The sequence below is a fragment of the Filicampus tigris genome, chromosome 4 (assembly GCF_054856515.1).
Source record: "Filicampus tigris isolate MCC_2025a chromosome 4, RoL_Ftig_1.0, whole genome shotgun sequence".
Taxonomy (NCBI): Eukaryota; Metazoa; Chordata; class Actinopteri; order Syngnathiformes; family Syngnathidae; genus Filicampus; species Filicampus tigris.
In genome coordinates this window covers 512,245-565,000 of record NC_141220.1, presented here as the reverse complement: position 1 = coordinate 565,000, position 52,756 = coordinate 512,245, and the positions used below count along the sequence as shown (strand labels likewise).

At 46.9% G+C, this 52,756-nt stretch overlaps 1 protein-coding gene and 1 long non-coding RNA gene across 3 annotated transcripts; one reads left to right on the top strand and one right to left on the bottom strand.

Annotated features, from left to right (window-relative positions):
* Nucleotides 1-25,309: 25,309 nt before the first annotated feature.
* On the bottom strand, nt 25,310-33,404 carry spata2l (spermatogenesis associated 2-like). 2 transcript variants are annotated; one of them, XM_086029223.1, is made up of 5 exons: nt 33,223-33,402; nt 31,400-31,778; nt 30,990-31,280; nt 26,283-26,378; nt 25,310-26,130 (listed from the first exon to the last, which is right to left on the bottom strand). In XM_086029223.1, exons 2-5 carry the CDS (start codon nt 31,763-31,765, stop codon nt 26,113-26,115), a joined length of 771 nt encoding a protein of 256 aa, XP_085885349.1. In that variant the 5' UTR covers nt 31,766-31,778; nt 33,223-33,402; the 3' UTR covers nt 25,310-26,112. The 2 variants fall into 2 exon arrangements, with proteins under 2 accessions (XP_085885349.1, XP_085885348.1); XM_086029222.1 differs by having other exon boundaries at nt 25,310-26,378; nt 33,223-33,404.
* On the top strand, nt 26,742-30,159 carry LOC147148048 (uncharacterized). The gene is made up of 3 exons (XR_015086620.1): nt 26,742-26,859; nt 26,977-27,039; nt 29,648-30,159. It is a non-coding gene; the product is annotated as an uncharacterized LOC147148048 (long non-coding RNA).
* Nucleotides 33,405-52,756: the final 19,352 nt, after the last annotated feature.

Genomic DNA, 52,756 nt, shown 5'->3' with positions numbered 1-52,756 from the left:
CTCGCCCGAATCTCCCCGAGGTCTCCCAAGTGCAGCGGCAATCTTGGACTGGGACATTAGAAAGACTGGGGTTCACTCAACCCGGGGTTTCCCCAGCCCGGCGGCTATCTTGGACAGGGACATTAGCTAGACTGGGGAAACTCACCCCGAGGTCTCCATAATTCAGCGGCCATCTTGGGCAGGGACATTAGCTAGCCTGGGGATACTTACCTCGTGGTCGCCACAGTGCGGTGGCCATCCATGACAGGGACATTAGACAGTCCGGGGATACTCACCGTGAGGTCTCCCCAATGCGGTGGCCATCTTGGACATGCGACCATCTTGGGCAGGGACATCAGCTAGACTGGGGATATTAACCCCATGGTCTTCCCAGTGTGGCAACCGTCTTGGACAGGGACATTAGATAGCCTGCGGATACTCACCCCGAGATCTCCTGAGCGCGGCGGCCTTCTTGGACAGGCACATTAGCTAGAATGGGGATATTCACCCCGAGGTCTTCCCAGTGCGGCGGCCATCTTGGGCTGGGACATGAGCTAGACTGGAGATACACACCCAGTGGTCCCTACAGTACGGCGGCCATCTTGGAGATGCGACAATCTTGGACAGGGAAATCAGCTAGAATGGGGATATTCACCCCGAGGTCTTCCCAGTGCGGCGGCCATCTTGGGCTGGGACATAAGCTAGACTGGGAAAACTCAACCCGAGGTGTCCCCAGTGCGGCAGCCATCTTGGACATAGGACCATCTTGGGCAGGGACATGAGCTAGACTGGGGATACTCACCCCGAGGTCCCCCCAGCACGGCGGCCATCTTGGACGGGGACATTGACTAGACTGGGGTTATTCACCCCGAGGTCTCCCCAGTGCGGGGGCCATCGTGGGCAGGGACATTAGCTAGACTGGAGATACTCACCCCGTGGTCACCACAGTGCGGCGGCCATCTTGGAGATGCGACAATCTTGGACAGGGACATCAGCTAGACTGGTGAAACTCACCCCGAGGTCTCCATAATTCAGCGGCCATCTTGGGCAGGGACATTAGCTAGCCTGGGGATACTTACCTCGTGGTCGCCACAGTGCGGTGGCCATCCATGACAGGGACATTAGACAGTCCGGGGATACTCACCGTGAGGTCTCCCCAATGCGGTGGCCATCTTGGACATGCGACCATCTTGGGCAGGGACATCAGCTAGACTGGGGATATTAACCCCATGGTCTTCCCAGTGTGGCAACCGTCTTGGACAGGGACATTAGATAGCCTGCGGATACTCACCCCGAGATCTCCTGAGCGCGGCGGCCTTCTTGGACAGGCACATTAGCTAGAATGGGGATATTCACCCCGAGGTCTTCCCAGTGCGGCGGCCATCTTGGGCTGGGACATGAGCTAGACTGGAGATACACACCCAGTGGTCCCTACAGTACGGCGGCCATCTTGGAGATGCGACAATCTTGGACAGGGAAATCAGCTAGAATGGGGATATTCACCCCGAGGTCTTCCCAGTGCGGCGGCCATCTTGGGCTGGGACATAAGCTAGACTGGGAAAACTCAACCCGAGGTGTCCCCAGTGCGGCAGCCATCTTGGACATAGGACCATCTTGGGCAGGGACATGAGCTAGACTGGGGATACTCACCCCGAGGTCCCCCCAGCACGGCGGCCATCTTGGACGGGGACATTGACTAGACTGGGGTTATTCACCCCGAGGTCTCCCCAGTGCGGGGGCCATCGTGGGCAGGGACATTAGCTAGACTGGAGATACTCACCCCGTGGTCACCACAGTGCGGCGGCCATCTTGGAGATGCGACAATCTTGGACAGGGAAATTAGCTAGACTGGGGATACTTGCCCCGAGGTCTCCCCAGTGCGACGGCCATCTTGGTCAGGGAAATTAGCTCGATTGGCGATACTCGCCCCAAGGTCTCTACAGTGCGGCGGCCATCTTGGTCAGGGACATTAACTCGACCGGGGATACTCACCCCGAGGTTTTCACAGTGCAGAAGCCATCTTGGTCAGGGACATTAACTCGACTGAGGATACTGATCCCCGAGGTCTCCCCAGAGCGGCGTCCATCTTGGACAGGGACATTAGATAGACTCGGGAAGCTCAACATGAGGTCTCCCCAGTGCCGCAGCCATCTTGGACAGGGACATTAGCTTGACTGGGGAAACTCACCCCGAGGTCTTCCAAGTGCAGTGGCAATCTTGGACAGGCGGCCATCTTGGGCAGGGACATTAGCTAGACTGGGGATACTCAACCCGTGATCGCCACAGTGTGGCGAGCATCTTGGACAGGGACATTAGCTAGACTGGGGATACTCTCCCCGAGGTCTCCCAAGTGCAGCGGCAATCTTGGACAGGGACATTAGATAGACTCGGAAAACTCAACATGAGGTCTCCCCAGTGTGGTGGCCATCTTGGACAGGGACATTAGCTAGACTGGGGATACTCACCCCGTGATCGCCACAGTGTGGCGAGCATCTTGGACAGGGATATTAGCTAGACTGGGGATACTCTCCCCGAGGTCTCCCAAGTGCAGCGGCAATCTTGGACTGGGACATTAGAAAGACTGGGGTCTTTCAACCCGGGGTTTCCCCAGCGCGGCGGCTATCTTGGACAGGGACATTAGTTAGACTGGGGTTACTCACCCCGTGGTCGCCACAGTGCGGTAGCCATCTTGAACAGGGACATTAGCTTGACTGGGGAAAATCACCCCGAGGTCTCCACAGTGCGGCGGCCATCTTGGACAGGGACATTAGATAGACTCGGGAAACTCAACATGAGGTCTCCCCAGTGCGGCAGCCATCTTGGACAGGGACATTAGCTTGACTGGGGAAACTCACCCCGAGGTCTCCACAGTGCGGCGGCCATCTTGGACAGGGACATTAGCTAGACAGGGAAAACTCACCCCGAGGTCTCCAAAATTCGGCGGCCATCTTGGACAGGGACATTAGATAGACTGGGGATATTGAGCGTGAGGTCTCCCCAGTGCGGCGGCCATCTTGGACATGCGATCATCTTGGGCAGGGACATCAGCTAGACTGGAGATATTAACCCCATGGTCTTCCCAGTGCGACGGCCATCTCGGACAGGGACATTAGATAGACTGCGGATACTCACCTCGAGATCTCCCGAGCGCGGCGGCCATCTTGGACAGGGACATTAGCTAGACTGGGCATATTTACCCCGAGGTCTTCCCAGTGCGGCGGCCATCTTGGGCAGGGACATGATCTAGACTGGAGATACACACCCCGTGGTCACCACAATGCGGCAGCCATCTTGTAGAGGGACATTAGCTAGACTGGGGATATTCACCCCGAGGTTTCCCCAGCGCGGTGGCCATCTTTGAGAGGGACATTTACTAGACTGGGGATATTCACCCAGAGGTCTCCCCAGTGCGGCGGCCATCTCGGGCAGGGACATTAGCTCAACTCGGGATACTCACCCCGTGGTCGCCGCAGTTCGGCGGCCATCTTGGACAGGGACATTAGATAGACTGGGGATACTCACCGTGAGGTCTCTACGGTGTGGCGGCCATCTTGGACAGGGTTATTAGCTAGACTGGGGAAACTCACCCCGAGGTCTCCCCAGTGCGGCGGCCATCTTGGACATGCGACCATCTTGGGCAGGGACATTAGCTAGCCTGGGGATATTCACCTAGAGATCTCCCCAGTGCGGCGGCCATCTCGGGCAGGGACATTAGCTCAACTCGGGATACTCACCCCGTGGTCGCCGCAGTTCGGCGGCCAACTTGGACAGGGACATTAGATAGACTAGGGATACTCACCGTGAGGTCTCTACGGTGTGGCGGCAATCTTGGACATGGTCATTAGATAGACTGGGGATACTCACCCCGAGATCTCCCCGGTGCGGCGGCCATCTTCGACAGGGACATTAGCTTGACTGGGGATACTCAACCCGAGGTTTCCCCGGTGCGGTGGCCTTCTTGGTCACGGACATTAGCTAGACTGGGGATACTCACCCAGATGTCTCCCAGGTGCGGCGGCCATCTTGGACAGGGATATTAGCTTGACTTGTGATGCTCACCCCGACGTCTCCACAGTGTTGGGGCCATCTTGGGCAGAGACATTATCTTGACTGGTGATACTCACCCCGAGGTCTTCCAATTGCGGCAGCCATCTTGGACAGGGACGTTAGATAGACTGGGGAAACTCACCCCGAGGTCTCCACATTTTGGCAGCCATCTTGGGCAGGGAAATTAGCTAGACTGAGGATACTCACCCCGGGGTCTCCCCGGTGCGGCGGCTATCTTGGACAGGGACATTAGCTAGACTGGGGATATTCACCCCGAGGTCTCCCCAGTGTGGCGGCCATCTTGGGCAGGGACATTAGCTAGACTGGGGATACTCACCCCGTGGTCGCCACAGTGCGGCGGTCATCTTGGATAGGGACATTAAATAGACTGGGGATACTCACCATGAGGTCTCTCCAGTGCGGCGGCCATCTTGGACAGGGACATTAGCTAGACTGGGGAAACTCACCCCGAGGTCTCCCCAGTGCGGCGGCCATCTTGGACTTACGTGCATCTTGGTTAACACATTAGCTCGACTGGGGATACTCACCCCGAGGTCTCCCCAGCGCGGCGGCCATCTTGGTCAGAGACATTAGCTAGACTGAGGATACTCACCCCGAGGTCTCCCCGGTGCGGCGGCTATCTTGGACAGGGACATTAGCGAGACTGGGAATATTCACCCCCAAGTCTCCCCAGTGCGGCGGTTATCTTGGGCACGGACTTTAGCTAGACTGGGGATGCTCACCCTGTGGTCGCCACTGTTAGACGGCCAACTTGGACATGGATTTAGGTGGACTGGGGATTCCCACCGTGAGGTCTCCCCAGTACGGCGGCCATCTTGGACAGGGACATTAGCTATCCGGTGAGACTCACCCCGAGGTCTCAACAGTTCGGCGGCCATCTTGGGCAGGGACATTAGCGAGACTGGGGGTACTCACCCCAAGGTCTCCCCAGTGCGGCGGCCATCTTGGACAGGGACATAAGCTAGACTGGGGATACTCACCCCGTGGTCGCCACAGTGCGAAGGCCATCTTGGACAGGGACATTAGATTGACTGGGGATACTCACCATGAGGTTCCTTCAGTGTGGCGGCCATCTTGGACATGCGAGCATCTTGGGCAGGGATATTAGCAAGACTGGGGATATTCACCCTGTGGTTTTCCCAGTGCGGCGGCCATCTTGGGCAGGGACTTTAGCTAGACTGGGGATACACACCCCGAGGTCTCCCCAGTGCAACGGATATCTTGGACAGCGACATTAGCTAGACTGGGGATACTCACACCGAGGTCTCCCCTTTGTGGCGGCCATCTTGGGCAGGGGCATTTGCTAGACTGGGGATATTCACCCCGAAGTCTCCCCAGTGCGGCGGCCATCTTGAGCAGAGACATTAGCTATACTGGGGATACTCACCCCGTGGTGGCCACAGTGCGGTGGCCATCTTGGACAGGGACATTAGCTAGATTGGTGAAACTCACCCCGTGGTGTTCCCAGTGCGGCCGTCATCTTGGACAGGGACATTAGATAGACTGGGGATACTCACCCCGAGGTCTCCCCAGCGCGGTGGCCATCTTCGACAGGGACATTAGCTAGACTGGGGATATTCACCCCGAGGTCTCCTCAGTGCGGCGGCCATCTGGTCAGGGACATAAGCTAGACTGGGGATACTCACCCCTTGGTTGCCCCAGTGCGGCGGCCATCTTGGACAGAGACATTAGCTAGACTGGGGAAACTCACCCCGAGGTCTCCACAGTTAAGCGGCCATCTTGGGCAGGGACATTAGCTAGATTGGGGATACTCACCCTAAGGTCTCCCTGGTGCGGCGGCCATCTCGGACAGGGACATTAGCTAGACTGGGTATGTTCACCCCGAAGTTTTCCCGATGCGGCGGCCATCTTGGACAGGGACATTAGGTAGACTGGGGATACTCACCCCGAGGTCTCCCCGGTGCGTCGGCCATCTTGGACAGGGACATTAGCTTGACTGCGGATACTCACCCCGAGGTCTCTCCGGTGCGGTGGCCATGTTGGACAGGGACATTAGCTAGCCGGGATACTCACCTTGACGTCTCCCCAATGTCGCGGCCATCTTGGGGGAGGACCCAAAATCAACAGGAAATGACCCGGAAATGTACTGGAAGTGAACCAAATGACCCGGAAATGAACCGGAAGATAAGATAAGATAAGATAAGAATGCCTTTATTGATCCCACAGTGGGGAAATTTTCATTGTTACAGTAGCAAAGATATAGGTCACACAGGGGCGGCGGCATAATGTGGCCATTAATGTATAACATTGACGGCAAACATTTAGAATCAAACCTATGTAGATATACGCAGTAACGTGTGTATATACACATGTGTATACACACCAACCTACATCTACATAAAAAATATGAGGAACACTCATTTCGGCCTGTACATAGTACAGAGGAAAAAATACTCTAAGTGACAGTGCTGCAGTGCTGTAGTGAAATGTAAGGAACAGCATTGGATAAATATAAAACTAGACTAACAGTAGTGGGGAATGTTGAGTATTGCACGGTATTACAGTAGTGGGGAATATTGGGTATTGCACGATACGAGCTCAGGTGCAGGACTGCACAATTGCACTAATGACCGCCAGTTTGTAGAGACTACACAATGTTCTTGTTAAAGAGTCTGACAGCAGCAGGCAAGAAGGAACGGCGGAATCTCTCCTTTGCACAGCGAGGGTGTAACAGTCTGTCACTGAAGGTGCTGTGGAGTGCTGTTAGGGTGCCCTGGAGGGGGTGGTCCGGGTTGCCCAGCATTGATGACAGCTTGGCCAACATCCTCCTGTCCCCCACCGAGTCCACAGAGTCCAGGGAGCAGCCCAGGACAGAGCCGGCCCTCTTGACCAGTTTGTCCAGCCGCTTCTTGTCCCGGGCCGAGACGCCGCCTGCCCAGGTGACCACTCCCTGGAAGATGACCGATGCAACCACCGAGTCATAAAAGTTCCTGAGGAGTGTCCCGTGAACCCCAAAAGACCTCAGTCTCCTGAGTAGGAAGAGTCTGCTCTGACTCTTCCTATAGAGGGCGTCTGTGTTGTCGCACCAGTCCAGTTTATTGTTCAGATGAACACCCAGGTACTTGTAAGTTGAGACTCTCTCAACATCTGTTCCCCGGATGTTCACTGGTGCAGGTGAAGAGTGCTGGCGCCTACCGAAATCCACCACCATTTCTTTGGATTTCCCCGCATTGATCAGGAGGCGGTTCTGCTGGCACCAGTCCACAAAACCCTGAGTAAGTTCTCTGTACTCCCGATCATCTCCGCCTGTGATGAGGCCGACAATCGCAGAGTCGTCAGAGAACTTCTGCAGGTGACAGGTAGGGGTGTTGTAGTTGAAGTCCGAGGTGTAGAGGGTGAACAGGAAGGGAGCCAAGACAGTTCCCTGTGGGGCCCCCGTGCTGCAGAGGAGCACGTCAGACACACAGTCCTGTGTCCTCACATACTGTGGCCGGTTTGTGAGGTAGTCCTGGATCCATGTGGTGAGGTGGTGCGCCACCCCCGCCCGCTCCAGCTTGTCTCCCAGTAGGGTGGGCTGGATGGTGTTGAAAGCACTGGAGAAATCAAAGAACATGATCCTCACAGTGCTCCCCGCCTTCTCCAGGTGGGAGAGTGAAGTGTGGAGGAGGTAGATGATGGCATCATCCACACTGATGCCAGGCTGGTATGCGAACTGGAGTGGGTCCATTGAGGAGCTCACCAGGGGGCGCAGGTGGACAAGGACCAGTCTCTCCAGGGTCTTCATCAGGTGAGACGTCAGCGCCACCGGTCTGAAGCTGTTGAGCTCCTTCGGGTGGGGGGTCTTTGGCACCGGGACCAGGCAGGATGTTTTCCATAGCTGGGGGACCCTGCCCAGCTTCAGGCTCAGGTTGAACATGTGCTGGACAATTCCACACAGCTGGTCTGCGCAGGATTTGAGGAGCTGGGGGCTGATGCCATCTGGACCCGCTGCCTTCCTCGCCTTCATCTTCTTCAGCTGGTTCCTCACCTGAGATGTTGTGAAGGCCAAGGCTGGACAGGAAGGAGTGGTGGCTATCTGGTGTAGCTGGGAGCTGGAGACTGTGGAGAAAAGAGGGGAGGGGGTGACACGCCCAGCAGGAGGAGTAGGTGGAGACTGCAGCAGGAGAGACGGAGTGGAGGCAGGCATCTGATCGAACCTATTGAAAAAGAGATTTAGCTCATTTGCCCACTGCAGGTCCCCCCCAGTCCGGGTCTTGGGTTGTCCGTGGCCTGAGATGGTCTTCAGGCCCCTCCAGACTCCCCTGGTGTTATTCTGCAGCAGCTGCTCCTCCATCCTCTTCCTGTAGGACCTTTTCCCCTCTCTGATCCTCCTCCTCAGCTGGCGCTGCACAGTCCTCCGCTCCTCTATGTTGCCTGACGCAAAAGCCCTCCTCTTCTCCTTCAGGAGAGCTTTTATGTCTGGTGTGATCCAGGGTTTGTTGTTGGAGAAACACCTTACTGTCCTGGTGGGTATGGTGTTCTCCATGCAGAAATTTATATAGTCTGTAACAGTGTCCGTTAGACTACTAATGTCTTCCCCGTGAGCATCGCTGAATACTTCCCACACAGTTGTGCTGAAGCAGTCCTTTAAGGCCTCCTCGGCCTCTCCAGACCATCTCTGAACCGTGCGGGTCACAGCTGGCTGCCTGCGGACCAGAGGTTTGTACACAGACTGGAGAGCCACCAGGTTGTGATCAGCTTTGCCCAGCGGGGGGAGGGGCAGTGATGTGTATGCCTCCTTGGTGTTGGCATAGAAAAGGTCCAGTGTTTTATTGTCTCTGGTGTGGCAGGTGACATACTGTGTGAATGAAGGCAGAGAGGAGGAAGGGGAGGCATGATTGAAGTCACCAGAGATGAGTACCAGGGCATTTGGGTGCTGTGTTTGTAGCCTGCTCACTGCTGCAGTCAAGACATCACAGGCTGTGTCGCTGCTGGCAGCTGGTGGGACGTAGACGGTCACCGCGATCACGTGACTAAACTCTCGCGGGATGTAGAATGGCCTCATGCCAACAGCTAGCAGCTCAATATCCCTGCTGCAAAGCTGCTCCTTAATCGTGATGTGCCCAGGATTACACCATCTATCGTTCACAAACACAGCCAGCCCTCCTCCTTTCCTCTTTCCACTCTCCAGCGTCCTGTCCGCGCGTATGATTTGGAAGCCGTCCAATTCTACGACCGCGTTCGGTGTTAGCGTTGTTAGCCACGACTCCGTGAATAGCATCAGGCTAGCCTCCCGGAAGTCCCTCTCGTGCCGGGTAAGCGCCGCTAGCTCGTCCATCTTGTTGGGGAGCGATCTAACATTCCCCATGATAACAGACGGGAGGACGGGATGGTATCGTCTCCTCCTTTCCCTGCGTTTAACCCCCGCACGAGATCCCCGTCTCTTCCTCCTCAGCTCACGGGGGATATCGGGTCTCGCCCCGGGAGCCGGCGCATGGTTAGCACGGAGTGCTAACAGCTGATTCCGGCTGTAAACAATGGGGGCTCGGCTCCGAGCCAAGTCGCCGGACACGATCGCGCAAAAAATAGCCATCAGCAGCAGCAAGAATACCGCAGTTTGGGTGTCCATTGCTACGCAAGTTACGACTATCAATTATACGAAAAAGGTATGAGGTAGAGTAATATTAAAGAACAAAACACACGAAAAGGCTCACCGATGAGCCGGAGCTACTGTAGCGGGCTGCCACTCGCGCGGCGCCGGAAGTCGAAGTTTCCCAAATGACCCAAATGACCCGGAAATGGACTGGAAGTGACCCAAATTACCCGGAAATGAACCGGAAGTGACCTAAATGAGCCGGAAATTGTCAGGAAGTGACCCAAATGAGCCGGAAATTGACCGTAAGTGACCCAAATGAGCTGTAAATGAACTGAAAGTGACCCAAATGACCCGGAAGTCTTTTCTTCTCTTCTGATTTTTTATGTCCTCCTCATTCCAGGTTATTCTCTATAATTCGAGGTCATTCAACTTCATTCAACTTCATTCAGTATCATTTCAATGCATTCCACAGTTTTTCATAGAGGTCATTCAACTTCATTCAGTATTATTCAACTTCATTCCACTTTATTAAACTTCATTTAGTATCATTCAACTTTATTCAGTATCATTTGACTCTTTTCCACTTAATTCAACTTTATTCAACTTCATTCCACTTTATTCAACTTCATTCAGTGTCATTCAACTTTATTACACTTTATTCAACTCAATTCAACTTCATTCCAAGGGATTCAGCAGTTTCTTTTCAGCTTCCTTTGCCTTCACACGCAACTTCTCCAGAAATTGCATTCTCTAGTATAACTATGATATTGCTCCTTTTTTGCCACCCGAAACTTTGGCATGCCGCTGCTTCCACATACTTCATCATTCACCCCATTCAAGCTTTAAACTATTCCAAAAATTCATGCCATGGCTGCTCCTTTTTGTTTTTACCCCTAACATTTATGGTTCCCCCAAAATTCAACCTTTTCACCCCCCAAAAAAAACATTCATTTCCAACGACACATTCAAACTTTAACTACTTCCACATACTTCATCCGATTCACCCCCTTCAAATGTCAAATTATTCCAAAAATTCATGTCATCAAAACTTGTATTTTTTTAGCCCTTAATATTTACGGTTCCCCCCAAATTCAACTTTTTTCACACCAAAAAACCCCATTCATTTCCAATGGCACATTCAACACTTCCCAATTTGCTGCGTCGGTTAAATTCCTGCTCAGTCCACAATATTTCATAGAGGTCATTCAACTTCATTCTACTTCATTCAACTTCATTCAGCTCATTCAACTCACATTTCACATCACCCACAATTCCTATTTCCCAAAAATTCAAATGATTCAACCTTAATAAAACTATTCAAAAATTCACCATTCATTCCCAATGGCACATTCAACACTTCACATTTAAACTATTCAGCTTTCAAATTGACAAGATTTTGCTCATTCAAATCACACTGGTTAACACACCTGCATTTCATACTTCCCAATAATTCATATTTCTCAACCTTAAAACACATTTTGCAGTCCAAGTCAACCAGAAAATTGTTTCCAGTTTAGCAGGAGAAACGCAAACGGAAGTGACGTACGTCACCGCTGGTTCTATTCCTGCTCATTCCAATATTTTTCATGGAGTTCATTCAACTCCATTCCTCTTTATTCAACTTTATTCCACTTTATTCAACTTCATTCAGTATCATTCACCTTTATTCAACTTCATTCCAATACATTCCTCAGTTTCTTTTCAGCTTCGTTAGCCTTCACACGCAATTTCTCCAGAAATTGCATTCTCTAGTTTAATAATAATTTACAAAAAATTTAAAAGTATATATTTTTTCATGAATCCCACTGGGTGGGTAGTCTGTCAATCTGGGTGGGCCTGGGTGAGCACATGGCTGCGCCCCTGGTGTAACGGTTCACAAAAGTCACTGTTCGGTACGTACCTCGTGGTTCGGTACGGGTTCGGTACATTAATAAGTCTCAAATGCATAAGACTAGTTTTTTTTTTAATTTAGTTTTAACAGAGAGCAAGCTACAATTCAATTTGCTATAAAGCAAAAAACATTCCGTGTTACACGAGCACAAAATAGACTAAAAACTTGTGCATTAGCGTTGTTCATAAATAATAATGATAAAAAACATTACACACAGGAAAACACCCTTTCTTGTATGGATAGAATGAGGTTGCAGATAAAATCAAGTCGCACTTGCCAACTAGTAACTAAAACTTCATTATAAGAGCAGAAGAGGACATGCTCATGCTCCACCTCACCTCTTAATGATGCGATTGTAAATGTCAGGGACCACGGTCTTGCTAATATACGCCTAGGATGGAACATTGTAACGGGGCTCCAGCATCTCTAATAAACGCTTGAAGCCCCGCTCCTAGACTACAGCATATGGGCGCATAGATGTTGCTATGTATCAAGGGCAGAGCCAGAACGTAGCTAATGGGTGGGCCTGGAAAAATCAGGGTGGGCCTGAATATTTCTCTGACTGAGCACAATCCTCCTGTCACGACATATATCGCATATTCAAATAAAACGACAAACTGATATGAGTTCGGATATTCCTTGGACAACCACAATTATGCCATTTTTAATATTCAATAGAATAAAAAAAACGATGAAATATTAATTAAAAAATAATTCATTAATAATTTACATGCTCCATCCCTGCTATGTAAATGCCGATTGCTTCAGTAATTACTAATATCTATGGCTCTGTTTGCTTTCACTTCTCCACGCTGCTTAAAAGTAGTGGGGATAAGTTGTTGGTGTTGATCGTGTTCTTTTTTCTACCCCCGGTAACTGTATTGGTGTGATGCCGTCTTAATGTGTTAGCATTGTAGGGTCTTCCAAGAACACACCGTCAGACGTAGTTAATTAACGCATTTTATTAGTCCAACTGGCTACTGTGGTCCGCAGCCGACGCCAATACAGTGCAACAACCGTTAAGTTCACAAAGTGTCACGGCTCCCTCTCCTTCGTCCTCCGCTCCTCCTCTCTCCTCCTCCCCCATCCCATCAAGCGAGCCACGCGATGCATTCATTAGCCTCGGAAACAACACAACTTGGCAAAACACAAATTCGACCACAACACAGATAACCCAATTCGTTACAGCATGTTTGAAGTCTTTCCTGCAACAAACGGAGGTCGAACAATGCCGACACACAGTTGAACAACAAATGTGGCGATCGCTTGGTCTCAGGTGTTGACTTTTTTTTTTCCCCCATCAGACGTTTTCGTCGTATGACTGCGTTCACCGAACCGTGACGCCCGTACCGAGACGGTACATGACAAATACAAAAACCGTTACACCCCTAAAGAATACCTATAGTTGTTGACATTTTTCTTTTTACATTTTCTATGTGTGATTTCCAACATAATTTTTCGTGTATAATAACTCCAAGAAATGTAGTTCCATATACACTTTCTATTTCAATAAAATTGACAATAATTTTGACTTGTTGTTTGTCTGGGACTAAATATGATATACTTTGTTTTGTTTAAATTCAAAGATAAATTATTAGTGTCTAACCAGTTTTTTAGTACATTTAATTCTTTTCCCACAGTTTTCAGAAGCCGCTCAAGGTTTTCTCCGGAGCAGTATAAAGTTGTATCACAGGGGTGTCAAACTCATTTTTGTCGCAGGCCACATCATAGTTCTGATTTCACTCGGAGGGCTGTTACGACTGTGAACCCATGTAAATATATGATCGCCTTAAACATAACAAATTGATGGATAATTAGTTTTGAAATCAGAAGCCAGTTAATCATACCTGTCAACTTGTACGTTTTCCCCATATTTTATACGTTTTTTGATCATTTCAAATTGTGTACGCCATATAATAATTTTTGTACGGGAAATTAAAAATGAAAAACTCGTTTTTTGTTAGACCGATCTCGTCTTGCCCATTTTGTCTCTAATCCAGAGCATCCGTTAGCGATTCCGACTGCAAACCTCGGCCGACTTTCATGAGCAATGACCCCCACCCCCCATACCCGACCCCGTTGAGCGATAAACACTGTGTAAGATTATATATAGATACTGTGTAAGATTAAATCCATCTTTTGTAAGATTCAGCACAGGCCGGGGTTGACAGGTATGAGTTGATGGTTTGTTCAACTATGTTTCTATGTATTTAAAAGGAAGGATTGGTAACAAATGCTTGAAATATTTGTTAACATACATTTGTTAACAGTGAAGTGAAACGTCAAGTGAACACACATGATTTGCCTTCGCGAGCCACATATAATGATGTTGCGGGCCGGATCTGGCCCCCAGGAATTAACCTGATTAAATATATTGTGATCTATAGTCTCAAAATCTCTTTTAGGTCTATGAAAACACCAACAACTTTTTTTATCTATACTGGTTGCAATTTCTTCCACAAGTTCCATTACTGCCATAGTTGTGGTCTTTTTTTTCCCTGAAACCGTACAGATTTTTCAAAAGATCGTGTTTTGTAATAAAATTGTCAAGTCTATGTGCAAATAGTTTTTCTAGAATTTTTGAAAATGGTGGAAGTAACAATATAGGTCTGTAGTTTGAAAATAAGTGTTTGTCTCCACTCTTCGGAATAACTTTTGCTATTTTCATTTTTGATGGAAGACACCAGTTTTAAAGGACAGGTTACAAATATATGTCAGAGGTTGCACAACATGTTTTTTAATAATTTTTATTAATGTCATATTAATATTAAAACAGTGAGTGGACTTTTTATATTTTAGTGTTTTAACAATATTTAATATTTCTATATCATTTTTAGCATTAAGAGACATAGTGGAAGAATTATTCTTAATATATTCATCTATTTCATATTTACTTTTTGGCTCTGGAATTTCTTTTGCTAGTTCACTACAAATATGAATAAAAGATCCATACAGTATATTTGTTACTTTAACAATATTGTTATCCTCTATAAAATATTCTGAACGGTCAGACAAGAGGTTCCCCGGCGGAACCAGTCCGGTGGGCATCCAGAAGGCCAGACGAGAGGGTCTTGGCACAAGCAGTCCGGTGGGCAACCTGGAGGCCAGACAAGAGGGTCGTGGCGGGGACAATCTAGTGGTCCTCCCGAAGGCCAGACACAAGGTTTTTGGCGGGGCCAGTCTGGTGGGCGTCCAGGAGGCCAGACGAGAGGGTCTTGGCAGGAACAATCTGGTGGGCGACCCGGAGGCCAGACGAGAGGGTCATGGCAGGGACAATCTAGTGGCCCTCCTGAAGGCCAGACAAGAGGTTCTTGGTGGGGCCAGTCCGGTGGGCATCCAGGAGGCCAGACGAGAAGGTCTTGGCTGGACAAGTCTAGTGGGTGACCCGTAGGCCAGACAAGAGGGTCTTGGCGGGGCCAGTCCTGTGGGCGTCCAGGAGGCCACACCGGGGACGAAGGCAGCCCCAGGCCTTGCGCCGCTGTAGCAGAATCCAAAAGCAGCCGCAGAGGTTGCGCCACCAGAGCCGAGTCAGAGGGCAGCGGAAGGTCTTGTGCCGTCGTAGCAGAATCCAAGGGCAGCCGCAGAGGTTGCACTGCCGGAGCGGTCGTAGCAGAATCCAAGGGCAGCCGCAGAGGTTGCGCTGCCGGAGCGGTCGTAGCAGAATCCAAGGGCAGCCGCAGAAGTTGCGCCGCTGTGACAGCGTCAGAGTCTGGTGGTGCTGAGGAACTAGGATAGGGGCCTGCATTTGCTGAAGTGCCGGGAAGAGGGCTTGGCACTGCAGAGGAACTGGCATGGGAGCCTGTAGATACCGAGGTGCCGGGAAGAGGGCTTGGCACTGCAGAGGACCCGGCATGAGAGCCTGTAGTTGCCGAGGTGCCAGGAAGAGGGCTTGGCACTGCTGAGGCACCGGGTGCAGAGGAGCTGGCATGGGAGCCTGTAGTTGCCGAGGTGCCGGGAAGAGGGCCTGGCACTGCAGAGGAACCGGCATGGGAGCCTGTAGTTACCGAGGTGCCGGGAAGAGGGGTTGGCACTGCAGAGGAGCCGGCATGAGAGCCTGTAGTTGCCTTGGTGCCGGGAAGAGGGCCTGGCAGAGCAGAGGAACCGGCATGGGAGCCTGTAGTTACCGAGGTGCCGGGAAGAGGGCTTGGCACTGCAGAGGAGCCGGAATGAGAGCCTGTAGTTGCCTTGGTGCCGGGAAGAGGGCCTGGCAGAGCAGAGGAACCGGCATGGGAGCCTGTAGTTGCCGAGGTGCCGGGAAGAGGGCATGGCACTGCTGAGGCACCTTGTGCAGAGGAGCTGGCATGGGAGCCTGTAGTTGCCGAGGTGCCGGGAAGAGGGCGTGGCACTGCAGAGGAGCCGGGTGCAGAGGAGCTGGCATGGGAGCCTGTAGTTGCCAGGGTGCCGGGAAGGGGGCCTGGCACTGCAGAGGAAGCCTGTAGTTACCGAGGTGCTAGGAAGAGGGCTTGGCACTGCAGAGGAACCGGGATGAGAGCCTGTAGTTTTTGAGGTGCCGGAAAGAGGGCCTGGCACTGCAGAGGAACCGGCATGGGAGCCTGTAGTTGCCGAGGTGCCGGGAAGAGGGCCTGGCACTGCAGAGGCATCGGGACGGGGGCCCGCCAACCGGGCACCCAAAGTAGGGTCTGAAGGGAAGGGTTCAGTGGTGGACACTAGGGCTAAAGGTTCTGAATGACGCGACGTGGAAAAAGCGGACTTACGGGAGGAACCAGAACCTCTACTTGGGCGTCTACGTTGGCCACCCCGTGGGGGTGCCGTGTAAATGGCCAACCGGGAGCACAAGCTAGGGTCTGATGAAAAGTGTTCTGGAGTGGACACTAAGGAATCATCATCAGAAAAACGTGACAAAAATTGACAACGGCTTGTATAGTGACTTGGGAAGGGACCCAGAAAACAAAAATCAGTGTCAAAATCTGAATCGAAAACTGAGGGATCATCATCGTGCAAAAACTGAGGAGGGCTTGAAAAAGCAGGAAGCCCAAAATCAATGTCAGAATCAGAATCAGAAAGGAGATTACCCAAATCATGGCCATCTTCACAGTCAGAAAAATCAGAGTCTAAAAACAAAACATCGGCTGTTAAACTAGAAGGGGACTGTACAAAATTAGGACAAGTAGGTGGCAAAGATGAGAGAGACATGGAAGAAAAGACAGAGCTTACACAAAGGGTTTGGGGGTGGTCAGCATGCTGCGGGCGGTTTGAGGCAGACCGTGACTTGCGACGGCTTGAGCGACCCATCGTGAAGGAGCAACACGAGAGGTTCCCAGTGAAAAGGCAAAGCAGCACCCGGTGAGACAATCACTACCTGATTGGAGGTGGAGGGATGTTTAGGAGCAGGTGGTGATGTCTTTGGCTTGAGGGCTTGTGTCTGAGTCTGCTGGGTCCATGACGGGTCAGTACATTCTGTCATGTGTGGATCGGGATTTGGACCCATTCGCAGATATGACACGGAAGTTCAAGAGTAAAAAGTGTTTATCAAGAAAAATACAAAGTAACAACAAAGATCAGGACGGGAAGAGAGTGCATCCTCACTCCAAGAAGGTTTGACGCAAAGTTTGATGCTCATCCCCTGTCACACAGTGTTTCGAAAACAAAGATTTTCCCCAATAGTTGTCCAACATGATGAGATGGTACAACCCAAAGTTGAAGTCAATCGGGTGAACCATCTGGGACTAGGTGACAAATGTGTGACCCCTGTAAATGTGCACAAATGGACCGAAGTTGCACATTCAAATACTCAGTACTCACTTCCTGGACGAAATGAAAATATTTCATTACATTTTAATCTCAAACATCTTTAGATTAAGCATGCAAAGTTTGAAGACGATCGGATAAATGCTCTAGGAGGAGTTCGTTAAAATATGACCACTATGAAAGTCACAAAAAGATGCGACAATTCAAAAGTAAATTCAAAATGGTTGACTTCCTGTAAGGTTTACTACATGGCTATAAAATAATTTTTTTGTAGGTCTTAAGCTGTTACATATACCACCACATTTTCATAGATGTTTGTGAAAAGTACAGCCAAGAATCCTTCATTAAAAAGGACTTATAAAACGCAAAGTTTGATGCTCAGCCCGTCATATAGTGTTTCGAAAACGTAAAAGATTTTCCCCTATTGTTGTCCAACGTGATGAGATGGTAGAACCCAAATTTTGCGACAAAAACAAAAAGTTGCGACAATTCCAGAGAAAATTCAAAATGGTTGACTTCCTGTAAGGTTTAGCACATGGCTATAAAATACATTTTTGTAGGTCTTAGGCTGTTACATATACCAGCAAATTTTCATAGACGTAGGTAAAACGTACAACCTAGATTCCATCGTTAAGCAGGAATTACGAAACACAAAGTTTGATGCTCAGCCCCCGTCATATAGTGTTTCGAAAACGTAAAAAAAATTTCCCTATTGTTGTCCCACGTGATGAGATGGTACAACTCAAATTTGAAGTCAATCGGGTGAATTATCTCGGACTTGGGGTCAAATGTATGACCCCTGTAAATGTTCACAAATGGGCTAACGTTCTACTTGAGAATCCTCATAACTAACTACTTGTACATGTTCGGGCTTGGGTCTCAAAGACTTTTTGTACATCTGGGGATGGTATACATGCCTCCCAGTTTTCATAGCCGTAGGTGAAACTTAGCAGGATTTTCTTTTTATGAAAAAAATCGAGGGGTTCTTGGGGTCCCTGCAGACCCCTGTACATGTTCGGGCATGGGGACCAAAGAATTTTTGTAGGTCTGAGGGTGCTACACCTGCCTCCCAGGTTTCGTAGCCGTAGGTCAAACTTACCAGGACTTTCCTTTGATGAAAATATCGCACATGACTATAAAATACATTTTTGTAGGTCTTAGGCTGTTACATATACCAGGACATGTTCCTAGATGTAGGTGAAATGTACAACCCAAAATCCTTCGTTAAGCAGGAATTATGAAATGAAAAGTTTGCTGTTCAGCCCCCATCATATAGTGTTTCGAAAACGTAAACTATTTTTCTCTATTGTTGTCCCACGTGTTGAGATGGTACAACCCAAATGGGAAGTCAATCGGGTGAACCATCCCGGACTTGGGGGCAAATGTATGACCTCTGTAAATGTGCACAAAAGGTACAAAGTTGTACTTTCAAATACTCATTACTAGCTTCCTGGACAACAAAATAAAAAGATTTCAATAATTTTTCATCTTAAATATCTTTAGATGAAGCATACAAAGTTTGAAGACGATCGGATAAATGCACTAGGAGGAGTTCGTTAAAATATGACCACTTAAAAGTCATAAAAAGTTGCAACAATTAGAAGATAAGATAAGATAAGAATGCCTTTATTGATCCCACAGTGGGGAAATTTTCAGTGTTACAGCAACAAAGGTATAGGTCACACAGGGACGGCAGCATAATGTAGCTATTAATGTATAACATTAACGGCAAACATTCAGGATCAAACCTATGTAAATATACGCAGTAACATGTGTATATAAACATGTATATACACACCAACATACATCTACATAAAAAGTATGAGGAACACTCATTTTGGCCTGCACATAGTACAGAGGAAAAATACTCTAAGTAAGTGACAGTGCTGCAGTGCTGTAGTGAAATGTAAGGAACAGCATTGGATAAATATAAAATTAGACTAACAGTAGTGGGGAATGTTGAGTATTGCACGGTATTACAGTAGTGGGGAATATTGGGTATTGCACGATATGAGCTCAGGTGCAGGACTGCACAATTGCACTAATGTCCGCCAGTTTGTAGAGACGTCCGCCAGTTTGTAGAGAATTCCAGAGGAAATTCAAAATGGTTGACTTCCTGTAAGGTTTAGCACATGGCTATAAATACATTTTTGTAGGTCTTAGACTGTTACATATCCCACCAAATTTTCATGGATGTAGGTGAAATGTACAACCCAGAATCCTTCGTTAAGCAGTAATTATGAAATGCAAAGTTTGATATTCAGCCCCCGTCATATAGTGTTTTGAAAATGTAAGATATTTTCCCCCTATTGTTGTCCCACATGTTAAGATTCTACAACCCAAATTTGAAGTCAATCGGGTGAACAATTTCGGACTTGGGGGCAAATGCATTACCCCTGTAAATGTGCAGAATGGTCCAAAGTTGTACTTTCAAATACTCATTACTCACTTCCTGGACAGCGAAATAAAAAGATTTAAATAACTTTTCATCTTAACCATCTTTAGATGAAGCATGCAAAGTTTGAAAACGATCGGATAAATGCTCTAGGAGGAGTTCGTTCAAATATGACCACAGTGAAAGTCACAAAAGGTTGCGACAATTCCAAAGGAAATTCGAAATGGTTGACTTCCTGTAAGGTTTAGCACATGACTGTAAAATACATTTTTGTAGGTCTTAGGCTGTTACATATACCATCAAATTTTCATAGATGTAGGTAAAACGTACAACTTAGAATCCTTCATTAAGCAGAAATTATGAAACGCAAAGTTTGATGCTCAGCCCCCGTCATATAGTGTTTCAAAAACGTAAAATATTTTTCCCTATTGTTGTCCTACGTGATGAGATGGTACTACTCAAATTTGAAGTCATTCGGGTGAACCATCTCGGACTTGGGGGCAAATGTATGACCCCTGTACATGTTCACAAACGGGCTAATGGTCTACTTAAGAATCCTCATCACTCACTTCCTGTACATGTTCGGGCAAGGGTCTCAAAGACTTTTTGTACGTCTGGGGGTGCTACACATGCCTCCCAGTTTTCATAGCCGTAGGTCAAACTTACCAGGACTTTCCTTTGATAACAAATTCGAGGGGATCTTGGGGTCCCTGCAGAACCCTGTACATGTTCGGGCATGGGGACCAAAGAATTTTTGTAGGCCTGAGGGTGCTACACGTGCCTCCCAGGTTTCGTAGCCGTAGGTCAAACTTACCGGGACTTTCCTTTGATGAAAATATCGAGGAGTTCTTGGGGTTCCTGCAGACCCCGTTTTTGAGTATTAAAGTATTGCGACTTCAAAATATCAAATTTTTCGCCAGGACCAATGTGTGTGCAAAGTTCGGTGAGTTTTCGTTCACGTTTAGTGCCTCAAAAATTTGAGTATTTTACACATTCCGTTTCCGGCGCCGCGCGAGTGGCAGCCCGCTACAGTAGCTCCGGCTCATCGGTGAGCCTTTTTGTGTGTTTTTGTTCTTAATATTACTCTACCTCATACTTTTTTCATATAGTTGATAGTCGTAACTTGCGTAGCAATGGACACCCAAACTGCGGTATTCTTGCTGCTGCTGATGGCTATTTTTTGCGCGATCGTGTCCGGCGACTTGGCTCGGAGCCGAGCCCCCATTGTTTACAACCGGAATCAGCTGCTAGCAGTCCGTGCTAACCCTGCGCCGGCTCCCGGGGCGAGACCCGATATCCCCCGTGAGCTGAGGAGGAAGAGACGGGGATCTCGTGCGGGGGTTAAACGCCGGGAAAGGAGGAGACGATACCATCCCGTCCTCCCGTCTGTTATCATGGGGAATGTTAGATCGCTCCCCAACAAGATGGACGAGCTAGCGGCGCTTACCCGGCATGAGAGGGACTTCCGGGACGCTAGCCTGATGCTATTCACGGAGTTGTGGCTAACAGCGCTAACGCCGAACGCGGTCGTAGAATTGGACGGCTTCCAAATCATACGCGCGGACAGGACGCTGGAGAGTGGAAAGAGGAAAGGAGGAGGGCTGGCTGTGTTTGTGAACGATAGATGGTGTAATCCTGGGCACATCACGATTAAGGAGCAGCTTCGCAGCAGGGATATTGAGCTGCTAGCTGTTGGCATGAGGCCATTCTACATCCCGCGAGAGTTTAGTCATGTGATCGTGGTGACCGTCTACGTCCCACCAGCTGCCAGCAGCGACACAGCCTGTGATGTCTTGACTGCAGCAGTGAGCAGGCTACAAACACAGCACCCAAATGCCCTGATACTCATCTCTGGTGACTTCAATCATGCCTCCCCTTCCTCCTCTCTGCCTTCATTCACACAGTATGTCACCTGCCACACCAGAGACAATAAAACACTGGACCTTTTCTATGCCAACACCAAGGAGGCATACACATCACTGCCCCTCCCCCCGCTGGGCAAAGCTGATCACAACCTGGTGGCTCTCCAGTCTGTGTACAAACCTCTGGTCCGCAGGCAGCCAGCTGTAACCCGCACGGTTCAGAGATGGTCTGGAGAGGCCGAGGAGGCCTTAAAGGACTGCTTCAGCACAACTGTGTGGGAAGTATTCAGCGATGCTCACGGGGAAGACATTAGTAGTCTAACGGACACTGTTACCGACTATATACATTTCTGCATGGAGAACACCATACCCACCAGGACAGTAAGGTGTTTCTCCAACAACAAACCCTGGATCATACCAGACATAAAAGCTCTCCTGAAGGAGAAGAGGAGGGTTTTTGCGTCAGGCAACATAGAGGAGCGGAAGACTGTGCAGCGCCAGCTGAGGAGGAGGATCAGAGAGGGGAAAAGGTCCTACAGGAAGAGGATGGAGGAGCAGCTGCTGCAGAATAGCGCCAGGGGAGTCTGGAGGTGCCTGAAGACCATCTCAGGCCACGGACAACCCAAGACCCGGACTGGGGGGGACCTGCAGTGGGCAAATGAGCTGACCCTCTTTTTCAATAGGTTCGATCAGATGCCTGCCTCCACTCAGTCTCTCCTGCTGCAGCCTCCACCTACTCCTCCTGCTGGGCGTGTCACCCCCTCCCCCCTTTTCTCCACAGTCTCCAGCTCTCAGCTACACCAGATAGCCACCACTCCCTCCTGCCCAGCCTTGGCCTTCACAACATCTCAGGTGAGGAACCAGCTAAAGAAGATGAAGGCGAGGAAGGCAGCGGGTCCAGATGGCATCAGCCCCCCGCTCCTCAAATCCTGCGCAGACCAGCTGTGTGGAATTGTCCAGCACATGTTCAACCTGAGCCTGAAGCTGGGCAGGGTCCCCCAGCTATGGAAAACATCCTGCCTGGTCCCGGTGCCAAAGACCCCCCACCCGAAGGAGCTCAACAGCTTCAGACCAGTGGCGCTGACGTCTCACCTGATGAAGACCCTGGAGAGACTGGTCCTTGTCCACCTGCGCCCCCTGGTGAGCTCCTCAATGGACCCACTCCAGTTCGCATATCAGCCTGGCATCAGTGTGGATGATGCCATCATCTGCTTCCTCCACACTTCACTCTCCCACCTGGAGAAGGCGGGGAGCACTGTGAGGATCATGTTCTTTGATTTCTCCAGTGCTTTCAACACCATCCAGCCCATCCTACTGGGAGACAAGCTGGAGCGGGCGGGGGTGGCGCACCACCTCACCACATGGATCCAGGACTACCTCACAAACTGGCCACAGAATGTGAGGACACAGGACTGTGTGTCTGACGTGCTCCTCTGTAGCACGGGGGCCCCACAGGGAACTGTCTTGGCTCCCTTCCTGTTCACCCTCTACACCTCGGACTTCAACAACAACACCCCTACCTGTCACCTGCAGAAGTTCTCTGACGACTCTGCGATTGTCGGCCTCATCGCAGGCGGAGGTGACCGGGAGTACAGAGAACTTACTCAGGGTTTTGTGGACTGGTGCCAGTAGAACCGCCTCCTGATCAATGCGGGGAAATCCAAAGAAATGGTGGCTGATTTCGGTAGGCGCCAGCACTCTTCACCTGCACCAGTGAATATCCGGGGAACAGATGTTGAGAGAGTCTCAACTTACAAGTACCTGGGTGTTCATCTGAACAATAAACTGGACTGGTGCGACAACACAGACTCTATAGGAAGAGTCAGAGCAGACTCTTCCTACTCAGGAGACTGAGGTCTTTTGGGGTTCAGGGGACACTCCTCAGGAACTTTTATGACTCGGTGGTTGCATCAGTTATCTTCCAGGGAGTGGTCACCTGGGCAGGCGGCGTCTCGGCCCGGGACAAGAAGCGGCTGGACAAACTGGTCAGGAGGGCCGGTTCTGTCCTGGGCTGCTCCCTGGACTGTGTGGACTCGGTGGGGGGCAGGAGGATGTTAGCCAAGCTGTCATCAATGCTGGGCAACCCGGACCACCCCCTCCAGGGCACCCTAACAGCACTCCACAGCACCTTCACTGACAGACTGTTACACCCTCGCTGTGCAAAGGAGAGATTCCGCTGTTTCTTCTTGCCTGCTGCTGTCAGACTCTTTAACAAGAACATTGTGTAGTCTCTTCAAACTGGCGGACATTAGTGCAATTGTGCAGTCCTGCACCTGAGCTCATATCGTGCAATACCCAATATTCCCCACTACTGTAATACCGTGCAATACTCAACATTCCCCACTACTGTTAGTCTAGTTTTATTTTTATCCAATGCTGTTCCTTACATTTCACTACAGCACTGCAGCACTGTCACTTACTTAGAGTATTTTTCCTCTGTACTATGTACAGGCCAAAATGAGTGTTCCTCATACTTTTTATGTAGATGTATGTTGGTGTGTATATACACGTTACTGCGTATATTTACATAGGTTTGATCCCGAATGTTTGCCAATGTTATACATTAATGGCTACATTATGCCGCCGTCCCTGTGTGACCTATATCTTTGCTGCTGTAACAATGAAAATTTCCCCACTGTGGGATCAATAAAGGCATTCTTATCTTATACCCTGAAGTGGGTTACATGTTTCATGTGTAATTTCTTATTGGAACTCTTTTGTTTGTGATATCGACTGGAAAAATGTATGGACAATGCTGAACAAATTTTTTTGAACAAATAAGGTGAAACAGGTGTCATATAAAATTATTCACAAATGTTATGCTGTAAATCATTAGTTGACAAAGTTTAAAAGGGACATCAATGTGAATTGTTGTTTCTTTGGAAACCACGCTGAGACTGTTCAGCACCTCTTCTGGATCTGTTCACACGCCACAACTTTTTGGAAGGACTTCAGTAGATTTATTATTGGACAACTCTACACAGACTTTACTTTGAAATGGGAAGATGTTTTGGTTTTTTTAGGAGTCAAAAGAAAAAATATGTATTCTTTATTAAATTTGTTACTCATCCTTGCTAAATTCTATATTCACAAATGCAAACATAATGACCAGAAACCACGTTTTAAACACTTTTATGATGACACTCAGTCTTATACAAACTTGATCAGTAGCTCACTGAACAAAAAGGCATTAAAAACAATTACTGTTTCACTAACTATTAAGTTTTTGATTGTATGTAACTTGATTATACCCCCTGGAATGCATTGTTTAATGTGTACTTATTGTATACAAGTTTTCTGTATACCGGTATTTGTTCTTCGAATTTAATTTTTAAAAAAAATCTCCTTTGAACTGACTTTATTTAACACAAAACAAGACAGCGCTCTTCTCTACTCATCCTGAGTCGCTGAGGCAAACCAATTTATTCACATTTCTGAGATTTAAAGCTGCCCTCTCTCAAAATGCTTTATACTCCGGCGGGCGACACGCATCCGCTCTGCTGCTCACTGTGCACTTCTGAGTGGGATTATGACGCGGCAGCCATTCTGCGCATGCGTTAAATGAGTCAAACATTTTGACAAGATCAATTACAAAATTTACCGGCCGATAACGCGGTACATTTGACAGCACTAATTATAAATATAAATAGAGAAATTCCCTCACTCAGAAAAAAAACGTATGCACTAAATTTTCTACTACTATATTACATTAACGATCGATTCCTTACCACAGAGGTCCCGGTATTGTATCCGGAAGCCATGGCGAAGCCCGCAGTAGTGCAAACTCAAGCAGTTCCTGCTCGATACTACGGAAAAACGGAAAAAAGGTTGGACACAAGCGCTAAATAATAACAATGTTTCACACAAACTGTGTTTTTCATTTAAATGTTTTTATTAAATCAAGGCAACATTTGAGCATCATGTTCATTGTGCTTTTTTTCCAACTCTGCACGTTTAAGGCACTGAAATGAGAATAACCTTGGCCTTATCGATACTGACAAATTACAGTGAAGATGCCTGGTTAAGTGTTGGGCCACAGATACACAAGAGAAGATTTCTATACCAACAAGCAATACTCATTTCCACAATATCTGCACAGAACCAAGGGCTTTCTGGAACAAGCACTCCCTCAAGAGCACTTTCCCAGTGTTTTGAGTGCGTTTTGGCTTTCGCAAAAGTATAGGCCTTTGCAGGTAGCAAAGGAGTCAAGGTGGTTTGCAGCAGTCATGATAACTTATTGAATGATAAATGGGGAATCAATGATTTAGGGTTATCACATAAAGCTAGAGAGGACATTGCCACAGCGCTGCTGCTGAGGGTTGGTGACACATTCAAAGTTTGTGGCCTGACGTTTCGACTGGGAGGTGACACCGCTGCTGATTCTTTCATCTCATCAGCCAACAGCACTTTGTGCCCTCCCTGGGAGCAATGCTTAAGCACAGCACAGGAGTTGTCATGGATGGTGTTGCATTCAATACACTGGTTCAAGTAAAGGTGAGGAGATTGGAGGCAGCTGCAAAGGTGGCTGCTTTCATCATCATTCTTTCCCATCCCTACCGCACCCTCCTGTCGACCATAAGGTTGTAGATCCAAATCAGCAGTTGTCTCCCCAACAGCGCTGCTGGGTGGGCTCACTCTGGCTGTGGAGCCTCTGAATGGTTCAGATTCTGACCTACTGGTAACCTGGCAGCTAAGTGTCGAAACACAAACACATTCTTTCATGGCTTGGGAGCATGAGGACAGTTCTCCATTGTGCTGCATTTTAACAGGCAGTTTGCACCACTCTAATGAGCGGGAACTGTCATCAATAGGGACAAGCATCACTCGCTGTCCTCCATTAACCTGCTTGTCTGTATACAGATCCACATCTGATTCTTCATCAGACTCCATCAATGGCTGCTTGAATCCCATTGCCCTCTTAGTGTTCTCCAGCGCAACCTAGAGAGAGACAAAAATTAAGCAGCTTTTGAAATGACTCAGATTTCATATCGTCGCTGTCCTGTGGAAAAAAACGTATGTCCATTTTTGTCGTTTTTAAAATATTCACGTATATGGGATATCTGCATTCAACTTCAACGATGTAAAGGTAAAGTTTGTCAATACACTAACTGTTTGTAAAGTGTCATATATATAATTTGTTCCTGTCCACCTCTAGTAACGTTCCATTTGTGTCAAACAACATGACATGTCCGCAATGTAAACACAGCAGGCATTTACCGCGCAGGTCAGACATTAGTGCGGTCAATACCCACGACTGTGGTGTTTACGTGTTCATTCGATTTCAAAATAAGATAAAACTTAATTCATTCACGTCGCTTGTCCGATACAAGCCTCTCTCATCGTTTTCAGGATAGACATGTCTCTCTCCCTTTCACGGTTGAGGCAGAGAAGAAAGAAAGTGGCAATACAAGTGACAAAGGTTTGTTGAGGAGCTACAGGAATATGGTTCTCAGACACTGCAGAGGATACAACGTTTTTGCAACAATTTTATGTCAATATTGCATAAAGTGCAGTAAAAAGGTTCTCTTTACTTTAGAATCGATCAATACCGACAAAGATGACTCTCCTGACTATGTACCTACGGAATCGGAAAATGAAGGTATGTTTTATGCAGAAATTTGCTCGGATAAAATGTATTTTGTAGGAGTTTACAAATCTAGATGAAGTATTTGTGAAAGGGATTTTTACACACTTACGCTATGCTATGCAAGACATTTTAAAAATAACTAGTAGTTTCATTGCATTATGAACATTTTTAAATCAGTACCCTAACTATAGTCCTCTTAATATTTTCAAGATTCACTTGGAAGTCAAGATGGTGGCACACACCACTCTGAAAGTGATGGTTGATAGTATAATTATAATTAACTTAATTTTTGTTATACAAAATCACAATCCAATAGGACTTCTCAACATGAATTTGGCAAATAGGAGCAGAAGAGTCCTAGATGTTAATTAGCTTTTTTTGTGTGTGGGGTGGGGAGGTATTCACATATAATTTGTTTAATGTACTTAACATGTTGTGCTCATGTCAAGGATGAGAGGAAGGGAGGTGGGAAGGAAAGAAGAAAATGGTAGAACAGTGAGGCAAAGGGAAAGTACAGTACAAGTGAAAGAGGGAGGAAGGAACCCCTTCAGCTTATATGTAGAATAAGCAGAGCTGGGCACGTGACCATTTTTTGCCCGTCCGGCCGCGACCCTCCACCCTTGACCTGGGTACCCTTCCGGCGGCGACCCCCCGGCCATATTCATAAACATTGTCGGCCCCTGTCCCGTTCTGACCCCTGACCCCCCCAAAAAATAGAAATAAAAATAAATAAATAAATAAAAATTTTTAAAAAGCATCCGTGATTGACGTCGCTGCGGGAAGGACGCTAACGTCAGAGGCTTTTTAAGGATCATTAGCTGGCTAATTTACTATTCAAACCCGCTGTGGAAACACTTCAAACACGCTTCAAAAAGCACCACACAGTACTGTAGTGTCTCCCAATGATACGCAGAATCAGTCGTAGTTCAATGAACGCGTTTTTATTAATTCAACCGGCTACTGTGGCTCGTAGCGGACGCCAACACAAGTACAACAACCATTCAATCCACCCAGTCACACTCCCTCTCCTTCGTCCTCCGCTCCTCCTCTCTCGCCCGCGCCCCCTCCCATCCAGCGAGCCGCGCAACGCATTCAACAGGCTAGGAAACAACATAACTCTGCAAAACACAATTTCAACCACAACAAAGATAACTCAGTTCGTTACAGTACTTTATTACTTACCAAACTGCACGTGCTTACTTCCATTGCGAGCCCCGGGGTTGTTTTTTTCCGTATTTTATAATTATTTGGGTTCAACAGACCGCCAGAAATGGCAGTCAACAAGGTATTTATTTTCCACTTCCTCTCCTTCCCAGCCTTCAAAATAAAAGCATACCAGCAAACCCCTATACACAGCAAGTTTGCTATGTCGTATTTCCGGAAGTAGTGAACGCCAGAAGAAGTGCATGAACTCCACCTTGATGTGCCAACGTCAGTTGAGTTGAGTTAAAACAAGTTGTTTTGCATTTAATTTTATTGCAAAAAAGATCTGGAAGGTGGCGGGTAAGGGGGAACGTGGGTGAGTAGCTTGCTTATGCTTACTTTGCAGCAACAAGCTGCGTGGTGCATCCGTCCGTGTGGGAAACTGTCATCGCAACATGTGAGACAGCAACGTGCGCTCAAGCGTGTTTGTATTTCCTCATTGTCATGTCACGTAACCCGCGCTGGGAGGTGACACCGGGGCCGCTTATCATATCATAGCCAGTACAGCTCAGATTAAAAAAACAGGTCAGCTGTGATTGGTCGTTGTGAGCAGCTGTGATGTCATTTTCAGTCGACAGAAAACAAAATGGCCGCCCCCAAGATGGCTAAAAACGAGTGCATTTTGCTGCTTAACATATTCCACAAACGCAAAATTAATCAACTAGTGAACCTGCTGGGAACATATTCTTGAAAAAAATATGTTTGGGTTGACTTCCGCTTATATGGTTGGTAGGCATATTAATATAGTAACCTGGAATATCAACGGCTGTAGTACTTAATTTAAGCGAAAAAAGATACTGATGTATCTCAAGTCTAAAAAGGCAGACATTCATGAGACACTTTAGGGATGAGGAGTAGCCTTAAAAATGAAACGTGTTTGAGTTGGTCAAGTATTTCATAATTCTGTGTTGAGTAAGAGTTGTGAGGTTGTCATCCTTATCAAGAAAGTTTAATGTTGTTGTTTTGGATCAATCTACAGACTCTTATGAACGAACTCTGATAGTAGAAGCGCTAATGAATGGGGTTAAAGTAGTTCTTTGTAATATATATGCGCCAAACAAAGAATATATGTCCTTTTTTTCAGGGGCTTAGTAAAAGATTAGCATGTACAGAGGGTAATATAATTTTGGGAGGAGATTATAATCGAACTTCAGATGATCATATTGACTGGACTAAGATAAGGCTAGGTGCCCAGCAGGCCCACTAGTTGAAACACGGCATTCTGATTAATTTTGTGTTAGGAATATAAGTTAAGCAGCAAAATGCACTCGTTTTTAGACATCTCCGGGGGCCATCCATCGAGAGAAATGTTTAAAACACGATTTAAGACTTATTTGTATGATTCTGCGTTTAGTTGTACTGTTTGTTTTGGCCTCTTTACTGCCGCTTCTATTCTTTTTCTGCCCCCTTTTCCCAGGCTTGGGAATCAGGTGATGACGACCGAATTGGAGGTTGCTGTTTCGATCCAACAGCAACTGACTGCTACAAGATTGGAGGCTGACCACATCCTCGGAGGCGCTGTTATGGAGATTTCCACATTGACGAACATTGGGCCCCTGCTCACTTCATCGATGTCATCTTCCTGCAGCACTTCATTTGATTAACTTTCACGTCACTTTAACAAACACTGCATAGTACTATAATGTGTGTTCAATATTGCCCACAGCATACATTGCGTCCTGATCATCCTGGAAGGGGGATTCCCCCATCTGTGGTCCCTTCTCAAGGTTTCTCACTTTTCCCCAGATGGGGTTTTTTGAGTTTTTCCTTGCCCTCCTGGGGGTTAAGATCAGGGGATGTCGTGTATATGATCTGGTGCATATGTGAAGCCCTTTGAGACTTTCCTGTGATTAAGGGCTATATAAATAAATTTGACTTAGACTTAAATCCATCCATTTTGACTTCTGTCGACTGAAAATGACATCACAACTGCTCACAACGACCAATCACGGCTCAGATTCAGAAAACAGGTCAGCCTTGGTCAGCCCCGGTTTTTATGTTTCACCTACATCTATGAAAATTTGGTGGTATATGTAACAGGTCAAGGCCGACAAAAAAAGTATTTTGGAGCCATATACTAAATTTAACAGGAGGTCCTCCGTTTTGAATTTACTTTACAATTCGGCATTACATTGACTTTAAAAGCTGCTGTAGCATGATCCACATGATAATATCTTGTCAAACTTTCACACATTTGATTAGAGTCTGCACCTAAAGACATCTACGAACTTAGTTTTCATCATAGTGGTAGCGCCACCTACTGGAGAAAGTTAGTACATGTTTTATTCTTTGAAGTTTTTCTCTTGGTAGGTTAGCCAGATCCACGGCATATTTGTTCGGAAGAGTGTTTAGGGCCTTCATGATGTTAAAACACAAAGTTTGAGATTTTTCGCAAAAAGCTGTTAACATGGTAACACCCAGTTTGCCAAAAAAACAATGCTGATTTTGAGTATGTAAGCATGCACGAAAACTCATTTTTCACTTTTTACACGTCAGGCCTAGTAAATTCATCAATATTTAATTTGTTAATTGTGCAATCTTTAAAAGATGGCTTGCTAGCGCCTGATAGAAAGATTTTTAAAAAAGCAGCCCCTGTTGTATGTTTCACTTAGATCACTGACCAGCATTTTTTCCACAATTTAAAACAGCTTCCAGGTGTCTTATTAACATGTCTTGTGGCATGTGAGGCTTTGGTGAAAACTTACATTAAAATAATAATAATAATTATAATTTCCAATGCAGAATTCATTCTAACATACCTGAAGGACATATCCCCGCAGTCTCTCTCTGACCATACATAGCTCCCACTGGGCGTCACCGCTATGATTCTCCAAGGCCGTCAGAAGGAGCCGACACTCGCAGCGTGCCAGAAAAAAGGCACACGACAGGCAGAGGAGATCATCCAAAATCAATGGGCTGACTGTGGGCAACTGGAGATGAAGCTGCTCTTGCCATGTTGAGTGTTGGTATCCTAGCAGGCCAAACAGTTTCTCAATCTGTGCCACGGACAGCACCGGTTTGATGTAGTGTGTGAACATGCCTGAGTACATCTGGGAGACAAGAGAAACAAATATGATATGAAATATACTCTTCCCTTCTCCATGAAATACTGCATTAGTTATTAAGGATATTACATATCACAAATCAAATACTTAAAAAATCTGTTAACCTTAACAACTTTGTACTCTTCCCTCCAGGGTCCAAGGTACAGGTTCAAAGCTGCTTGTTCCAGAAGCCCAAATGCTTTAGCAAGGCCCTGCAGTCCTCTTCTTGCTTTCACTTGCTTGGCGCTAATTGCTTTGGATGCTTTTGCTAATGCTGCTTCCACTTTGAGTGATTCCTCCATAACCTTCAGAGAATCTAGACTCAAGCAGTGCACTTCTTGAGCATTTTTGTTGCTCAACAGGTCCTCCACCTGCTTCCGCAGCTCCTCATCACTGCACGGCAGGTATGAGCCTCGCCTCACTATTTGTTGCTCTAACGTGTGCTCATAAACAGCCACTAAATGTCGCACTCGTTCGTGAAATATGCTCATCTCGGGCTATCAGCTGAGAATGACAAGAAAAAGATCATAATTACATTTGGCTTGCATGGACAATCAGTGAAACCAAGTTAGCAACTCACATACTGTCTGATTAACTTGATTTTGGATTGAAACTCATGATTAGTATATTACTATTTATGGCATGCAAATTGGAAAAAATGGAAAAATGGAAAAAAAGTCTGAGTGTGGAGTGCCTGCCCACCCATCAGTGTAACATTTTCAAAACCAAAGAAATCTTCACACTTTGGGCTGCCGTTCCATAAGCAGTAGCAGCTCACCTAGTCACAACTGCGTAGCTTTGTCCTTTGTCATCATGGTAACAAAAGCCATACTCGCCGTGGGCCTAGCAATAGAGGGTTTGGGGTTAAGCAGTGGTTCATTTTCATGAAAGAGAACCGCCCCCTTAAAATAGGCTGTGCTGAACAATGCTTAAAAACGATGGTGCCGTAATTCTTAATCCTTAGTATTTTTTGACAAAAGCATGTCACAGACAAGCTTTTAATAAAGGGAGTGATTTTAAATTGTGGAAAATGCATAAAGCATCTTTTCTCAACATTTCTCACCAATGAATTCAATAGGTTAGCAATTATATCAGAACTTCTAAATCCACGGGAGCAAACTGTGCCTCTTATCTAACCTCACTTGACCTTTTGTTTTTTTAAACTGGATTTTCAAATGTTGATTATAGATGCTGCCAAATGTACATTATGAGTGGACTGGACCGAAGCTTGAACACCATTCATATCACTAAAACATGTTGACGAAAAACTGCACATATGCGTGAAAGTATAAACTCCTTGGCGTAGGTGATGTAACTTGATCTAACAATTTGCATGATCTATCCACTACAGTCGTTAAAAAGAAAGCATAATACGTTCGTATACAAAAGTGAAACTAAGTACAGCGACAGCGCCTGGTGAATATTCTTTACCGACAGGCTCGACCACCCACCCCGCACCCTCTCCACCAACCCGCTTTTTGGTACCCAATCCCAGTGCTGTTTGCGTTCCTGGTAGCAACTTCCTTTTTCGCATATAGGCTATGTTGATCGAAAGTTAAGTGGAAGCCTTTCTCCATTTTAGTTTAGGAACAGTTCAACAACCGACATTTTTTTTAGAAGACTGAACCTCCCCACCCCCCTAGAGGCAAAGTATATAATCTAATTTAGGAAATAAAAGCAAGTAATTAAGATTACAATGGCTGTCTGACAAGGTGTGTGCGTGTGTGTGTGTTGTTGTTGCTTTTCAAAGACGTGGTATTACGCCGAGTTAAACAGCGACCCTCACCAAGAAAGTGTTGTAATTCGGATTTTAGAAGATAGATTCTGCGACAAAAAAAACCCAAGGCATTTTCAGAATGTCGACAGCTATACATTAAATTCGACGGCACGGGGGGGAGGAAAAACAAACCAAACTACCCCCCACGACCCCAAAAAAACGCAAATTCACCTGTAATTGTTTCTTCAAACGCTTGTCGACATACGATTAAAAGAAGCTGGGGCCAAGTTGTCAAGCCACAATTAGCAACTTGGCTGTAAAGGCTAAAGAAAACACGTCGAGTCACGTGACAAACAGCATTCGCTTTCTGGTTTGTTTTAATGAGGTGCGTTTGGTTTTGAACCTTGGTAGCTTGGGCGAGTGGAACTCTTTTTCTTCTTCTAATGGAGCGTTATGATGGTTGTCAGGGGCATTACCGCCACTTACTGGTAGGAAGTGTGAAGCAGGTATGCCGCTAACCCATTACCCAGGAGAGATTACTGTATATATGTATATACAGGGCGGCACGGTGGCCGACTGGTTAGCACGTCCGCCTCACAGTTCAGAGGTCGTGGAATCGATCCCGTCCCCGGCCTCCCTGTGTGGAGTTTGCATTTTCTCCCCGTGCCCGCGTGGGTTTTCTCCGGGTACTCCGGTTTCCTCCCACGTTCCAAAAACATGCATGGTAAGTTGATTGGACTCTCTAAATTGCCCCGTTAACGGAAGAGGTTTATTTAAAGACAATTAGCTGGCTAACTTACTATTCAAACACGCTGCGGACACGCTTCAAACGCGCCACTTACTCACGTACTTACCCATGTAGTGTATGGACCTCTACTTTTCCAGGCGTAGTTATTCGCCCTGTGATTTCCTCAGTGCACCGCGACATGCGCGGAGTGATATAATTTCAAGTGTTATCAGTGATTCAACGCTTCTGTGAATGAATGCCGTTTACGCAATAAAAAGAAGCTGCGCTCCGAGACTTCTCCAAGTTATTAAGTTGTGAAAGACACAACAACATAGCTGCGTGTACTGTACTTACTTCCATTGCGAGCCCTGGGGTTGGTTTTGTCGTATTGTATAATTATTTGGGTCCAACAGATGACAAGTCTGCAAGCATTCAAGTTACTTATTTTACACACGTCCCCTCCTCCTTACTTCCTGGCTTTCAAAATTAAAAGCAAAACAGCAAACCACTACACAGCACTTTCGCCACGGCGCATTTCCGGAAGTAGGGAAGTGCATGATGTGCCAATGTCATACTTGAGTGCTGCGCGAAGCTCATTCAACTCATATTGGTCAAGCTTTTCCACACACCCCAAATTCCGATTTCCAACACACTCAACTCATTCACCCTTAAAAAAACACATAAAAAATCGACTATTCACCGTTCATTTCCATTGGCACATTAAACTTTTCACATTTGCACCATTCCAATTTCCACAAATTCAAGTCATTCAACTCATTCAACTCACATTCAGATTTTCAACACCCACAAAATTCCTACTTCCCACACATTCACACTTAAAAAAAAACCCCACAAAAATTAAACTATACACCATTCATTTCCATTGGAACGTTCAACTTTACACATTTACACCTTCCCAAATTCCACAAATTCAAGTCATTCAACTCATTCAGCTCACATTCAGCTTCTCAGCACCCCCAAAATTCCTACTTTCAAAAACATTCAACTCATTCACTTAATAAACCCACAAAAATTCACCATTAATTTCCAGTGGACCAGTGTTATTGCCCCTTGGTCTCTCCCCAGTGCGGCGGCGATCTTGGACAGGGACATTAGCAAGACTGGGGAAACTCACCCCGAGGTCTCCACAGTGCGGCGGCAATCTTGGGCGGGGACATTAGCTAGACTGGGGAGACTCACCCCGACGTCTACCCGGTGTGGCGGCCATCTTGGACAGGCCGCCATCTTGGGCAGGGAAATTAGATAGACTGGGGATACTCGCCACAAGGTCTCCCCAGTGTGGCGGCCACCTTGGGAAGGGACATTAGCTAGACTGGGAATACTCAAACCAAGGTCTCCCTGGTGCAGCGGCCATCTTGGAGAGGGACATTAGCTAGACTGGTGATACTCACCGGGAGGCCTCCCCGGTGCGGCGACCATCTTGGACAGGGACATTACATAGACTAGGGTCACTCACCTCAAGGTCTCCCCAGTGTGGCGGCCATCTTGGACGGGGACATAAGCTAGACAGGGGATACTCACCCCGAGGTCTCCCCAGTGCGGTGGCCATCTTGGACAGGTGGCCATCTTGGACAGGGACATAAGATAGACTGGGGATACTCACCGTGAGGTCTCCCCGGTGCGGCGGCCATCTTGGACAAGGACATTAGCAGGACTGGGGAAACTCGCCCCGAGGTCTCCCCAATGCGGCGGCCATCTTGGTCAGGGACATTATCTACACTGAGGATATTCACCGCGAGGCCGACCCGGTGCGTCGGCCATTTTGGACAGGGACATTAGCTAGACTGGGGATACTCACCCCGAGATCTCCCCAGTGCGACAGCCATCTTGGACAGGTGGCCATCTTGGGCAGCGACATCAGCTAGACTGGGCATATTCACCCCGTGGTCTTCCCAGCGCGGCGGCCATCTTGGAGAGGGACATTAGCTAGACAGGGGATACTCACCCCGATGTCTCCCCGGTGCGGCGGCCATCTTGGACAGGGACATTAGCAGGACTGGGGAAAATCGCCCTGAGGTCTCCTCAGTGTAGCGGCCATCTTGGTCATGGAAATTATCTACACTAGGGATACTCACCCCGAGATCCCCCCAGTGCGACAGCCATCTTGGACAGGTGGCCATCTTCGGCAGCGACATCAGCTAGACTGGGCATATTCACCCTGTGGTCTCCCCAGCGCGGCGGCCATCCTGAGAGGGACATTAGCTAGACAGGGGATACTCGCCCCGAGGTCTCCCCAGTGCGGCGGCCATCTTGGACAGGGACATTATCTAGACGGGGGATACTCACTCCGAGGTCTCCCCGGTGCGGCGGCCATATTGGACAGGGACATTATCTACACTGGGGATACTCACCCCGAGGTCTCCCTGGTGCGGCGGCCATCTTGGACAGGCGCCCATCTTGTGCAGGGACATTAGCTAGACTGGGGATATTCACCCCGTGGTCTTCCCAGTGCGGCGGCCATCTTGTGAAGGGACATTAAGCTAGACTGGGGATACTCACCCCAAGGTCTCCCAGGTCCGGCGGCCATCTTGGTGAGGGAAATTAGCAAGACTGGATATACTCACCCCGAGGTCTCGCCAGTTTGGCGGCCATCTTGGAGCGGGACATTAGCTAGACTGGGGATACTCATCATGACGTCTTCCCAGTGCGGCGGCCATCTTGGACAGGCGGCCATCTTGGGCAGGGACATCAGCGAGACTGGGGATATTCATCCCGTGGTCTTCCCAGTGCGGCAGCCATCTTGGTCAGGGACATTATCTACACTGAGGATATTCACCGCGAGGCCCCCCCGGTGCGTCGGCCATCTTGGACAGGGACATTTAGCTAGACAGGGGATACTCACCCCCAGGTCTCCCCGGTGCAGCAGCCATCTTGGAGAGGGACATTATCTAGACGGGGGGTACTCACTCCGAGGTCTCCCCGGTGCGGCGGCCATATTGGACAGGGACATTATCTACACTGGGGATACTCACCCCGAGGTCTCCCTGGTGCGGCGGCCATCTTGGACAGGCGGCCATCTTGTGCAGGGACATTAGCTAGACTGGGGATATTCACCCCGTGGTCTTCCCAGTGCGGCGGCCATCTTGGACAGGGACATTAGCTAGACAGGGGATACTCACCCCGAGGTCTTACAAGAGTGGCGGCCATCTTGGAAAGGCGGTCATCTTGTGCGGGGACATTAGCTAGGTTGGGGATACTCACCCCGTGGTCGCCACAGTGCGGCGGCCATCTTGGACAGGGACATTAGATAGACTGGGGATACTCACCGTGCGGTCTCCCCGGTGCGGCTGCTATCTTGGACACAGACATTGGCAGGACTGGGGGAACTCGCCCTGAGGTGTCCCCAATGCGGCGGCCATCTTGGTCAGGGACATTATCTACACTGAGGATATTCACCGCGAGGCCCCCCCGGTGCGTCGGCCATCTTGGACAGGGACATTAGCTAGACAGGGGATACTCACCCCCAGGTCTCCCCGGTGCAGCAGCCATCTTGGAGAGGGACATTATCTAGACGGGGGATACTCACTCCGAGGTCTCCCCGGTGCGGCGGCCATATTGGACAGGGACATTATCTACACTGGGGATACTCACCCCGAGGTCTCCCTGGTGCGGTGGCTATCTTGGACAGGCGCCCATCTTGTGCAGGGACATTAGCTAGACTGGGGATATTCACCCCGTGGTCTTCCCAGTGCGGTGGCCATCTTGGACAGGGACATTAGCTAGACAGGGGATACTCACCCCGAGATCTTACAAGTGTGGCGGCCATCTTGGAAAGGCGGCCATCTTGTGTGGGGACATTAGCTGGACTGGGGATACTCACCCCGTGGTCGCCACAGTGCGGCGGCCATCTTGGACAGGGACATTAGATAGACTGGGGATACTCACCGTGCGGTCTCCCCAGTGCGGCTGCTATCTTGGACACAGACATTGGCAGGACTGGGGGAACTCGCCCTGAGGTGTCCCCAGTGCGGCGGCCATCTTGGTCAGGGACATTATCTACACTGAGGATATTCACCGCGAGGCCCCCCCGGTGCGTCGGCCATCTTGGACAGGGACATTAGCTAGACAGGGGATACTCACCCCCAGGTCTCCCCGGTGCAGCAGCCATCTTGGAGAGGGACATTATCTAGACGGGGGATACTCACTCCGAGGTCTCCCCGGTGCGGCGGCCATATTGGACAGGGACATTATCTACACTGGGGATACTCACCCCGAGGTCTCCCTGGTGCGGTGGCTATCTTGGACAGGCGCCCATCTTGTGCAGGGACATTAGCTAGACTGGGGATATTCACCCCATGGTCTTCCCAGTGCGGTGGCCATCTTGGACAGGGACATTAGCTAGACAGGGGATACTCACCCCGAGATCTTACAAGTGTGGCGGCCATCTTGGAAAGGCGGCCATCTTGTGCGGGGACATTAGCTGGACTGGGGATACTCACCCCGTGGTCGCCACAGTGCGGCGGCCATCTTGGACAGGGACATTAGATAGACTGGGGATACTCACCGTGGGGTCTCCCCGGTGCGGCGGCTATCTTGGACACAGACATTGGCAGGACTGGTGGAACTCGCCCTGAGGTCTCCCCAGTGCGGCAGCCATCTTGGTCAGGGACATTATCTACACTGAGGATATTCACCGGTGCGGCGGCCATCTTGGACAGGGACATTAGCTAGACTGGGGATACTCACCCCGAGGTCCCCCCAGTGCAGCGGCCATCTTGGACAAGGACATTAGCTAGACTGGGAATACTCACCCAGAGGTCTCCCCAGTGCGGTGGCCATCTTGGGCAGGGACACTGTGTAGACTGGGGATACTCACCCCGAGGTCTCCCCAATGTTGCGGCCATCTTGGGGGAGGACTCAAAATCAACAGGAAGTGACCCAAATTACCCAAAAATGGACTGGAAGTGACCCAAATGACCCGGAAATTAACCAGAAGTGACCCAAATGACAAGGAAATGAACCGCAAGTGAACCAAATGACCCGGAAATTAACCGAAAGCGACCCAAATAACCTGGAAATTAACCGTAAGTGACCCAAATGACCCAAAAATGAACCGTAAGTGACCCAAATGACCCGAAAATGAACCAGAAGTGACCCAGAAGTGACCCAAATAATCTGGAAGTAATCCGGAAGTTCAGTGTTTCTTTACTTCCTCTTTTCTTCCTATTTTCTTGCACCCCTTCTGTTTTTTATGTCCTCAGTCCAGGCCATTGTACATCATTCGAGATCATTCAACTTCATTCAACTACATTGAACTTCATTCATCTTCATTCAACTTCATTCTACTTCATTCAACTCACATTGGTTCAGCTATCCAACACGCTGCAATTCATACTTCCCAAAAATTCAAATTATTCAACTTTAAAAAACCCATTACATTCGCCATTCAGTCCCACTTCCACATTCAACATTTCAGTTTTACAGCCTTCCAGTTAGGTCCTTGATGGTCTTGTGGTACACACGCGAGTTGTGTATAGGCAGCGTTGGATCGATTCCCCCTCATTCCAAAACCTTCCACAATTTTTCATAGAGTTCATTGAAACAAAGTGACCCAGAAGTGACCCAAATAATCTGGAAGTGATCCGGAAGTTCAGTGTTTCCTTACTTCCTATTTTCTTGCTCCCCTTCTGTTTTTTATGTCCTCAGTCCAGGCCATTGTACATCATTCGAGATCATTCAACTTCATTCAACTACATTCCACTTCATTCAGTATTATTAAACTTCATTCAACTTCATTCAACTTCATCCCACTTTATTCAACTTCATTCCCACACAGTCCGCAATTTCTTTTCAGCTTCCTTCACCTTCACACGCAATTCCTCCAGAAATTGCATTTTCTACTATTACTATGATATTGCTCCTTTTTTGACACTCCAAAATTTTGGTGTGCCGCTACTTTCACATACTTCATCCAATTCAACCCCGTTCAAACATTAAACTATTCAAAAATTCATGCCATGGCGCCTCCTTTTTGTTTTCACCCCTAAGATTTACGGTTCCCCCCAAATTAAACCTTTTTCACCCCAAAAAACCCCATTAATTTCCAATGGCACATTCAACACTTCCCCATTTGCTGCATTGATTCCCGCTCATTCCACAATATTTCATTGAGGTCATTCAACTTCATTCAACTTCATTCATCTCATTCAACTCACATTTCACATCACCCAAAATTCCTACTTCCCAAAAATTCTAATTATTCAACCTTAATAAAACCATTCAAAAATTCACCATTCATTCCCAATGGCACATTAAACACTTCACATTCAAACCGTTCAGATTTCAAATTCACAAGATTCAGCTCATTCAGCTCTCATTGGTTAAGCTTTTCAACACACCCGCAATTCATACTGTAAGAATAATAATGCATTTTATTATTCATGTGTTTGATTTTTATCATTAGGCCAACTTGCTTGGTTTCCAGCTGTCGAGTCAACCTCCAGGTAAAGTCCGTGGCCACAGCTCTAAGACCCTTTGTGGGACTGGTCTTTGGCTCCACTTCTGGGAACTGAAGGCTGACGGGAAGCCGGAGGAGTGAAGACATCTCTGGGTGAGTAGGAAACTCACGACACTCGTGGATGAGTGAATTGCGCGCTGGTAAAAAAGCCTTGACAATACTAGTCCCTGGTCAAGTAGTAAGACAGAGTGAGTCTATAAAACTGTGAGACAGAGTAAGTCTATAAAACTGTAAGACAGAGTTAGTCTATAAAACTGTGAGACAGAGTAAGTCTTTAAAACTGTGTAAGCCTTGAGAATACTAGTCAATGTCAAGGTAATAGACAGAGTAAGTCTATAAAACTGTAAGGGCGACGGTGTCCTGAACGTACTTAAACTCCGTGAAAAACGCTGCTAAAAGTGTGACTGTGTAAACTGTGTGAGTGAATGTAAACAGGATTGTAAGTGACAACTTTGTGTGGATGCAATAGGCAAGAATCCTCCGCCACTTGTGGTAGAAGCTTGAGGATTGCCACACACTGGGTTGATTGTCACCCTGTTTTAAGGTAAAAGTCAGTATGGGACACCCTAGGTGTCATAAAACTGACTCTAGGGGAAAAAAAGAAAAAAAATGGGGAAAGTTAACAGTAAAATCTGTGATAAAAGTGATCCTAAACAAAACCTCGCATGCAAAGATTGGACATTTGTGGAGCGTCACTGTCCTTCCAAACTACAACACTTAAACCTTTGGATAACAAAATATGACTTTGCTGGCCAGCTTAAAAAAAGAAAATAACAATAATAATAATAATAATAATAATAATAATAATAAAGGATGGCGAAGGCCTGTGTACACTTGAATTCTGGGTGTGTGTATGTTTGGGCAAATCGGTTGTGAAACCCTGTGTGAAGTGTGTAAGTGAACAGAGTGATTGCGAATTAAAATACCACTAGGTATTTTATTCCATATAATTAGTATAGTATAATTAGTTGTATATGTAGTAGGATAATGAACAGCAGACTGGTGTGGATGCAGAAGCAAGAATTCTCCACCTGAAAAGGTTGTAGTGAGAATGACCACAACAGGAAATTTGAACTGCTGTCCTACTGATAAAAATCCAGTTTTTAGAACACCCTAGGTGTTAGCAAGCTGGACCAAATTCCTATACAATTGGGGAAAATAGGTAGTAAATTTAAATCATAAAATGCAATGTAAGGATTGGAAGTTTGTTGAAAAACATGATCCTGATAAGATCCAACATTTAGACGCATCGATAGCTGAACACGTTTTTAATGGTTAGGTTAATTACACATAAAGTAGCTGTGTTACAGGAATCAATCATATAGCAGAAGCGTTTAATGGGCAAAAAGGAAGAAACGAAGATAATGTGACTCGAGCGGCGGCGCAGATATCAGGGAGAGGCACCTGGGCCCTCTGCTCCTCTCTTGTCTGACCCTGCGACAAGGCGGAACAATTCTTGTTCATTATTATAACATTTGGCTGAATAAGAGCACAAAGTAAGCAAAAATAAACTATGGATGTAGAAACAACAAGTCAAATATTTGGGACGCAATCTTAGTGTTGGAAATATAATTGTAGTGGGGAATAGAAAAACAAAAACAAAATGCAATTCTCCAGGCTCCAAAACATCAAACGAAGGGGTGGATGATGTCATTTTTTAGGTCTAACAAATTGTTGCTGAATCTGGGTTCCAAATTATGCAGGAATCATTGGTGAAAAAATGTAATAGTGAAGACCTCAAATGACATCACCTTTAAGGTAGACCAATGAAGCAGGAAAGTTTTTTGTGAAATAAAGCAAATTTTATTGTTAAGCACAGCATTATCTTAAATTATGGCGACCCCTTATTCAGTTGATAGATTGTAAAGGTCATTTTTCGACCTCAGTTTTGGTGCGGCAAGATAGAGACAAAATGAAACTAATTCTTTCGAATTGGACGGTGCAGTGCCGGATAGTGGAAGAGCAGTTATTGCAGCATCCATTGCTGTACAAACAAATGCAGCAATGGATGGGCGCGTCAGTTTCCAGTTGTTGTTTTTTAAGTGCAACCATAGTTTTGTTCCATCCCCTAATTTTAAGAGTGCCACGTGCAGTCTCTGCATTGTTTTAACGAACAACCATGATCTTTTTATCACTAGCAAGACATTTACCTTGTATGTATTGAGACAACATCTAACTAAAGAGATGCACAATGTCAAACACAGCCACATTGTTACTACTTCCTGAGGATGGAGGAAGACATGATTGCCTCACTGTAAACACAAACATTCATATTACTCAGAAGTATTGTGTTGAACTAACTCACTTTTTGATAATTTGTTCTAAACACTCATTTTAATTAAGTTGTTAGTAATTCCTGACGATTAAATTAATTTACTCAGTTGTCTTGAGTTTACATGTCTTAAACAAATTAAATATTTAGAACTTCTGAATTTTTTTTTTATAGTGAAATGCTATCTATCCCTTTGGAAATTCACATTTTTATTGTTTTCCTGTTACAAAAACATTTATTGCATGCAATAGCTATACCGGTTTTTAAATATAAAATCCATCCATCCATTCATTATCAGGACGTAAATGAGGTACACTGTGTGAAGCACTTTGATTACCAAAGGTAGATGCGCGCTACAAGTGTTAGCCCTTGTAACCATTTAGCACTAAAAAACTCAAAATAATTAAGTTGGTGGTAGTACTGTGCACTCAGAATTGATAGCTTGGTTACACGTAAAGAGTTCAGTTTATAAAAGATAAGATAAGATAAGATAAGATAAGATAAGATAAGATAAGATAAAATAAAACACTGGTGCGACATTACCAGGTGACATCTGTGTATGGCCAAACAGATTACTTATTTTACCTAAATATACATATGAATGGGCTGCTGAGTTGAATGTTTGTTGTTTCGTCATCATAGATGCTTTTCAAAATGGCTAGAACTATTCCCCATACCAAACATTCAGACGCGTTGACGGTGGCAAAAGCACTTTGCAGGGATATCATACCCAGATATGGCATTTCTAAAAAACGTACCATGATGGTGGTACCCGTTTTGTTGATCAAATTGTGGAGAAAATAGGAGTGATGGTTCACATTGATCTGAGAATCTTGGTGCTTACCACTCTTGAAGTGCTGGATTGGTGGGAATAATTAATGGGACAGCAGAAAATAGACAGAGATAATGCATTAATATAACAATAAGTACTTTTCATAATAAGATAACGCTTAGACAATGTGGACACGTGAAAGACATGGCAAGTACTTTTCATGATGGAATAACGCTTAGACAACATGTACGCAAACGGGGTAGCAAGAGAAGGTTACATTTTTCTCAAACAGTAATGAGACGGACTGAACGTAAAAACAATTAAGCGAAAATGAGAAAGGATGGGTATGAGGACGCAGACTTTTGGAGAGTGTTGGCGCAAAAGCGTGAGAAAGGGCCAAGTAAGTTGGACAAGGTGTTGTTTCATAGAAAAGAGGACGATGAGACGGGGCCGGTGGCAGTGAGGAGGCAGGTTGGGGGTGACATGGAAAAAAAATCAACGAAATGTAGAATTGACGTAAAGGATTTGCCATTGGGGACGGGATTCACGCTTTTTGTCGATGGGTCATATAAAAAGGATGTTTTTGGGAAAACACGACTGGCTACTCTGTTGTTACGAAAGATGAAATTCTAAAAGCAGAATCACTGCCGTCGCATTATTCTGTTCAAGCTGCTGAATTAGTTGCACTAACAGAGGCATGTAAATTATGCCAGAATAAAGATGTTACAATTTACACTGATAACCAATACGCATTTGCAACAGTACACATCTTTGCACAATACTGGCGCAATAGATGCATGATTACATCGACGGGGAGAGCAGTGACACATGCTCAATTACTCCAACATTTGTTAGATGCCGTACAGTTACCACGCAACATTGCAATATGTAAATGTGCCGCACATAAATCGGGGACAGACAGTGTATCATTGGGGAATGCTTTCGCAGACAAAGCAGCTAGAGAAGCGGCTTTAAAGCCCTTCGCAGGGTTATCAGACCATATTCCTGACACACAAATATTGAATACCCAAACCTTGATAGATATGCAACAGCAGAGTCCACAGACAGAACAAAAACTCTGGACTGATAAGGGGGCAACCTTACGGAAAAATATTTATGTCAGCACAGAGGGAAAACCCATACTACAAAAAAATTTGTTCAGGTGGGCAGCAATATTAAGCCATGGGGTGTCTCGACTGGGGGAACGGTGGCTCTTGTAAACAGACATTACACGACTTATGGGTTTAACCTCTTCTCAAAAAAAATAAAAAATAAAAAATTGTAGGGCTTGTTTGACCTGAGCCAGGCACAATTCACAAGGTAACTTGCGTCCAATGCGGGGTCAGTTTCCTCCGGCAACCTATCCTTTTCAGAGAATTCATATGGACTTTATTGAAATTTATTGAAAGACATTATACCGCGATATGGTATTCCGCAGACAATTTATAGTGACAATGGGACACATTTTGTTAACAGAGTTATTGACAAAATAGGTCTGTTATTTCATATTGACTTAAAGCGTCATTGTTCCTATCATCCACAGAGTGCTGGTCTGGTGGAAAGGATGAATGGGACTGTAAAGAATAGGTTGAAAAAATGCATGGAGGAAACGGGTAGACCTTGGACGCAATGCGTTGATCTTGTTGAACTGTATATCAGCATTACTAGTATAACTGGGCCTACTCCATTTGAAGTACTTTTCGGTCGGCCCTATAAACTATCGTTATTCAGTAAACACTGGGAACTGGATGATGAGGCGAATTTGGCTGATTACATGAGAAAGACATGAGAGAAACGTGATGGAACTTAAATTACCTGAGAACGATTGTGTTTCCCAACAGACACAACAACTGGTGAAGCCAGGAGATTGGGTCCTGGTCCGGAGCATTAAGAGAAAACACTGGCACTCTCCCACGTGGGAGGGCCCATATCAAGTGTTGATGACAACTCCGACTGCTGTGAAGCTTGCAGAGAGGAGCACGTGGGTTCACTTATCACATTGTAAGAAGGTCATTTCTGCTGATTTCTCCTCCGGGGAAAGTGAGCCAAAGTCTGGCAAGAAGGTGGGTGCAGATTCATAGTATCTGAAAATACTTGACGGTCAGTGAAGAATTTGACAGACACCAACCCCTTTTTAGTGGAGTTACAGCAGAAATGGCGATGCCAAAATGGCTTAAAGATGCTATTGGGTGTTTTGCAGCTGTACTGATGGTTATATTTGTATTTTTATTCATTTGGCACCTGTGGGGGCCCTCGAGGGGGGGCTATTTGAATACCACTATGACAATTCCTGCGGATTTACATAGAACTAGGCGTGGCTCTTTGGCTTCATCCCACTCATTTGTTCCTTGGATTGTTTCCTGGGTTTATGTTAATTCCATCAGAATTACTGTAGCACCCAATAGCACGACAGAACTGAGGCTTCCAATAGCAACCCTGAAGGGGTTCAAGAAAAGGTGCAGTAGTATAATTCAAACAAAGGGTAAGGGCTAAGAACAGTACTGGTGGTACCTCACTGGACATGTGTTAGATTCGAGTTGGGATTCTTTGATCACTACAGAACAGGGTGATTATTGGGCTCCAAGGACAGGGCCGTGAGGCTAGATATTTTCATAACAAAATCCTTCTTTCAAAGACGGGGTCGACACTCAATCTCAGGGTCGCTGTGGGGGTTGGGCCTTTCAGGCCTCCTACTGCAGCTATTTTTAATTCATCTTGTTGGGGGTTTCTTTTGTGGGCTTGTTCATCAGGTTTTGATCCTTATTTTCCTGTTGTAATTTGTGAAGACAGTACTCTGTCTCCTTCTGAGATTCCTAGAGTAAGTTCATATGTTAACAATTATATGACACATTGAGAAATGCTTCAGGAGTTTGTGCACTTGTGTCATTGCTCTTACCTGTTACTATTTTTCCATCTACGGTAGAGGATATCCAGAGGGCAGCTCTGACGCACATTCCGCGAGACAAGTTCTTTAGGAGTCGGCGTAGTGCTTCCTGGAGGGATGGAGATCCGACCTATATTGATGCTATTGGCGTACCTCGAGGTGTACCAGATGAGTATAAACTGGTTGATCAGATTTGCAGCTGGTTAGGAGTCCATTTTTATTTGGATCACGCCGAATAAAAATGTTGACAGGATCAACTACCTCCACTACAATGTGCAGAAACTGGGTAACTATACTGAAGCAGGATTTCTTGCGATCAAAGAACAATTGGCAGCCACCTCTTTCATGACGTTCCAGAACCGCATAGCTGTTGACATGCTCCTGGCGGAAAAGGGTGGGGTGTGCCCCATGTTTGTCGACCGGTGTTGTACATTCATACCTAACAACACGGCCCCGGAGGGGTCCCTCACCAGGGCCATCGATGGCCTCCGCGTTCTCAACCACAAGATGAAGGAGCACTCTGGAGTGGACACGTCTCTTTGGACGGAGTGGTGGGAAAGAACATTTGGTAGATACAAGGACTTAGTTTCCTCTGTCCTGGTTTCTGTTGCTGTGTTTGCAGCTATCCTACGTTGTGTGGGTGTTGTTGTATTCCTTGTCTTAGAGCACTGCTCAACCGGTTGATCACTACAGTTATTGCACCTACGACGTCCAAATTGAACGATGTTTATCCGTTATTGCTTTATCGTATAGTTGAGAGTAATGATGACACTGATGACACTTGTTTTTATGCTCCTGTTGACATTTCGCTTTCTCTTCCAGATCTCTTTCCGGGTCTTGGAGATCATGTGTAAATTACATTGACAACTTCGGGTGTAATTACATTTGTTTTCATGAGAGTGATTCGGTAGATTAAAGCCTTTGTGGAGGGTCTATTCGATGATATGAGGATTGTGCAAATGTAAGAGAAACAAGGAGGAATGTGATTAATGTTGTATACAATGATTCGGGTGTTGGATTTTTCAATCAGATTTTTCAGGTTTAGTTTTATATTATAGTTAGTTTTATATTATAAAAAAACAGGGGGGAAATGTAAGAATAATAATACATTTTATTATTCGTGTTGATTTTTCATGACTAAGCCTGTTAGTTTTGTAGGTTTAGCTTTATACTATACACGAATAATGATGTATTTTATTGTTCACGTGTTTAGCTTTATATTATATAAAAACAGGGGGGAATATAAGAATAATAATGCACTTTATTATTCATGTGTTTGATTTTTATCATTAGGCCAACTTGCTTGGTGTGCTTTGCTTTCACATATGTATGTTAATTGCTCACACACACACACACACACACACACACACACACACACATAGACAAAACAAGTTCATAGTGTTCCAGTTGCTTTCGCTCCCCTTTCCCTTAGAGCTGGAACACCTTTGTTATCAGGGACACCGAAGGAGCCGGGCAGAGGGTTTTAGGAACTGTAATCGTACACTTCCCTGCGCTCTCCTTGCAAGTAAAAAGACAATATTGTTGTTGAGTGTCTTCTCTCCTCATTGTGTGCATTGTTTATGAATGTCTCACTTGGTGTGAACCTGACACATACTTCCCAAAAATTCAAATTATTCAACCTTAAAAAAACCATTAAATTCGCCATTCGGTCCACTTGCCACTTGCACATTCATAAATCAGTTTTACATCCTTCCAGTTAAGTCCCTGATGGACTTCATTACTGGAGTGGACTACACCAAGTAGTGAGTGGGCAGTGCTGTTTCGATTCCTGCTCATTCCAACACTTTTCATAGAGTTTATTCAACTTCATTTAGGTCATTCAACTCGCATTGGTTCAGCTTTTCAACACACCTGCAGTTCATACTTTACAAAAATTCAAATTATTCAACCTTAACAATCCCATTGAATTCGCCATTCAGTCCCACTTGCACATTCAACATTTCAGATTTATTTCCTTACAGTTAAGTCCCCGATGGTGGAGTGGTACAAACGCCAAGTTGTAAGCGGGCAGCACTGGTTCGATTCCTGCTCATTCCAATATTTTTCATTGAGTTCATTCCACTTTATTCAGTATAATTCAACTTTATTCAGTATCAATCAACTTTATTCAGTATCCATCAACTTTATTCCGTATCCATCAACTATATTCAGCATCATTCGACTTTATTCAGCATCATTCGACTTTATTCCACTTTATTCAACTTTATTCAACTTCGTTTCAACGCATTCCTCAGTTTCTTTTCAGCTTCCTTCGCCTTCACACGCAATTTCTCCAGAAATTGAATTCTCTAGTTAGGGCCCGAGCAGCGAAAGCTGCAAGGACCCTTTTGTTTTCGTAGGAATTCTTCTTCTATTTCTTCTTCTTCTTCTTCTTATTATTATTATTATTATTACTCTCCGTATAGACTCAGATTTTTGAGGGACTAAACATGAACGAAAACTCACCAAACTTTGCACACACATTGGTCCTGGTGAAAAATTTGATATTTTGAAGTCGCAATACTCGAGTACTCAAAAAACGGGGTCTGCAGGACCCCCAAGAACCCCTCGATGTTTTCATCAAAGGAAAGTCCCGGTAAGTTTGACCAACGTTTACGAAACCTGGGAGGCACGTGTAGCACTCTCAGACCTACAAAAATTCTTTGGTCCCCATGCCTGAACATGTACAGGGGTCTGCAGGGACCCCAAGAACCCCTCAATTTTGTTAGCAAAGGAAAGTCCTGGTAAGGTTGACGGCTATGAAAACTGGGAGGCATGTGTAGCACCCCCAGATGTACAAAAAGTCTTTGATACCCATCCCTGAAAATGTACAGGAAGTCAGTTATGAGGATTCTCAAGTATAACGTTAGCCCATTTGTGAACATTTACAGGGGTCATACATTTTCCCCCAAGTCCGAGATGGTTCACCCGATTGACTTCAAATTTGAGTTGTACCATCTCAACATGTGGGACAACAATAGAGAAAAATAGTTTACGTTTTCGAAACACTCTATGACGGGGGCTGAACATCAAACTTTTCGTTTCATAATTCCTGCTTAACGAAGGATTTTGGGTTGTAAATTTCACCTACATCTATGAAAATTTGCTGAATGTAAGATAAGATAAGATAAGATAAGAATGCCTTTATTGATCCCACAGTGGGGAAATTTTCATTGTTACAGCAGCAAAGATATAGGTCACACAGGGACGGCGGCATAATGTGGCCATTAATGTATAACATTGACGGCAAATATTTAGGATCAAACCTATGTAAATATATGCAGTAACATGTGTCCATACACATGTATATACACACCAACATACATCTACATAAAAAGTATGAGGAACACTCATTTTGGCCTGTACATAGTACGGAGGAAAAATACTCTAAGTGACCGTGCTGCAGTGCTGTAGTGAAATGTAAGGGACAGCATTGGATAAAAATGAAACTAGACTAACAGTAGTGGGGAATGTTGAGTATTGCACGGTATTACAGTAGTGGGGAATATTGGGTATTGCACGATACGAGCTCAGGTGCAGGACTGCACCATTGCACTAATGTCCGCCAGTTTGTAGAGACTACACAATGTTCTTGTTAAAGAGTCTGACAGCAGCAGGCAAGAAGGAACGGCAGAATCTCTCCTTTGCACAGCGAGGGTATAACAGTCTGTCACTGAAGGAGCTGTGGAGTGCTGTTAGGGTGCCCTGGAGGGGGTGGTCAGGGTTGTCCAGCATTGATGACAGCTTGGCCAACATCCTCCTGTCCCCCACCGAGTCCACACAGTCCAGGGAGCAGCCCAGGAGAGAGCCGGCCCTCCTGACCAGTTTGTCCAGCCGCTTCTTGTCCCGGGCCGAGACGCCGCCTGCCCAGGTGACCACTCCCTGGAAGATGACCGATGCAACCACCGAGTCATAAAAGTTCCTGAGGAGTGTCCCCTGAACCCCAAAAGACCTCAGTCCCCTCAGTAGGAAGAGTCTGCTCTGCCTCTTCCTATAGAGGGCGTCTGTGTTGTCGCACCAGTCCAGTATATTGTTCAGATGAACACCCAGGTACTTGTAAGTTGAGACTCTCTCAACATCTGTTCCCCGGATATTCACTGGTGCAGGTGAAGAGTGCTGGCGCCTACTGAAATCCACCACCATTTCTTTGGATTTCCCCGCATTGATCAGGAGGCGGTTCTGCTGGCACCAGTCCACAAAACCCTGAGTAAGTTCTCTGTACTCCCGATCATCTCCGCCTGTGATGAGGCCGACAATCGCAGAGTCGTCAGAGAACTTCTGCAGGTGACAGGTAAGGGTGTTGTAGTTGAAGTCCGAGGTGTAGAGGGTGAACAAGAAGGGAGCCAAGACAGTTCCCTGTGGGGCCCCCGTGCTACAGAGGAGCACGTCAGACACACAGTCCTGTGTCCTAACATACTGTGGCCGGTTTGTGAGGTAGTCCTAGATCCATGTGGTGAGGTGGTGCGCCACCCCTGCCCGCTCCAGCTTGTCTCCCAGTAGGGTGGGCTGGATGGTGTTGAAAGCACTGGAGAAATCAAAGAACATGATCCTCACAGTGCTCCCCGCCTTCTCCAGGTGGGAGAGTGAAGTGTGGAGGAGGTAGATGATGGCATCATCCACACTGATGCCAGGCTGATATGCGAACTGGAGTGGGTCCATTGAGGAGCTCACCAGGGGGCGCAGGTGGACAAGGACCAGTCTCTCCAGGGTCTTCATCAGGTGAGACGTCAGCGCCACTGGTCTGAAGCTGTTGAGCTCCTTCGGGTGGGGGGTCTTTGGCACCGGGACCAGGCAGGATGTTTTCCATAGCTGGGGGACCCTGCCCAGCTTCACGCTCAAGTTGAACATGTGCTGGACAATTCCACAGGGCTGGTTTGCGCAGGATCTGAGGAGCTGGGGGCTGATGCCATCTGGACCCGCTGCCTTCCTCGCCTTCCTCGCCTTCATCTTCTTTAGCTGGTTCCTCACCTGAGATGTTGTGAAGACCAAGGCTGGGCAGGAGGGAGTGGTGGCTATCTGGTGTAGCTGGGAGCTGGAGACTGTGGAGAAAAGGGGAGAGGGGGTGACATGCCCAGCAGGAGGAGTAGGTGTAGGCTGCAGCAGGAGAGATTTAGTGGAGGCAGGCATCTGATCGAACCTATTGAAAAAGAGGTTCAGCTCATTTGCCCAGTGCAGGTCCCCCCCAGTCCTGGTCTTGGGTTGTCCATGGCCTGAGATGGTCTTCAGGCCGCTCCAGACTCCCCTGGCGTTATTCTGCAGCAGCTGCTCCTCCATCCTCTTCCTGTAGGACCTTTTCCCCTCTCTGATCCTCCTCCTCAGCTGGCGCTGCACAGTCTTCCGCTCCTCTATGTTGCCTGACGCAAAAGCCCTCCTCTTCTCCTTCAGGAGAGCTTTTATGTCTGGTATGATCCAGGGTTTGTTGTTGGAGAAACACCTTACTGTCCTGGTGGGTATGGTGTTCTCCATGCAGAAATTTATATAGTCTGTAACAGTGTCCGTTAGACTACTAATGTCTTCCCCGTAAGCATCGCTGAATACTTCCCACACAGTTGTGCTGAAGCAGTCCTTTAAGGCCTCCTCGGCCTCTCCAGACCATCTCTGAACCGTGCGGGTCACAGTTGGCTGCCTGTGGACCAGAGGTTTGTACACAGACTGGAGAGCCACCAGGTTGTGATCAGCTTTGCCCAGCGGGGGGAGGGGCAGTGATGTGTATGCCTCCTTGGTGTTGGCGGAGAAAAGGTCCAGTGTTTTATTGTCTCTGGTGTGGCAGGTGACATACTGTGTGAATGAAGGCAGAGAGGAGGAAGGGGAGGCATGATTGAAGTCACCAGAGATGAGTATCAGGGCATTTGGGTGCTGTGTTTGTAGCCTGCTCACTGCTGCAGTCAAGACATCACAGGCTGTGTCGCTGCTGGCAGCTGGTGGGACGTAGACGGTCACCGCGATCACATGACTAAACTCTCGCGGGATGTAGAATAGCCTCATGCCAACAGCTAGCAGCTCAATATCCCTGCTGCAAAGCTGCTCCTTAATCGTGATGTTCCCAGGATTACACCATCTATCGTTCACAAAAACAGCCAGCCCTCCTCCTTTCCTCTTTCCACTCTCCAGCGTCCTGTCTGCGCGTATGATTTGGAAGCCGTCCAATTCTACGACCGCGTTCGGCGTTAGCGCTGTTAGCCAGAACTCTGTGAATAGCATCAGGCTAGCCTCCCGGAAGTCCCTCTCATGCCGGGTAAGCGCCGCTAGCTCGTCCATCTTGTTGGGGAGCCATCTAACATTCCCCATGATAACAGACGGGAGGACGGGATGGTATCGTCTCCTCCTTTCCCGGCGTTTAACCCCCGCACGAGATCCCCGTCTCTTCCTCCTCAGCTCACGGGGGATATCGGGTCTCGCTGGCGCAGGGTTAGCACGGAGTGCTAACAGCTGATTCCGGCTGTAGACAATGGGGGCGCGGCTCCGAGCCAAGTCACCGGACACGATCGCGCAAAAAATAGCCATCAGCAGCAGCAAGAATACCGCAGTTTGGGTGTCCATTGCTACGCAAGTTACGACTATCAACTATATGAAAAAGGTATGAGGTAGAGTAATATTAAGGAACAAAAACACACGAAAAGGCTCACAGATGA

Coding starts and splice junctions, on each gene's coding strand:
- spata2l (XM_086029222.1), bottom strand. CDS start 31,765: ATGAGCATATTTCACGAACGAGTGCGACATTTAGTGGCTGTTTATGAG. Junction 31,281..31,399: donor AAGAGTACAAAGTTGTTAAG/GTTAACAGATTT, acceptor CTTGTCTCCCAG/ATGTACTCAGGCATGTTCAC. Junction 26,379..30,989: donor TGCGGGGATATGTCCTTCAG/GTATGTTAGAAT, acceptor GTCTCTCTCTAG/GTTGCGCTGGAGAACACTAA.